The following is a 72,089-nucleotide window of genomic DNA, read 5'->3' as shown; positions in this document are numbered from 1 at the left end:
ATTGCAGTAGAGGTTCATATTTTCCTCATGAGAAATACTGAACTTAGTTTCACAGATGCAAATCATATTCACTCTTTGTCTGAATGAATGTGAGATTTGAAATAGTATAATTACAAAAATTGCATCTATTTTTATTATACTAATTTACCTTACACATTGCCAGTTACAAAGAATATTGCATGCATGAGAAATTAGTGCATTTCACAGTGTGCAGGTAGCACACTTCTAGCATTTAAAATACTACAAAAATGTTTCTCCACATAAAAAGAATTTGTTTTGTTTTGGTTTGTTTTTATGTTTTCCTTAAAAATAACTTTAAAAAAAACCTCTTTGCACAGGGTCTCTACTCCATAGTGCTGTGAGGTTTTTTTTCCAGTTCCCCTGGAAGCTTTAGCCTCTTAATCCTGATAGCAAAAAACCTTGTAGCTAAAACCCGTTTTTTTTCAGAACCATCTTGATAAATTTTCTGGTCTTCCTTCTTGATTGGTTATGATGACACTCAGACTATGTAGCAGAGTAGGCCCATTTGGGTGACATCAGAGTAGTATATCCTGCTTGAAGAGCCTTAAGAACATGTTTTAGCAATTTTTTACTTGGACAGAAAGGGTTTTAAAGTACACAATCAGTTTTATAAAAGTCTTTGACCTTTCAAATAAAATAAAATGACATTGCTTTGTGCAGTTAAGCACTAATTTTACTCTAAAAAATAGTGTTACCTTTCTTTTTTGATCTGAAATTAATGCAAACTTAATAGTTAACTAGCAGTGTAAGCATACAGAGACAGTAACAATGAGGTCTAGTTTAAAGTATAAGAAAAGTTAGCCCTTATTTTAGATAGCAGATTGAAAAAAGCGGTAGACTTTCTACATGGGCTATAAAAAAGGAGATGGCAAATGTGTGGAGGAACAGTATATTTTCCAAGGAACCCCTTTCTCTTCATTGTAGGGTCTTAAGCATTTGCTGCTGTCATTGGGAGGATGCTTATTCCTGGAGGGAGGGCTGAGGCATCCTCCCCAAATTAGTAGCACTGGTCCAGGTCCCTGGCCTTTGTCATTCTCTCTTCCCTAACAATATTCAGAGGAATAAACCCAAATTTCATGCTTCCCCTGTCTTTCCAGGAAGGTGCTGTCTCCAGAATAACCCTAGCTGCTAGACACAGGCCTTGAAGGTGCTGGCTCACCACTGCACTGCTTTCTACCTTTATTGCAAATTGGCCTCAGAGAAGTAATTCTTCCCTTCATTTATGTAACACTTTACAAGGAATTAAATTATTAAAGAGGCCATGTGTATTCAGTTCTTCTCAAAGTGGCTCTTCTATGTTGAGATGCCATCGTGGCTATTTTACATCAAAGTCCAAATTATTAAGATTCGTTTCATAAATACGGGACAGTCATTTGATAAAGACTGGATAGCCAAATAATATTCCTAGAATATTAGTAAAGAGTCTCTAAAAATATGGAAAGAGAGCATTGAGACTTGGTATCAGGCATTAATAGTGCTTATCTTTGCATTAGTCTGGAAAATAATAGTAACATGAACATCCACATTAAAAGTGCATCCTCTCAAATATAAAATATTTCTTCTCTGAGCAGTCTCAGTCTGTAGCACAAATGAACGTTGCGTGCATAAATTCTAGCCATTGAGCACAAAACCGATATGGCACAAAACCTGTGTTTACAATGATTGTCAGAGATATAGCTGAGGCCAAATGAAAGCCAGTTGGAAGCTGCTCATAAAAATTGGCAGTTAAAATACATACTTTAAGCCTTATGGCTGCATTCATTGCCATATGTTGAGAGCTGTCCCTCTCTATTTATCTGCAGCTATTGTATGTTTGGAACTGTCCACCCCTATTTATTTGCAATCCCTTAATTAGGCATAATGGCTCAGCTACTAAAAGATATTAACATATTGCTGCAGATTGAAGGGAGAACAACAGATATAATTAGAGGTTGAGAGGAGACTGAACCACGTCAAAAGATCAAGTTTGATTTAGTCACACAATGACAAAGAGGGCAATAACCATCCTATAGTCCTTGTTCTAGAAAGATGCATATTCTCTGCCAAGGTCCATTTCAGCTTATATTCTAAATTTTCTCCCAAAAGTAACCATACACTGAAATAACAGCTCAAAAAAACTTATCGAATCAAACTTCAGAAGTTTGATCTAAACTTGCCCCCGTGTTCCTGACTGGGCTGTCGATCGGCAAGACTACATCCAGCTCTGTAGAAAGGGGATGGTGTACTGGATGCTGAAATTGCTGAGAATCACTCTTGAAAGGTTAGTGTTTTGGAAAAGGCCTGTTGCTGCCTTTTGGTGATGGCATATTGAAGACCATATTGCAAATGGGAGAAATTAATTTCACCACTATGACTGGATCTGCTGCACACAAAACTCCACCACAGTGCCTTTGTTAGTCTGATGGAGAAATGCATCCCAGCAGGCTGAATGCAGAGGCAGAAATTAAGCGATATCTCCCCACCCGCTCTGACTAGTTCTGACAATACTTGTTGCAACCCTTTGATTCTAGCTATTATTTCTTCCCTAGCGTGTTATTTTTCTCCTGATTCTTCCTCTTCCTGGTGCTTCTTTTCCTGACTTGTGTCTAATACACATTGGGTTTAGCCAGCAAAGATAAATCCACCTTTTTGCAGCACTGCCATGAAATTTCAACCTGAAAGCAATGCTTTAAACAACATAAGGCTGCTAAAACTTTGCTGAGTTTCTGAGTGGCTGATAAGACATCACACCGTGCCTGTAACTTCCCAGAAGTAAGGCTGTAGGGGGAGGAAATTCAAGAGACAGGAACTGACAGACAGAAGCAGCATTTTTCTTTTATTTTTTCATTTATTCCCTTACTGTGTGAGTTTGTTTTGTTTTAAACCAAATAGAATCTAACATCAGCATCAAAATCAACACTTCGAAATTACCTGAATTGACTCCATCTTTTCTTTTCTCAGAATAGCTGTTAATACATACTGTAAAGTCTGTTTAAACTATGGTTTCACTATGTAAAATACTTCAAAGCTTAAGGAAAAGGGATGATGGAAATTAAATTTGAAATCTTATTTAATTATGTGCAAGTTATATGATTGTTTTCTGGTTCATTTTAAAGCTGTTTATTAATAGGTCATAATGCTTCTCGTGCTGGTTATTACCAAGAGAGGAAGCTGGCACTAGCCAGATACAAAGTTCTTTTGAATTAAACCATTGATGTAACAGTCAAAACATCTCCCTACAGACAGCTAGCTGACCCCTTGTATCATAGGTCCATGACAGTTTGTGTTCTTTCTAAATGTATTTATCCCCATCAAACTCCCACAAGCAACGGAAGAGCTCTTATCATCATTTAGCTGAAGGATTTAGGCACCCTAAGGGAAAAGACAAAGAAGGATTTAGGTGCTGAAGTTCAGACACTCATTTCCCAAATATTCCCCTGCTTATTTAAGTACATGGGCACTTAAAACTTGTAGGCTTCGTCATCTTTCAGCTTCAATATAAGCCTTCCTTTTCAACTGGTACTGAAAAATTTAACATTTCAATTTTTTAATTGGGATCTTCAAAGCAAGTCCCTAATAGGTGTCACAGGAAAGATGGGAGCATGTCTAATGAAAGTCAAGAAATGCCACATATGCTGAGAGGAGAAGCCGATAGGGCAAATACATGCTGACAGGGCAAAGAGCAAGTCAGGTTCAGCTTTGTAGCACGTCATATTCACAAAACAGCCATCAGTCAAGATTTTTTTGTCTGGAAGAATGCTCCATCTAGAAATGTATTCCTGACTCTTGAAACCAGCCTGATATTTTTTGGTAGGTTTGATCTACACTCTATCTACTCTTCTCTGCCTGTAAGGAAAGCAGGAAGCTTTTCCCAAAAAATTTATATTACACAATTATCTTCTTCTTTCTCCCCCTTCTATCATGCTTTCCCCATGGCACATGTTATTTCATGTAATGCCCTGTACATAGTAACTCTGCTGGGTAAGACTTAAGGGAAAACATCTCAACATTTGAAACATAATTAATTAGAGATGGGCTGATAAGCTTGTCTTTTTTTGAAGTTCTCAGACTAATATCTATCTGTCTGTCTTTTATTCTCAAATAAAAGCCTTTTCTAACCCTTTTCAAAGATGTATCATCACAAGTCTTCCTGCTAGAAGTACTCATTTACCTAGCTATGATCAGCAGGATTGTGAAGTGAGTGTCTCCCATACAGTTTCTGGCGAGGATTAGGAAGAAATCAAATCAAATATGAGATTTGCTGTTAATTATGAATGTCGAAAAGGAAGTGTGGAAATTGAAGAGAAGGCAAGAGATAGCTCTACAGTTTTTAAATAGGACTGTTATGAATGCAAGACTAGAGGCTCAGAGTCAGGTGTACTGTAAAGTAATTCACAGAACATTTTCCTGTGAGGTAATATGTTCTATATCTTACATTTTCAGTTTCTTGAAGAGATGAGCAGGGGAAATAGCTCATTGATGCATCTCAGGAGAAAACCTTTAAAAGGAATGTTAAAATTCAGCAACAAACTGAAGTATTACTGTATAACCTAAAATATTCCACTTGGATAGGTTATTTTATTGTCCTGTTAGAAAAACAAAGTCTCTTCTCCCTGCACAGAAGGAATTTAAAGATTCCAAAGGCAACTGTATGAACAATGTTAACTGTGAAATATATTCATCTTCTATACTGTTGAAATAGAAATTATTAAAGAACTCCATGAAGTTTGCATGGGATTGCTTATTTGGCTGTGGCACTGGGAACATGCAAATATGGATATTGAATATATACAACAATTCAGAAAACATCAAGGCTCAACCATATCAGCTGATACATTTAGAATATTTTCATTGGCAGATGGAACAAAGGAAAATTTTGGCTACTAGAAAGGGCTGGCCTAAATTCATTAGTCTGTGAATACCCAAAAGACTTCCTGGTGTAAGGCCCTGTTCTGGGCAGTAGCTTTGCTGGATCAGTTACCTGAGCTTTCAGGGTAGGTGATGTGTCAGAGATGGGTAGTAAATGGAGACTGGTGCGAAACAATGTTAATCATCTGCCACCAGGATTCCTATAAACACCCTGTGCCACTGACACAACTGAAAGCGATGCTGAAAAGTGCTATTTGGAATGACGACTCTGTCTGATTCCTTGATATCTATTAATAGGAGATGTAGGACACAGGGAATCCATAAATATAAATCAATTTCTAAGTTGGCATATTAAACAGCCTTCTGCTTTCTTTCAGTGAAAGTAATAGTTTATTTTTCAAAACCTAGAAAAGCATACATGATTGCACACAACTCCAGACTTATATTTTCCAGTTCCTTCCAGAAAAACATGTATCATAATTAAGTTTTCATACACAGATACCCTGCAGGACATTTATTGTTAAAGCAATTATGCAATTACACACATTTGTTAACTTAGAAAATAAGCATATCTATCCCTTACTCTAGATGCATATGATCATGATAATTGTTCTGCCCTGAGCTCTCGAAACTTTGTGAAGCAGGTTCTCAGAGTCTAATTTAAATATAACAAGTGTTTCACCTCCTGTATATTAAATTTACACTTGACGCTGACTTTTAAGTCAGCCTACTTGGCAGCTTTTTCTAATATAGTTGTATGTTTCTCACCTACAGAGATATCTTTTCTTTCCAGAGTAGATCTTATGCAAAGGTCTGCAAGAAAATCTGGAGTTTCTGTCAAAACGGAAGCCAAGGAATTATTTGATTCTTGATTCCATTTGACATTGCAGGACGCGATTTGAGGCTTGAAATATATTGATTTACAAATAAACAAATAGACTTACAGAAGTGAAACAATGAATATACACTATACTGCATCTTTTCTTGGAATACTAAAGAGAGCCCAGGGTAATGAATGCATCCAGGATAAATATATTCAGATTAGCAATGCAAGAAAAATTGGCATGCAGATACCTCTCAAGTATAAGAATCAAAGCTAGAATAAGAGAGAGGATGGATGACAGCAACTGTTTTATAGATTGTATATGGAGATTGGAAATATAGCATATTCTTACAGAAAATGTAAGAAATACATGTGTTGTTGTGACAAATTGGTATTTAAAGTAAATGTATAGTAATTATATAAATTAAACCATGTTTTCACAGTGACTGCAATTTGTTAAATGTGTGTCAGACTGGAATGGATTTTTAGTACAGTTTGTTAGTGGAATGATAGAAATGTTTTAAACTGAATTAAATTAAAACAAAGGTTTCTTAGTTAAATAGCATGTAGCTGAAGGGGTTAGCAATCATGATCCATTTTCAATATGCCACAAATAAAGAGAGATTTCTCTGCAGTGTGCATTGAAAGAATTACTTCTATTATGAATATTCAGGAAACTTAAGACATTAATGATTGAAATTTTTTTAAACACATTAGGCTTAAATAATATACAATTCCACCACACTCTTTTTCCTGTTCAGGGGAAAAATAAAAAGTAGAGTTTAATTTTCTGACCTTTAGATTTACAAATGACTATCCCAGTTTGTTTAACATCTTTTCTAACTATTGCATATAGAGGATACAACAGCTGAAATAAAGAAACATTCTGACTGTTGTTACATCTGCTGACATTCACCCTTGTCATATTTTGCACAGTACATTAAGCAAAAACATAACAGGCAGTTATTACCGAGCCTGCTTTCTATTACAGTGAATCTTTGTTAGGCAGGGGCAGAGGACCAGGAAAAATGATCAGAGGTGGAAAAAAACAACCAAAGAAACAAAGCCCCCAAAACAAAACAGAGTAATTACATTGTACCATGTTAGGAGTGGTGATGAGATTTTCAGAACCACAGTGTACTTGTTATGAAAGACACATTAAATGTAACATTAAAGCAAAACAAAAGAGAAATACTCCGGGAAACCAAGTACAAAATGTTGCTATCAAACAAGCAATCTAATCATAGGAATAGAACAACAGAGAGTAGAGATTTCATATGCCAGGATGCACGGTAACTTTATATTACTGCAGTGGGGGCACAATGGAGTATGATAAGGCAATGTACTTACTTCTCCCAAGTGCATTTTATATACATTCTTGTAATCATCTGTAATATGTTCACTTTCTTCCTTTTTTTTTTTTTTTTTTTTTTTTTTTTTTTTTTCCCCTTCCTAATACATAGTGAGCAACTGTGCCTCAGTGGCCATAGAAGTGGTAAAGGCTCTGCTCAACTGCTTGGGTTGTGCCTGGGTGATGTGCCGGTTGGATGGGAAGCCCCATGCACCTGGCCAGAGGTACCAGCACAGCCAGCCGAGGGCCATTCAACTTCTGTCTCACAAACCACACTCTGGAAAGGGAATATAGCTGTCATTTCTGCAAAGCATTTCTTTCCTCGCTCCTTTTCCTCCTTCTTATTTCCCCTCTAGTCCCCTCCTCCTGTCTATGAATAGTATTTGGCAAATTCTGGCTATATTTGCAAATGGTTTGGGGATGATGGAACTTACATTTTTGCAAATGTGCTGGCTGAAAAACTAAAATTCACTCAGCCTCACATTACTTACAATCATCCAATTGGCTCTCATGATATTTAGCAGTTCATTCTTTTAAGTTGGTGCCAGGCTGGAAAGTTAAGACACAGACTATTATCAAGGACCATTATAGCAATGTGAGTTAGCAAAGAGATTTAAAATCCAGTGAAATAGATTTGAAAAGACAGGAGTAAACAAACATATCCTTTCATACAAGAGATATATGTGATGGTGTTTAAGGGTTACTCACTTGCAAGCAGATGACTGAGAAGTATACATCAGTGCTCAAAAGACCACATAAATATTTTCTTCATTTTTCATGAAGTAACAGGGCTCCTAGTCATGTTTTCCAAATTAAGGGTTATTATTAATTTCCAGCAATTAAGCCTTATTGCAAATCTTTTGAACACTATGCCTTCACTTAAAAAATGCATACTTAGTTGACATAAGGAAGTAGAAAAAGCAGTCTGAAGCCCACTGAAAACATCAGGAATATATGACATTTTTTGGTTTTAGATCAAGTCTTTGAAATACTAATAGTTTAAGAAAAACTACTGAAAATTTTAAAATACACACACACACATATATCCATATATATTTTTTGTACTCGTTGACATATCTTATCCATATTCTGTGGGGAAAAAAAAAAGAATATTAAAAACTAGGAATCATGGTTGCTCTCAAAGTACACAACAGATAACAAATCATATCAATGGTCCTTATCTCAGCAGACTATTGAAATCTCCAGGAACACAAAGAATTTCTTGGCATCTCTTTGCATGAGAAATCTAATATGAATGTTATTCATACTCCCATGAAGGTGAACAATTATAACACATTCTTTAGCCATATCTTTCTTGCTGATAAGAGTGTGGCTGAGGAGCCAGAGAAACCCATCTCTTTCTAGGTATAAAACAAAATGTCCAGAAAAGACTGTCCTCCTTCATTACAGAAAATGCTAGAAAATATCAGCAACATCATACTATCAGTCTATTGTTATTTCAGTTAGCAAAAATATGTAGGTAGTTATACCGGTAAATGCATAAACAAAATCAGTTTCTGATCTCTTACATTATAAATAACGTCTATTGCTGGGAAAAATATATGCTTAAGGTTTAACCTGGGGGGAGCAAGATACAAAAATTATATGCATGTCTGGAAACACTGAACAATATACACCTTAATCAACTTCACCAGAGAGATCTCTAAGCAAGAGAATATAGAACACATTCTGTGCAATTGTTTTGCTCTTGTCTGGCACTGAAACTTATGTAGGATTTTTTTCTGTGACAGGGATTTAAAAAAATATTTAGCGTTCTAGTGCCATTTCTATTAATTTCATGGAGATTAAGTGCTCCTTGGCTAAGCTTATGTTATTTATTTTTTCTTTTAAAAGAAAGTTTTTATTTAGCCAAAACCCAAGCAAAATTATACTGTTACAATACCAGAACTTATTTTTGTCTTGAATCATTATTTTTCCGAAATTACAACAATTTCCCATATATAGCATACTTAAAACATATTTTTGTATCCAGCTCATCAGAGATCTGAATCCATGTATTATGTAGTTCCATAAGAAAAGAAAATACCTTTAGGGTTCTTTGAATTCAATGCAGAGATGATAATATCATACAGACCTTATGTTCATCATTGAAATCATATGATGGAGTCCAAAGAACAACTTCTGTAACTAACACCAAAACAACTTAGATCTTTGGATATAGTTACCTGAACCTCTGCTCTCCCATTAGATGACATCTAGAGTGAAATTTACAGTGTTAGCAGAGTATTATTTCCCCATTATTACATGACTCTTTTAATAGTGTCACTTCAGAATTTTCTTCAAATGGAGTCTAAAAGCAGTCATAAGAATGTGGGGGTTTTTTCCCCTAAATACAGCTTCGCCAATGTAGCAAGATCTGTTGCTTAATCCTAAGGAACATGTGTAGTTGCCCCAAATTTTTGAGGAAAAAATGCTAATTAATAATGGGACAGAGAGTTATTTGTTCCTATCAGTTTTTTCAGTTGTTTCCATTCTCCTCCTGTTGCATAACCTTTGTCTCCATTGGCTTCCAAATAAGGTTTATCAAAGAGACAATCTGATTACAATTGTATCATAGGAAAATGATAAATAATGTTGAGAAGTGTCACTTTCTGGAGAAAAATAATAATATTTCTTTGGGGTCTATTACGTAATAGCCTTCAGTACTATAAATTCATTATTTAGAAGTCAACATAGCTTTTGTTCCCAAGGATAAGCTTTCAGATTTGCTTTAACTGTATTTTCAAGGGAAGGTTGAATTACAAACATCAAGAAGTATGGTTTCAATATTTAAAAGATTAGAAAATTCAATTAGACTGGAAACACAGAGTGAATTTCTTATATATATTTTCCTTCTGCTTGGAAAAGCATTTTGAATTAAAAATCTCCCTTTGCTGTTGATCCTCACAAGTGAATACATGTACGTGTTTAAGTAAGCTTACTATACAGGACTTTACTAAAGAGGGGAAAATTGAAAGGGGAGATAAATTGTGGAATGGTGGATGGATGAGAAGAGAAGCAGTGTTATTCCTTCTGCCACCTTAGAGTTCCCCTCAAAAAGACTTAAAATATACGGTTGTCTTTCTGTGAGGATATTCAACCTTTAAGCAAAAAGTGGGTGATTATGTATGGGAAAGGCATACAGAGGGAAGAGCACTGAAGAGAAGACTAGCAATGTGGGAAGAAGGAACAGATAAGGAAAGGAAGCATGCAGAAAATAAAGCTAAAGAACTCATAGTGAAATATGAGTCATAGGCTCAAAAAAGACACCAAAAAATAAAAGATGGGAAATTTTTCTACAACCATTCACACATACTGTATAGGGGTAGTTCTCCAGCATTTGTACAAAGTTAAGAATAGAAATTCTCTTTTCCAAGTTGTTGGAAGAATATGAATTTTTATTTAAGTTTTTAAAAATAGTGGAAGAAAGGATTAGAATACAAAGAACAGAGAGTTTTGTTAACTGAAACTGATATCATGGGAAACTTGAAGACCCTAAGCCTCTATTCAGTCCAGTCATATCATTGAGATAACCTTTACAAAGGCAATTAAGAAAAATGAGTAAGAAAATTAAGAGAATTAAGTAAGACAATACTTGAAGAAAACCATCATGGAGATAATCCTAGATTCTTCCGCAACATTTTACCAAATTTTTGTACTCTGCTCCAGGTACTCAAGCGCTGCAGCTCCTTTCTAAATTTTGGACCAGATCTCAAACATTAGGCTAATTCCATGTGATTACAGTAAGCAGTCCCACACCAACAGAAGTTGACATACAGTACAACTAACACAGAAATGTGGAGCTTCTTGTCAGTAAAAAAGTTTGTGTTTTTATTTGAAGTCAGTACCTGCTATCATACCAGAGAGCCAGCAGCCCTGAGCACATTTGCTGCAGATTCTTCTTAAGAGTGTCACATCACTAGAAATTGCTTAGCAGTTGCCAAATGCTTGCTCATTAAGCTAAAGGAATTACTAAGTAGCTTCAGAAAAGAAAATAAGGTCAGAGACAGATATACAAATAAGACAGTATCTGCTGTCTTACTTAAATGGAGTGTGGTACTTCTGCAGTTGTTCCATTTCCTCCGTCTTGGACAACATTTCAGGTTTAGAGTAATCAAGAATGCGTGGGATGTTTTCTTTACCTGCTACTGGTCCATCAACAAGCAAGGGCTTACAACACTGACGACAAGGTAAGATTTTTTCCTAGAACCAAAAAGTGAAGACTAGCTGACTAAATGTGCTATGGGAAACATGTATCCACATGCAAATATGGAGTTTTCAATAATCAGTGTGCCTAGGGTAGCCTTTTAATGCACTGTGATCAAAAGATAAACAATTTCAGCTGCAATACCTAAAACTGCCATATTAATATATTACTTTAGTGATATCTGATTAACTTCACTTCCTGATTATCATTCAGTAAGCATTATACAGTTGATTTTTGAAAACCACAAAAAAGCGGTCCTAATACTGACCCAGATTAGGAATCCCAGGAAAGTAGAGGACACAAGCAACAAGAGGGAGTGAGGAATGAGTTGGTGAAAGTGCAAAACATGTATCTGCTCTCTGCTGTTCTTTCCTTTTCTCAAACAACATTTTGGAATAAAAAGCTGTTTATCTGCTAATACTGTACCAAAAGAAATATACTATAGCATCATTTTATTTTATTGAGTGAACAAGTAGTCACTATTAACCAGATTTATGGTTTTGAAAATTGTTTTATTTTGCATCTCTGTGGAAATTTCTCTCTTGTAGATAAAGCTGCACTTCAGCTATGCAAGGAGTATATAAGGGAACTGCTATAGAGAAACCATTTGGCACATGCTCTGATTTTAGATTTGCACAAGTGAAATCACATGAGATGGTACTACAGCTATAATTTAAATCAGCTCTTGGCCTAACTGTGTTCTGAAAACAGCTGCAGTATACTATAGTGATAGGGAAATACCACCTGACATTTCAAGTGTTAGGATATAAATCTGGGGTATCAGTTTAGTAGGAATCAGCTTCTCTGGACTGGGCTGAAGAGAGTGAAGTGCAATTGCTGGGCTGGTACAGCTTTGTGAAAGCCTGGGGTGGACGCTGCAGTGGGGAGTGTTAGAAAGGAAGGGAACATGCAACTTTGTTTTTGAGAGCCTGCTTACAGATCATGAGTGCAGTTAAAAAGTTAATTTGGCTTCAGTGTGACTTATTTCTAGTGCAGCCAGAAGGAACTGTGTGTTCTTGGCTCTTATATAATTGGCTTTATAATCAGTGGATTTGGAATAAGATGGTAATTGACCACATTTAATCACACTTTTAAAAGAAAACACTCTTATTAGGCAAGGTCTTGTCTTTAAAGTTTGTCTTCAAAAACATCTTAATGAAGATCAGATATAAATTTTACAGTTAGACCACAGTCAGTCTAAATAAATCTGCAAAGAAGATGACCCAAAGAGCAGGCTCTTTTCAACTTTATCAGACATAATGAAACTAGGATTTGCAGGAAGATTATAGGAAGGTTTGAAGGAAGATGGCTTCATCTACAGAGGCAAATGTGATCACAGCTGCACTGTAGCCCAGGGTGTAGGTTGTAAAGCCAAGTGGCTTCAGCCAGGCTCCCTAATCCATGTGAGCCGGTGTCCCACCAGGGATTGACTGGGGCAGGCTTCCCCATATGCATACCTAGGGATTTTAGACTTAAGTGTATATCATGATATAGCATGTCAGCCTGGGTTTATGTGTCAGATCTGTGCGCATCCATAGCCTTTAGACACAGAACAAGGCAAAGGTGGTCTGGCTTTATCCAGAACCAAACCATAACCTAAACTTTACAAAAAGTGTTTCTGCAGTCCTGCTAGGGAATGAGACAAAGGTTTAAAACATTTCCATGAAGTGACTTTTCATTTCCCTTGTTTCGTCCCTGAATATATTTGCTTAACATCTGGGATCTTTCTGAAACAGCCAGTCACACTGGATTTATGAACAGTCAAACCAGCCAAACTGTCATAGGAGCAGACAACAGGTGGAATAACTAACTGGGGGAAAATTAAATAATTTAAGACGTTGACACTTTCTAGCCCAGAAATGCAGCATGCCATCATCTCAGCAAGTAATCCACCACATGTCAATCTGTGTAGTTCAATTCCTATTTAAGCACATCAAAAGTAATTTCTAAATATCTCGGTCATCTGCAGAACCTCTTTACATCTGACTTCCCAGCTGCATAAAGCTTTGTTTGTGCTTGTAGATTGCTGTCTGCCCAAATAAGCCCTGATAACTAACCCTGCTGACCTCCTCCTTTCTGAGAACTTAAGATACCCCTAGCTGAAAGTAAAATGTACATTTTTCACAGGATGCATTTCTTACCTGACATTCTTTCCCATACATATGGATTCTCCAAATATTTCTCCAGTGGAAGATGAGATATCACTGTGCTGTCTGAAGCTGCGTGAGGAATAGACTTAGCTGAAGTTAAACTGGAAGAATTTGGGGTATGATGTTTGGTTCTTGCACTGACAAATTTGTCTTGGACTCAATGGAAATGAACTTTAGTTGAGATAACACTTCTAATATGTCTTAAGTGTTTGTTGTTAAGTTCTGCCAGAAGCATCCTCACCAAAAAAAGTTTCCAAAAGTGTTTTACAATCAATTTCAAAATGTTCTTCAATTGAAGTTTTTAAGGGTGGGCGGGAAAAAAAAAAAAAAAAAAAAAAAAAAAAGCTTAATAGTATTTCTGATTGTGAAATCCTTCTACAGAGTAACAACCAGTTCTGCCCTCCTGACAGCAAGCACTTCTCCAGGGCTGTTACATATGTTAAATTACTGTTCAGTTTTGATTAATTTAGAGATATCGAGTCAATCACTATAGTGTATCCAAACACATGTCAATGAGCACTGTTGAATTGATGACTCGGCAAACTCATTATTTCCAGAACCTGGAAATAATATACTTCTAGTAATGGTTGTTATATTTTATATATTGCGTCTAAACAAGAGGGTAGGCATACTTTCCCAAGGCAGTCAAAAACTGATTATATTTACTTTGAAAATGTCCATATCACTTATATATTTGCATTCAAGGAAAATTAGTTTGGTAGAAGAACTATTTGCTGAAATAAATTAATTTAATGTGGAAAGTTACTTACAGAGTGTCCTGGTTGGGGCTAGACTAGAGTTCCCGTTGGTTTGGCAGCAGGAGGAGCTGCAGCACCCTGAGACCTCAGGGGCTCCCCAGGTCCCAGTGCCCTCACCTGTGTGCGGGGGTGGGGGGAGCACAGCTGGAGGGCTGGGCCTGGATTGGCCGATAGTCCATGTCATGTGACATTGTGCTCACTATATAAAGGCAGGAGTGAGCAAGGAAGGGCTCTCGCTTCTGGGGAGTGTGGCTGTGGTGCCTGTGTGTTTGGGATTGCTGGCCAGGAGCAGGTGGGTGGTGAGCAAGTGTATTGTACATTTTCCACTTATACTGTCACTGTACTATTCTATTACTGTTATTAAGCTGTTTTTATCTCAACCTGCGAGTCTCCCTTTGCCCCTCTGATTCCCTCCCCATTCCCAAGTGGGGGGGGGGGTGGGTGACCGGCTGTGTGGTGTTTAGCTGCCAACCAGGCTCAAACCACAACACAGAGTGATCAGTTAAAATAGAGTTATGAATGTCAACACCAGGAAACTGATTCCAACAGTAGTGCTCATCCAGTCATGAACAGAATACTTACTTGTACATGTGGCCAAAAAAACTAGAACATAAATATTCTCAGTGAATGCCTTGCAAGTTTGATATTAATCAATAAGTTTCTGCAATACTTGAATTTTAAACTGAAAAAATCACAAACAGAGAAAGATGGGCTTAGGAAAAAAAAAAAAAAAAGACCATGCACACAGAATACTGAAGCACTCAACCATCTTCTCAGAATAATGGTATTTCTGGTATTCTTGTCCATCAATTTTTAGACAATCTATTCTGGATACACAAATTAACACTGTTTTCATTCTGCCCTAACAAATTCCACAGTATTAATATAATATTCTAGATCACCTGGGTAGCACATAGTGATTTTGTACTTACCGGGAAGAGCAGCTGAGAGACTGTCTTCAGTTTATAATGGTAAGGCATTTTGGCAATTGGGTGAAGCACTGCAGGACCTATGAAAGTGGCCCAACGTTATTGGCTGGTGATAACTTTCTTTTCAGAGATTGATTCTTTTTCATTATATTTCTGGCTGAGTGCAGGTGTACGGAATAATAGCCCATGGCAGTGAACAGGAAGATGAAACTCAATAAAAACTAGGGATGAGAAAGAAAATTCATTTTTAGTTTGTGTTAGCTGTTGCTACTGTGAATACAACGACATGCTTTTATCACATAAGAGCAAAGAAAGTCAACGTGTAATGTTTGTTCATTAACCCTCTCTCTGCTTTATGCAATATGGGAAGTATAGTGTTTTCCAATATATTTATATGTCTCTGTGTGTCTGAAGTTGTCTGTCTGAAAAACAACACAAGAACATTATTTTGCACCACAGAGTACAGATAATTTCAGCAGAGCAGATTTTCCGTAGGCCTGGAAATGGATTTGAATTATATTTAAACACGTTGACCTTCCTGGTCACAGATTTTATGATCTGTATCCATGTGGGAGGCAACAAAAAAGATACTGTAAATTTAAAGGCTTCCTAGAATCTCCCCTTCCTTACTCCCAGTTTTTATAAAAAAAAAAAAAAAAAAAAAAATCTCCCTACACCCAGTATACTGATAGTGTACCTGAAATTCCACCCCCAGTATCGTGTCAATAGACAAAAACAGTAATCTTTTAAAAATCTGAGATAGCATTTGATTTCGTCTCCTGAATGTAGTTACAAGATAATACTTTCCATAGAGATATAATTACAACAAGATTTTTTAAATTCCCCCTTATAATAATGTTTTCATGTAGCTATAGTGAACCAATATAATATACTGTGAATGTTAACTTATTAGTAGAATAAATCACAGTTTTTGTACTGCAAACTGAATTATTATACTACTACCTGCATGCTTTCTTATTTTCCTAAGCAGTTCAATAAGCTTATGTAGCAACGGTTCATGATTTTTCCAGAAAACAAAAAAATTTGCTTTAGTTACAAGCTTTATTATTTCTTTTTTTACATTCTTTTTCCACATATTTAAGTAGTAAGCGGTCTTGTCCAAACTTTATTATTTCTCACAGGAAGGAATAATGCTGTATCTAAATTAAGAATAAAACATATGCAATATTTCCAGAAAATGTTCTTCTGAATAAAGACTTCTTTTCCTGTATTTTACTAAGAATTTCAGCAGAAGAAATGAATAAATGAACAAGTTAGATTTTTAATTACAAATAGCAATGCAAAATTGTGAGAATTAGGAGAAATTGCAATGTTTCTGTGATTTTACTTTTACCCTCAGTAATCATAATTTCTTTCTGAAGATATATGTAATGATCCAAACTATACTCAGCAATGCTAGGAATCAGCTACATAATATGACTGCAGGAGGGTGCAAAAACCAGCAAGCCACTGAAACCAGTATAGCATACAAATAAGTAATATGTATTGTGAAAAATAAATTTTCATTTGGCTGTAGTTTCATAAACAAAAAACTGTGTTAATAATATACAGCTGTCTTGTGCAAGTATGCATATACACAGAGATGTGCACACAAATGCACTCTTGGTTGTACAATACCTTCTTTTTTTTTTTTTTGACAATCTTTTAAATGTATCTTATTTTTTCTACCTATAGTCACATTTAGACACTTTTGACTGTGCAACCAGGCTGAATAATGACATAGAACTACCTAAACATGCTGGGAGCACTATGCTTCATTTGGAGCCTCAATTTGCACCTGAATCATTATATTCAGCAGTATCACACAGTGTATGAAACTTTCCATGTTTAGTATTCTGAATGTCATTTAGAAATAAGAGGTAAGCAAGGAGAGTTCAATAAAAGAAAAGGAATTGAAAAAATAATAATGAAATTCATTTAAAAAAAAAAAAAAAAAACTACCTTCATATATTAAATGTGTAACATACTATTATATTTAAAGTTGATGCAAGGGTATAGAAGAAAAGGACAAAAAATTATTCCCATGGCATATAGTCACAAAGGAAGATGAACTTCTGCCTGTGAAAGCTTGCTATTGTGGATCTGGATCACTTGGCCTCATCAAAGTCACAGGGGAGTTGAGGGAATTGATGTGAGATGCAAATTTATTAAGTAGTGGAGGAACTGCATGAGGACAAATAGGTCTTATGAAGCATCAGCAGGATTTCTGTTCTGTAGTTGCTTTGGGAAGGATTCAAACACCTGACTCTACCTACCATCCTACAAAGGTCTAGTTCTCCATCGGGTCCTGTGTTGTAGCTGACAGTAACCATGCAGGCATCTCTGATACCCTACAGCCTCTACAGTGGTGTCACACACCTATATACAGGCATGCAAACCCCTGTGATACTAGTAGTGTCTTCCACAGAGCAATTCACACACTGAGATTATCCTAAATAGTTACTGATCACTTGGAAGACCACATTAAAAGGTCACTGAAGAAGATCTGCAAATAACATAAGGCTTGACATACTTGCTACTGAGACACTGGTAAGCACTGAAATGGTAGGCAAAGACACAGGTCAGACAGTCTTTGGGGACAATCATTTAGTTTAACTAAAACAAAAAATGTCATCAATGCATACATATTAAATGAGTGACTATTATGAAAAGCAGTGATAAAGAATTGGGGAGTCACAGGAAATAACAAGCTGAAGGCTCTGATTTTGCAGCCAACAATGTCATACTTGGATCATCACCATAGAAAGAAGTTACGTTCCTCCTTTCGTTATCACTCATGAGTGCTTCTGTTCTCCCATGTTTACCAGGCGTCCTTTCCAGGTGAGTCTGAACACCCACACCTTCATTAGACATTACTTCTCAATAGCTACCTCCTCCACAGCTGCCTGTATCATGACAAATTTAAGATGTAAGTAACAAAAAGTTCCAGGTAGTTTGAGCTGTTACAAATACTTTCATAATGATAAGACTGCTTCTCATTTGCCAAGAAAAACCTGCTCTCTGCCCTCAGAGTGTTTAGCAGAAGTGGCACTGAAATAAGGTCAGCCTAGGTTTGGGGCAAATAGTGGGGACAAAACATCCTCTGACTAGATTGACTTTTAATGTCTGGCTCCTTTCTCTAGAATAGCCCGAATTAAATCCCAGGATCCAAACATGTCATCATTTGTAGGTTTCAAGATCAATGTCAGGATATCACAAATATTTCTTACTACGAAGAAAATTCAGTTTGCATCTGAGCTGTTCCTAAACCTCTATGCAGATTCTTCCCTTATTTCTCATAAATCACCTCCATGAATATGAAATAGGCTGTAGGATTAGAAAGTCATTTCATCAAACTCCTCAGGCTGGAACAGAAGCTCCACTTGTCTGTAAGGTGTAAAGAATAAGCATGCTAATGAACTGGATTTTGCCAACATTTTGTTTGTTAAGAGAACCAAACACTCTTCATCTGTATTTCTATTGAAATACCTAACAAAAAAATATTGAATGTAAAATTTTTATGGCTAACAAATTTGCTGAATATAACTAACCACTTCCAGAATTTAAGCAATGTACAAAACTTGTGTAGAGGGATCTCTGAGAAATTTTATGACTTACCATTATTATTAACTTTAATAATTCAAGATTCTTCTCCAGACCTCACCAAGTGAGCTCCGTGCCCAGCCATCCCCTGAGACTGCAGATAGGAATGATTTCCTTCCCTGCAATGGGAATGGTCAGCTGAGTACCGCTCAAATACACACACTTTTTTGCGAGCGTGATCTGAATCATTTTCTCATTGACAATTAAGCAACACAACTATTCTAATTTGAAAACAAATCCAGAGAAACATATCTAAGCTGCCTTCTTTCATTGATGACTGTATTTTTTGGTGGCACACAGACACAGCTGACAGTGGTGTCACCTGGAGGTCTGCTCTGCCTGACAGCACAACAAGCATTCTCCCATCTTAATGCAGGCACTGTCTTACTTTGGTGAACTGCCATTGACAGGTTTTGAGAATACAAAGGTGCTGATGCTGGCAGACAGTCACTGAACAACTACTGAGAGCTGCTTCTGCTGCATGGTTTGGGCAGCTAGGCTGGGAAGACCAGGAGGCAGCTGGTGTGGGCACAGCAACAGCCCTTGAGAAGCGGACACAGCGTGGCTCTGGATCCATGAGGCTGAAAAAATCACTATTGCATTGCTATACATTTATGCAAAGAGTCTGTGAGAATCCTTATAGCACTGAAGCTACTGGCAGCTCCCCTGCCTGGTTCCCCAGCTCTGCTGTGCCACGAGCTGCCTGAACAGCGAATTTCTAAGTTGTGCAGGGCAGATGTGATGCTGAATAGCTCTCTATGGCCCATTCTTTCCTGTGCAGTTACACTTCCTCACTCCTAGTGCCAACAGGTTGTGCCACAACTATGCATGAAAAGTCTCCAGAGCAGCTCATAGCCTTGGTCTCTTATAGGCCATGGTCCAGGGAACCCATCAACAGGGATTAAAATGGAAGTGAAATTGAACAAATCATAATCTAGTGAGATAATGATATAAATAGAGAAGTTTAAAAGTGAGAGATGAAAGACATTTTAACAACCCTGTGTAAGGTCTCCACATACATGACGTGTATGTGTGTGTACCTGTATGTGTGTGCACTGATATACCTCAATACTGATTCAGAGGATCTGTGGGAGATAATCCAAATGAAAAAATTAGTGATATGAAGGTACAGATTACAACAAAAATAACATTAAAGGAAATTCAGAAAGAGTAACCCCCTTCTCTGGGGAAAGATTTGACAAACTGTAGAACAGATCACACTACAGTAAAATCTGACTACCTGAAATCTTCTGCAGACTGGTGGGCACTCACACTGAGGAGATTTTAAAATGAAGAAATTCTCCGTAGGGTAGGTGTGCTCCCATACTGAGTAATTCTTGGGAAAAAATAACAGTAACAGAAGATGAAATTCAAAAATATACACATATCACAGAAAGGGAACAACATAAGTCTCTGCAGAGACATCTACTGAAGACTATTCTTCATGTGACTGTTTTCCATGTCCTGAGCTTTAGAGAACACTGGAAATCAACCCTTTCCCTGAGAAACTGAAACTCCATGTTACAAAACATATTTTCTTTATTACATCCCCAGACCTGGCCAGCACACCCCAGAGGGAGATGTCAGGATGGGCAGGAAGCCGCTCGCTCCTGAAGACTCCTGATAGCAACCACGTCCCCTTCACTTCAGAAAGCTGCTCCTATGCAGGACATTTCTGAAAGGCATTCCTTCATGAAAAGCAATACAGCCATGCCGAAACCCTCCACCGCTGTCAAGGGGAAAGAAGTACTTCTGCAGGGGTAAGCTTGCTTGTCCCTCCCCTGCTTCAGGTCCCTTCTAGAAAGTTGCAGATTCAGCTCACAGCAGTGATACCAAAGGGTTGCTAAAGGAATTCCCTCAACTGCAAAGTCAATTCTTGATATAAATTTACTGACTAGACTGAGACGATACTTTGGTCTCTTATGTTTGTTGTTTGCCATGGTATATTTTCAACTCATTCACTCAACTGGAGTTTTGGCCTGAGAGCTATCTCAGCCACCCCTTGTTCACATCTGACAACTCTTATGAGAACACGTTAATAATTCACAGGAAAAGTTGGGTCAGGCTTTGCTTTGAATAAGTACAAGCAATGTTTAACAAGTGCTTGACAGCTGTGGGAAATGCTTATCTTTCCTAATAATTTTAAAGATTGAATATTATTTTTTGAAGTATTCCTTTAGAGGAAGTCAATCCAAGACTGTTTCCCTTGGTGTTTTCTCTTATAATTGGGGTGTTATTTTCAAAGCTATCAAATGGAGGTTCAAGGGAAAGGCTTTGTATGACTCCTTTGATAACTGCATGTTTCATGATAATAAGAATACAGTGTTCTATTCAGGGACAGAAGTAGTAAAAGCTCTCAAGAGATTACAGAAATGTGGAGTATCTTACCTTCCTCCAACATGTTTGGCAATTCAGATGCTAAGGTCACTGTAATGATTTCCATATGTAACAACTAGGTTTATGGGGAAATCAGGGAAGAGCTACACATCCCTTCTGTCTACTCTCCTTGCCTCTGCTATGTAAGGTAACCAACACTGTGGCTCATTATGTACAATATTTTTGAACTGTATTTTTACTACAGTAGTGGTATAACATGAGCACAATTACTACACGGAAATGTATCATTTTACAAGAGACTGCCACAGTTGCTTTTGTAAAAATATTTTTTGAAATATTTTTGTACAGTCTGAATACAAGCAGAGCTATATTGGTTCTCTCTCCTTTAATTTCATACTAAATTCATATGCTAGCTATACAGGTAAGTGGGAAAAGTTTGCATTCCTTTTTAAACAAAAGGAAGGTGAGCAAATAAAAAAATAAAAAAAGAACTCTGTAGCAATACACAATATATATCCTAGAAAACCTGGGAATAATATGAAAAATATCTTGACACCTGTATACTTTGGCATCATGCAATAGTCACTAAGGCTCTACTCTACACACTTTTCCTATTGGGCACAGTAGGAATAATGCTACAGACTGGTGGATCTAAATAGAACAAGGTCTTTGGTAAGTATATTACCTTTTTACAGGCTAATTTTTTGTTCATTTAACATAGCAGTTACTCAAAGCTTTGTTTGTAATATAAAGTGAAATTGAATATGAATATCTAATGAATAGAATAGGTAAAATGTATCATGATGTACATTCATGAAGTACTTTCATAATGTATGTATGACCTTTGTGGGAAATAGATCCATCTAAAGGTGGAAGCTTCAAATACAGCAAAGTAAATTATTTTTTTTAAATGCATTTGAAAGATATTTCAGTTTTCTTCCACTTTTTCTTCCATTTAAAAAATTTGCCATTGTCAAACTGCAGTCTGAAAGGATTCCTTGCCTTTTAGACAGTTCTCAAATCATGTCAATGGTTAGCATTACAAGCTCTTGGAAACACACAGTAGTAGTGTCTGGGTTTTCCTTTTACTAACCTCCTCCAAAAAAAAATTAGTTACACTTCTAGTGAATAATTAGATACTTACATTCTGAAGCTCCGAGGAGCTCTACATGCCATTTTCCTACTTCTTGAAAAAGAAAGCTACAATCAGAGCACTTAAGCAACTTGAGTGCCAGAGTCTTCCTTGGACATAAAGTCTAAAACACACTGCAGCAAGAGCCTGCTAATATGCTTGCAAGTTCACATTAACTTCTTACTGTTACTTTCAATAAGTGAAAGTCACGGCAGAGGCTCCATAAAAATCAGATTTATGCAAGTTTAATAAGCCTCATTGCAAGTTATTTCTCAGATTTTCATGGTCTGTTTATCTTGGAAAGCATGTAGGGAAGAAAACAAAAACTCTCTCAAACCCCACATTCTTGCAGCAGCACAGAAAACAAAGACAAAACAGTAATTTCCTCTACTGTGCTGTAGAGAGAAGTCAACAGTTTGCTCAGTTCGATGCTGTGAAAGCTTACATGGTGGGAAACGCTTCTTTGTAGTACAGAAGCTTAGCATTGTATTAAGAGATAAGCTTTTAATTAAATTGGACTTCCTGAAAAGCTGCTAAAGACTATCGCACTGCTATCCTGCTGATGGGGCCATCAATTTTGGTACTGACAGCAGTGGACCTATAGCTCAGAGCCATGAAGTATTTTCCATTTCCCCAGTATCCATTTCACAATCAAAACATGAACTCAGTTATGTTATACTTAAACCTATCACACCATTTCTGAATGTGACCATATGATTCATGTAAAGAAATCAGTAAATCTATTCAGCTAAAGTTAGCACTCTGAGAGCATGCAAGTCAGAAGGGCAGAATTAGACAGTACAGTTGTTTCATATCGCTGGCTTTTTAACTCATTCATCATTGCCCTGGGTTTGAGTGAGTGGTGGAGTTTTTTCGTAGCACGGTGTTAGTTAATTAGTGAATGCAAAATGGGAATGTGCAAGTTATAACTAAGTATCAAGGAATTACAGTAGCCCTGGATAGTGAGTGTTACTGAAAAGAGACAGTAAAGATCATGGTTAGACGGTAGAAAAGCTTGATGTTGCTTGGGAAGCTGCACTACTATAAATACTGATAAGCCTTGAGACTGGAAATCAATGACTAGTGTGGTACAGATCTCAACCTGTGAGAAAACAGCTCCACTGAACTGTTCAGACTGCAGTTTTGAGTTTGCTGTTCTCTTCATTGTGTTTCTGGTTGTTCTTTTGTTCTCCTTGAGTATTGTTGAGTAACTATGTTGCAGCAACTGAGCAACTCAAGTTTATACGTATTACTTAAAATTTTTTGTCAGTGTGCCTTCTTTATTGACATAAATCTATGGGAAGTTACATTAAGTGTAGTTAGGAACCATAATAAAGCTAATCTAATGTGCAGTATAAACCATTTTTCTTCTCAAAACCTACACACTTCCTTTGTTTCCCCTTGTTTGCTGGTTACTGCTATTTGCTGCTTCTGTTTTTATTTTGGATTAAAATTCCATTAGAGAATTGATATCACTTTATGTTTGTTAGTACTCCAACAAAACCAGTAGAACAAAATAAAAGTTAAATAAATGTGAAGAGTAAAATGGTTTTTTATGCTTATTTTCTCTTCTGAAATTCCTGACTTTTTAAATACCCAGCTCTGGTACTGGCAGACTCAAAACCATGTTACTTTCAAGGTGCAAAGAGCCCCTATTCTTCAAAGAACCCTGTAGCTCCCCATTGTGCCATACAAGTGGCTGCTTCCAACACAGATTCATAATTACTGCCCTGGTGGAAGCTACACAGAAAGATACGTGCCTTATTCCCTGTATGCTTTTCTAATGGAAAAAGCCTCAAGAGATGATGATGTAAATAATTTAGATTTCTTTGGTACATAGAAACATTTGATGGTTAAATGCCCCAGTAAGATTAAAGTATTCCCAACCTATTATTTTATATTTCTGGATTCATTTCATATTATTTGTTCCATCTATACTACCTCTTTCCATGACTGGCACGCCGAAAAATGTATCGCCCCTGGTTTTACTCATGATGTTCTAATGCCACTATGGCCTTATTCAATTTGTTTCTTAAATAATCTTCGTAAGACCTGTCGTTCCCCCTGTTAGAAAAATTGATATTGTCTTACAAATTAGTGTATGACTCACTGTGAACGACGACAGTCTATTGACCGCATAGGTTGCCAGGCGTTCTTAGATAATAGATGGTTTAGATCTCTTCTCACTCCTTTGACTTTAGAGAACATGGTTGTCATGACACAAGTTGACTTCATAGCAAATGATCTGAAAAAAAGCCAGAAAAAAGTAATATTTCCAATGTTATACAGGAAGCATTCATAGGGTAGTGCTGAGGTCTCCCAAGTCCAGGCCAATGACTTAATCTCTCATTCGTTCTTCATCACTATAAGGTGGCTTAGAAAATAAATACAGTAAATACAAAAGTCTTTTGAAATGGAAATAATTAGATTCAGAGCTAATAAATATAATTTTACATTCAGCCTTTTGCAAAGATCTGTGCCATAACCATATTCTTCTTTTTGAAGATAACGTGACCACTAAATATATAGTCTTTGCTGGTTTTCTTACCTGAAATATTTATATGTTGCAAGTGCTGCATACATGAAGACTGAAAATGATGCTTATGCATACTGCAACTTTGTTAGGATTTTTTGTACAGATCAGATGCCATTTTCCTCACTTATAAACTCCAGTGAATTAAAACTAAGCCGTCATTTTGGGGCAGAACAATATAAGCTATGGAAAATATGATGATGTCACTGTACAGTCTCCAGGCAGCTGCCATACATGATATATTTGTAGCTTTTTTAACAGCTTTGTCATATTCCAATGAATGCATTATAATTACTGCTGTCATTACCACAACTGCACTGAAAATAGAGCCAAATGCAATTTCTATGGGAGTTATTTCTCTGAAGGTGAGAAGAGTTTCGTGGATTTAGTCTTTTATTTCTAAAGATCATATTCTATCACTGGGGTGAATGGGATAAACATATTTAGAAAAATAAAAAGTTTAAAATAGTCTATATTACTTGGATTCAGGCATGAAATCAAGAGATTAACACTAGAGAAATATGTTTTAAAAACATGGACTTTTATTTAATGTTCCCTGTATCTTTCAAAGCAAATAATATTAATGTGATTTTCTGAAAAATAAGGAACAGTACTTTAGGCTTATTAGCAGGTGTTTATTTGATTTTCAAGAGATAAATATTCAGTTTTTAGCAAAACACAAGTGCTCAAATGATCAGTATTTGGAGATTCAGAAAGAGGAAGTGGCTTTAAGCACGTTTTAGGATCTTGCTAGCCCAGCTAGGCAACCTCTGTACTATGAAAAGGAACGTATATAGGCTCTGCTAATAATTACTCGACAGTAGTTTATTAGAGCACATGGCATATTCAGTAGTGTAGCTTTAATTTATCTATAATTTTCCTGAAACATGAAATGGTAAAAAGAAAACCTCTTTTTACTGTACTGTCATTAAGCAAACACCAGTTGTCTTATCAGCCAATGATTTAGTATTGTTACATTTCTATTAGTTTTAAGCAAGTAAGATTTAAGAAACACCTTATTTCTTTTATCTGAAAGAGAAATTATTTGTTCACTTGTGATAAGTGTTCATGAATAATTTAGAAGCACAGGATATGTGCATTCATTTCAGGACTTTTTAAAAATGGTAGTCCATGAATATTCTCATACTGGAACCATATCTATTACAGATATTTCTCTGTGTGTCCCCTAACTAGAGTTTAATAAACATCACTGTCATGGGCTTCCTGAAATATAAAATATAGAAACTGATTAAATGAAAATGTAGTCCTTAGTCAGTAACTATATCACATGTGGTCATTTCCATCCCTTTTTTCTAGTTTTAGAACTACAAGAGAAACCTAAGGACAGTATTTGCTTTTTCATAAAGTAATTTGATTTCATCTTACTCGTATGTCTATAACACATTCCCATATTTTTTCATAGCCTGTATATCACAACCATTCTTCTATTAAAAAAATATAAAGTGGTTTCCAAATATATTTAAAACTTTTTTTATTGTATTCTTCTTGATTTCCAAACATAATTTTATTTCACAGTACATTACTTTCTATTACACACTTTTGTACTTTATCACTAATACCCTTTCATTATTTCAATAAACGAAACTAAATGTAGTGTTGGCTGTTTGGCTCCATGCTTCAGTAATCTCACCATGCGTCAGACAGCTGTAGGACAATCAAATAAATGACTGCAACACACCATTGTTTTAATTATATTTATTGATTCAAGGGTGTTTAAATCCTTGGGTTTTTTCTTGAACAATAATGTATTTATGTCTATAAATTGATTAATGGATTACCATCTTTATCATAAAATAACCAAATCTACAACTGATTAAGTAATGTGTTTCTTGTACAGATTAGCTAAATTATACATGCCAAACACATCACATTCCCCATTTAACAGAAGAAGCCGCTTGCCAGGAAATCTTTTTATCATTAGCTCTTCTCAAGTGTGATACAGCTGTTAATGAAAAAGCAGGACACTTCAAAGAGGCAACATTGCAAAATGCAGCTGACCATCCTACATGGGCATTGTGTTGTGATATGTGTGTTGCCCTTCAGATGCTGTGCAGGATGCATTACATTACACCACACCAGTTAGTGGAGAAGTTTATATTTCCTTTATTTTTTACTGAATACATCATCTCTCAACACAATTTGAAATAATGAAAATTTGATTTACAGTGTATTAAAAATATATGCATGCTCAGAGCCAGCTTGTAATTAATTCCTTCAGTTGGTCTGACTAATCTCAGCTCATAAAAGTAACTTCTCACCAACGCAAGCAGAAGATGTGAGAAAAATGATCTTCTCGCCACCAGGGCAGTTCATTTTAAGAGCTTGAGAAAACTTGCTCTGCCCCATGGTGCCAAGCACTTACAGGACCCCCTTCTGCTTTGCAAGTGAATTCTGCTCCTCAGTGGTCTCAACTCCAACTCACTGACCTTTACAGATGATAACCTGTCTGCCATTACCAATGTCTCACCTACCTCTTGTAGAAGCAGAGGCAAACAATTGTTTTCTTCTTGATCATGAGGAAATCAACAAAGTCATTACAGAGGTCACCCAAGGACAGAGAGTGGGTGATGAAGTTCCTGGGGTAATCATCTTGTTCAAGTCAGCACTTTAAAATCCAGATTTCAAGACTGTTGATGTCACTTTGTAGTTTTTAAAGCAACCTTTTGGCAGTCCTGAGTAATTTCTGTTTGGACACTGATTGAAACTAAGATTTATGTCTCCAAATCAATGTACTTCTGTCTATAAATCAGTGGATTCCCAATTTTGTTGTGCAGTGATTGTATCCATAACTGGTTACTGAACGTGCTTCTTGTGCCGATCAGCCAAATTGCCCATGCTTCAGAGATGTTTGCTGACCAACACTCGAACACTTTGGCATACACCAAAATAAAAACATGTCTCGAGCTAACTCAAGATTGGTATGCTATAATTATATACATCTTGGATAAATTAGTAAATGCACACACATCTCTGACTTGTTTATATTTAGTTTCGAAGCTGCAAGAATAGCTGTATGGATCTGCATTGTTCCAGAGGGAATGCTTTGAAAGATTTTCTCTCAAGATGGCATAAGAATATTTAATTCTTATTTAGAAGACCCTCCACATGTTTCTTAGTTGGTGTCATCATGCATAATAAAAGTGGTTATGGCTGGAAGGCTCTTGGCCTATTCCACTGGCATAACTCAAAGTAGCTCAAAGAGCATGCTAAATTTCATAATGGGATTTTGCATTAGGCATTGCTCAGACACACAGAAATATCTGAAGGGGGGTTTTTTAATTATAAATTATTTCTGATAGTTCCATTAGGAATCTGGCCATGAAAAGAGACAATAAAAATCCTTACATCTACTGTTCATAAAATAGAGGACACCACATATTTTAGGAAACAAACATGAAAAGTGTTGTTACTGACATAGTGGTACAGAAGGAACAAACAGAAAAAGAGAGTAGAGTTGAAGAACAGAGAAGACTGCTCACATCCTAGCAAAAACCACCCATTATGTGATGCACTCAAAGGAATAGCTCAAAGTTGGCTTTGAAAGTGTAGTTCAGTCTAAAAATAGGGCTAGATATTGTACATTCATCAGCAAAAACATAAGTTGTTCCAGCTTGGCAGCTCATAAGGTATTAATTTGTTACCTAAGAGACACCTGTATTTCTGCAGAATGTAAAAAGTAAAACACTGGTATCTTAAATTTACCAAACATATAGTAATTCTTTTTAGACAATTTTCATTGTGTATGTCATACTGTCTGTATCTCACACATCTCATACTCATTGACACAGATAGAGGGATTCTTGGGAACCTATCTTGAACTTTTTAGAATTATGTCATCCAGAGTTAGTAGTTACACTGCACATTCCTATAGTTTCACCTGTATTGTTAACCAGCTCTAATGTTAATATGCCAGTAACATTGGAAGTAGAAATATTCAGTAAATTATAGGTTGTTTTAGTTGTACTGAAATTACTTTTGATCACAGTAAACAAACCAAACATCTAAAGAATTTTCATAAGGCTGTTTTTAAAAATGTGAATGAGAAGGCAAATTAAGTCTAGATTACATGTCTATAAAAACAGTAGTTCCATCCCTGAAAATAAAGACCTGTTCACAAGCAGGTGTCATGGTTTAAGCCCAGAGGGTAACTATGCACCACACAGATGATCTCTCATTCTTCCCCGTTGGTGGGATGGAAAGGAGAAAATATAACAAAAGTCTCAGGGATCGAGATAAGGACAGGGAGGGATGACTCACCAGTTATGGTCACGGGCAAAAGACAGACTAGATTTGGGGAAATAAAAAACACCCATCAACTTAATTTGAACACCATCACCACCACCAATTTAGGATAATGAGAAATACAATCACATCTTAAAAACACCTCCCACCCTCCCGCGCCCCCCTCCCCCCCCCCTTCTTCCTGGGCTCAGTTTTGGTACCAATTTCCTACTTACTCCCACCCAAGTGGTGCAGGGGGACAGGGAATGGGGAATGTGGTCAGTTCATCACCTTTTGTCTCTGATGCTCCTTCCTCCCCAAAGGGAGGGCTCCTCACACTCTTCCTCTGCTCCAGCGTGGGGTCCCTCCCATGAGATACAGTCCTCCACGAGCTTCTCCAGTGTAAGTCATTCCCATAGACTGCAGCTCTTCATGAGATGCTCCAAGGTGGGTCCCTTCAGCTGGCTGCAGTCCTTCAGGATCAGATTCCTCCAGCACAGGCTTCCCACAGAGTCCCAGCCTTCTTCAGGCTCAGACATCTGCTCTGATGGGCGCTCCTTCACAGTTTGCAGGTGGGTCTCTGTTCCCCCATGTGTGGCAGGGGTTGGCCCTGCTGTCACACCATGGGATACAGGAGAGTCTCTGCTCTCGCACACTCCCCTGACTCCTCCTCCTTTCTTCCACTGACTGCTGTTCACACATCTGTTCTTCCAACTCTTCCTCACAATTCCAAGAATTCCTCCCAAGTTCCCCTTCTAAAGTACATTCCCACAGATGCACAGCCACCATCGTTAATTGGCTCAGCCTTGTCCAGAAGCAGGTCCCACTTGGAGCCGGGGATGCTTCAAGAAGTTTCTCACATGGGCCACTACTGGAGCCCCCTCCCCAACTACCAACATTTCCCCCCTGCCAAAACCCATCACAGTAGGACACTGTTTCAGATTAGCAGCCATAGCACAGAGGGAGAAAGTGTGATCTGAGAAAAATCTGGGGGATCAGCATTTTTTAATAAGACTATTAGTGAGGCTGCATCTCTCATATATGAGCAGTGATATATGAGGAACTCTGCTGAGCAAAGCAGCAGGTTAAAATAAACTATGCAATCAGTAAACACTTCTGCCTTAGTCTTTCCTGTCATTTACATTAGTATTGCAGCAGGTTAGAATTTGCAATTGTTATACAAACACAACAGCCCACAACAAGAGGGTCTCCCAAATAACATTTTCATTGGCATATAGAAAGAAAATACAATGCAATTCTTAGCCACAGCTTTATCATTTCAGAAAGTTAAAGTGAATTTGAGCTTGAATAACTGTAAACTTATTCCAGGCACTGGATAGGCTTGGCTAGTCAAGTCAAACACAATCACAGGATGTGAACTTGAGCATTTTCTTCATTCACAAAATGTAATTCTTTGAGCAGCTCCCTCTTGTGATGACAAAAAAGCCAGGGATGGGACAATTACCAATACTAAAGTCTAGGGAGAGAATAGAAGTTTCTTTGGAAAATAATTGTTTCAAAATCTAGATTTTGTAACACTGGAAAGATGATGTCTGAGACATCATTACTTCCATAATTCCTGCCTATCACTGAAACAATAATTGCTAAATTTTAGAGAAAGGTGAAATTCTGCTTTCCAAAGTCAATTCAAGACAAAGTTTAGTATATATGATTTCCAGGTTTGACTCTCAGAAGATCCCTTTGAAATCTTTCCCTATCTGGTCTTTGAGCCAAATGATGTTGATCTGGGTGCACAAAGCAGTAGTTAAGTAATTAGCGAATGCAGTTACTCTGGCAATGGGCAATACTCAATGAATGATAGGAAAAGAGATAAAGCACAAAATCAGTCTCTGTGTGTCTAAGGTCATTGCATTCCCACTATCCCTTAGATGTTTTATAACACAACATGAAAAGGAAAGAATACCCGCTAATGATACTTAATTGGTTCTTCAGTATATATATCAGGTGCCTTTTCTCATTTTCTAGCTGGATTTTTCACTGATTTTTTGAATGGTTGAATCACATAGAAACTGCTTCTTTTTTATTTCCTACTATTAAACTTCTAGACTTTGATGTATTTTGTCTTTGAAACAGCTTTATTGGGTTTTGGTGGTGGTGGTTGTGTTTTCAGTTTGTTTTGTTTTTAGAAGTCCAAACACCTAACACCCAAATCAATATTTTTCAGTGAAGCCACATGAAAATCAGAAGTATAATTGCAATGCAATTTTATGCAAACAGCAAATAAAATAAACTTACCAATGATTACAGCTGTTGATCTTAAGACATGTATATTTAACATTTGATTGTGGGTAACAAGCTCCTGGAAGATTCCAATTAGTTTCTTCCACCATAATTCTTCTTAAGGAACTATGCACCATTATTATACATAGGAAAAGAAGAATACAATAGCAATCCTACAAAAAATCTTCTTTCACTATCAAGCATCAAGAAGTAGTAAAATACATAGCTGATGCATTTTCATGTATATTCAACACAGAGGCACGTAGCTGTACTAGCAGTTAGTTTGTTGCAGTTACTTAAACTTTTGAAATTCTTCTGTCTCCATGCATGATTCATATACAACTAATTTTTCATGGACAAACAGCTAGGTCTTGCAGCAGTGTTCCTTCTCATTTGGTTTAAAAGGTGATATTCATATTTATTCAAATATTTCCTGACTTCCTCTAAAAATATTCCAGCTAAGTGCCATATACATCCCTCATGACCACATTTCTACCTGCCTTTGTAGTGCACACTACAGAGTTGTGGTGGGCAGATGCTGGCCAACAGCTAAGCACCTATACCACTGCGCACTTGTCCCCAGCCCACCACTGCAGGGAGACAGGGGAGAAAAAAGGAAGAGCAAAAAAACAAGAAAACTCATAAGTCAAGATAAAAGACAGTTTAATAAGCAAAGGAAATGGAAAAAAAAAAGTGACACAAAGTCAATCAGTCACTTCCTCCCACAAGCAGATGGATATCCAGTCAGTTCTGAGCAACTCCTCCCAGTTGTATTGTGGAGCATGGTGTGACCTGGCATGGAATAATCCCTCAGGCCAATTCAGGATAGGTGTCCTGGCAGTGCCCCATCCCAGTTTCTTGCCCAAACCAGCCTACATGCTGGAGCGGACAGAGTGAGACAAAAAGAAATCACTGATATTGTGTAAGTACTATTCAGCAGTAGCCAAAACACTGGTGTGTTACCAGCACTGTTTTACACCAGCACCATTCAGGCTGCTATGAAGAAAGTTAACTTCATTCCAGTCAGACCCAGTAGAGCAATGCATCTGAAGACCATGGCCTATTGTGTTCATTTTCCCTGAAACTATTACAGCCACTTTATGTTTTATTTTAAATACTGCAATGTATTCTGAAAGGCCTGAAAGGCTTTTTTTTTTTTTGTCTCCCTACAGGCTCACTATAAACTTAAAAATACGAATTGTACTTATACATCAACACAGCATGAAAAAGGCTCTTAAAAAGTTACGAGCCAATGCTCAGTTGCTGACTATAGGTTTTACACTGCACTCCAAAGAACAATTACTAGATTTCTCCCATCCAGTCCAGAGAAACTGAAAAAAAAAAAAAAAAAAAAAAAAAACCAAACAAAAAAACCAAAACAAACAAACAAACAAAAAAAAAACACCAAACTTTCCAGAGCTCCTGGAAATTTGTTTCTAATAGGAAGAACATTAGATCAAAACAAAGTTAGCAGCAGCAGTATATTTTTGCATTACATAGTCTGACATATAGAATATTAAAATACTTTCTGCCTTTGAACCAGCTGAAGCTGGTACACTTTGTTTTTAATTAGACATACTATAGCATTCTGCTTCTGGTAGTATTAAATAATCTTTACCATAACCAATTCCTGACTGTAAACTGAATACAAATATGTTTCCTGCTAGGCACTAAAACAGCGTGGATTTTTCATAATACTTTTCCAAGGAGATACAACAAGGTCTTTTGGGCAGGGGCAGACAGAGAAAAGCTGATCGTGTTGAACTTTGAATTCCCAAAGCAGCAATATTCCCCTTGAGAGAGCTGTGGCTGCCTGAAGGTCCCCAACCATGCCTGCCTTGTGGGCTCTCAGGGTACAGGTCCTAGACCAGCACAAGGGTGTCAGTGTGCCACCCATTTCTGACTTGAACAGAATGGGAACAGTCCAGCTGGCATATAGAGACCTAGTCAATCCTGTCAATACTCACGGAATCTCTACTTTTGATACAAGAAATACTGCCAGCATTTTTCTTTTACATTTCATTTGTTAGATTAAGTCCATAGTTTGGAAGACAGATGGTGTTTACCACCCTTTTTTTTTTTTTTTTTTCAGAAATATTTTATGTTCAGACTGTACTTTACTTATCCATTTTGAAAGGCAGATACCAGATAAAGAGGAATGTCATGTTTTGTTTCCCAGGTGATCACTATAATTATATAGAAAAATTGACATTAAATAGCTTGGCAAAGGTAAACAACTACCTATTTTACTCAGCCAGTTTAAAACCTACAGTAGTAGTAGTATCCAGCATTCTCATCATGTCTTGTCCCTAGCAAAAAGGAAAGAAAATGATGAGAGTAGGCTAATGTGATACCCCAGCTTGCTTTTCCTATTCTTCTCATTCTTCTTTTGAATGGGATAGCTTTGTTCTGACTGATTCTTTTTGAGGTTTTAATGTTTCTGCACCTTCTTTGAAACAAGAGTGAATTCAGCCCAACAATAAAACAGACACAGAAAAGAGAAGGTGGAATCACAAGACACATAGATTTAATTTAGATTGTAATTTAGATAAGATAGTGATTATTTTCTCAGACATGGGGCTTCATGATCCTCAATCTGGTGCAAAATACAAGAACAATTATGAAGGTCCTAAACAAACAAATTCCACAGATTTCTGGAGAGGTCTTACAAACTTCTCAGTGTTGTTATTCTCTCTTTAATGGCAATGTTGTTAAAAACAACCCTGCTGACAAGGAAAGGTGCTATGAATGAACAGAAGGATCTCTGCTTTGTCACACATAAGAGGTGGCCTCCTGACACTCCTGATTATAGAGATATATAGCACAGGAATCACAGTTTCTCAGTAATAACAACAACAAAAAATATAAAGTACCAATCATTAAAAATATTAAATATTAATCATATGAAAATATTAACTATTCCTCATATCTTGCACTTTCTCAATAGTTTACAAGAATTTTTGTGTGGAACATGCTGCCAGTTACACTCTTAGGAGAGTTCACAGATACTCATCATTAATTCTCAGGGTAACCAAAATCCCAATTTATCCATCCTGTTTCGAGAGAGAAAATAGCCCTGCTTTTGCACCACAAAGGGACATCAACAGTAAAGTTTCCCAAGCTTCTGGAGCCTCTAGAAGAGCTAGTCCCCAGTACATAGGTGAATAGATAAAGTCTATTCTAAAACCTATAGATAATAGGTAAATAGATAGGTGAATAGATAAAGAATAGATAAACACAAGGTGAATAGATAAAGTCTCCTCCTCAGGTATGCCACATCCCTCGGTAAGAAAAGAAACATAAGGAGCCATGTTAATGCATAAAAAGCTCAAGCCCTGTGCTGGTAACTTTGGCATCCTTTCCTAATCCCAGTTTCCCCAAAGCCTGGAAAAGTAATTTATATTCCCGGAAGGCTGGTTACAATGTCAGTAACCTCCAGTGACTTTGCATTGGTTACCTGATATCTTAACAGTCCCTTGTTATTCCCTCCTGTATGCTCATGCTCTGAATGACAGACTGAAATCCTCCACCTGCCCCGGAGCCCTTTTAAACCACTCTACCCACTGAAAGGGTTTAAAGAAACTATGACAGGAATAACTGGAAACAAGTACACGCTATTCTTAAGGACAACATAAGGAAACATCCCTGAATAACCCAGATTACAGCAACAAAGAGAACAGAAATTACAACGACCTCTTGGACTCCACTGTAAACAATGTACCAAAGAAAGAGGCAAGAAGACAACAGACAACACAGTCCTCACCCACAGCTCTTACTTCCCAAGGAGTCCAAAATGTTGTTCTACATTGCAGGAAGGCTGAATGTGTTCTTTATAATTCCAGAGAGGCATTGCTGCCTTTGAAGCTATTGCCTCAGGTGAGGCAATGAACTAAGATCCATTTCCAACAGCTGAGCAAGGTAAATATTTTTATAAATTGCTTACAGAGATTTCAAGAACATTCATTGTTTGGGAACGATTCTTTTTTTCTAGACTCACCACATGCAGGATTTTTTAATGTTTGTACATATAACTGCAGTTTATATATATTGTTTATATATATTTCTGTGTCAACAACATTGTACCAATCATAAGTGAATAAACATTGTCACTGAATGACTGATGCATAATTTATTTTTTAAGGCTACACTTGCCTTCTTCATTAATCAATTACAGTATCATAATTTTAAAAAACTAAACCACATCATGAGAAATTAACACTATTTTGAAATGGATTCTAATAATCTCAGCCTCATTATGTAGCACCCTTCTAAGATATTCCATGAAGACACCTGGAAAAGAGGAGATGGCAAAAACCACAGCACACTGAAAACTGCTTTTGAGTTCATTATAGACAAAAACATTGGTGACAAAATACTAAACTGAGTGAAAGGAATTTGAATTTGTGATTTGAAATAACTGAATATGTTGCTGTACTAATACCACTGGTGCAATCACGAGAGTAGGACAGCATTAGCATGGTTGTAGGAAGAAGTAAAAATCTTTTATTGAAGTGATTGGTAGAGGTGAAAAAGATGAAATTTTAGCACAAACATTTCTTAAATATGAAGTAGATGCCATAAAACAAATACAAGGTTGAGAACAAAACTAAGTTAATTATGTGAAAAAAATAAGTAAATCAAAGTATGCTGCCGCATCTTGACATTTCATACACTTAGTTGTTATTTTTGGCAAACATGATACAATTTAAAATGTCTAAGCTATAGTCTTTAACATCTGAACCCATTTATATTTATTAATCTCAACCACTAATTGTTTTTTGAATAGGATTACATTTTTAATTTTGTTTTTTGACATACATTGTAGAATATTAGCAAACTGTCATTTATGAGACAATAATTACTAAAGTTATATAAGATTATAAAAGTACAAACACACAGCCATTTAGCTGCATTATAGTATTCACATAATTTTTCAAAAGCCAACATTGAAATAGCAGAATAAGCTTAAGGTCTTTTCCAAGCATGAAAAAGAAAGACATTGGGGAAAAAAAAAAAAAAAAAAAATCTTGACGATTGAACTCTGTAAAATGCAAACAGGCAGAGGGAGTCAACTGAAATGGCAGCTGTTTACGGAGAATCTGAAGCACACTGTTTAGCTCTGCTTAGCTACCGCTAGCTGACATTTCAAGTTAAGCAGTCAACAGCTAGGATTTCCCTCCATTCTTTGGGGAAATACCCTAACTTTCATATTTACACAAACATGAAGCCTTCTGTACATTAATCAAAGTGTACAGTTTCACTGGTGCAAGTAGTGGCTTGCATGTGAATGGGGTGGGTCTCTGGCTCTCCCTTACCCTTTCCCAGATACAAGGAAAGTACCATAAACAATGCCAAACTTGAGTGATTTTAGACTTGAACCTTGGCAAATGTGCGGAACCACTATCTATTTAAGATAGATGAATAAAGGACTGTTCAAGACTATGATTTTTTTCCTCTCTAGAAATAGGCATATAAATAGTCACACATGAAAATAAAGAGTAAATAAATAAATAACAGCCTTGCCAACACTTACCTTCAGACTTCATTTAATAGCTTCTGTTATTTGCAAAACATGAATGCACACAGAAAAATGTATAGCGCTTATAATAAGTGTTTCTTATTAGGACTCAAAGAGGGAGAAGGAAATATATATATTAAGATATATATACATATGTATTAAAATATTACATGCATATATTGAAATACTACTCTAACAGACAAGGTACATAACATTATGAGAAAAAAGTTCCTACTCCCTTATATTTGTCTTTTATGATATGGCATATCTCACTGTGGGCTGATTTCTGAATTGACAGCTATAGACAAAGAATTTTAAGTATACTTGGTATGAGTTCTTAAGAAAATCTTATCAGAAAATATGATCCTAAATCTAAAATATTAGGTAGATTACAATGTAATTCTTTAGAATTAAAAGTGCTAAATCTCACTTAGACATATTATCTTCTGGAATAATAGAGTCACTTCATAAATGACTAAAGCCATGTGAAGGAAATACTGATATAAATACTTACAGCAGTGTTGGAAGCACATTGTTCATTGCAAGGTCAATGTGTTGTTCTGAGCTCTTTCTGTTGTTGAGATCAGAGGGAATTGAAGTGCCTCAGAGGATTAAGGATCAATTACCATGGCCCAGTTCTCAGTGGTCCTAAGATGTAAAGTTGAGATCCTGCCTGTTTGTGCCTGGATCTGAACTTTTTTCAGTTTACAACATCTGACTTTCATGCTTCACACAGTGGCTTTCACAGAGAAAGGCTGAGCCGTGATGTTTGGGTTGGATCAGAAACTGCCCCAAAGGTGGGTAGCAGTGCAGAGTTGGTATGTCAGTCTGAGGCCATCTCCTGTTTCAGATGATTTGGGACTGTAAAAATGATTCCTGTGGAGGGGAGTAAAAAAAGGTGAGATAAAATTGTACAAAACAGCTGACCCACAAAAATCGTCCTTGAGTAGTATAAAAATGAATCAATGGTGGGGCTTGCAGTGCCAAACTGAAAATGTGGTTTCATATACATGCATATGGTGTACACCAGGTGCTTGCATATACAGCACCTGGTGTACAGCTTCCAGAGGTGTCACGTAAACCAGACTAATGCCAGAGAAATTGCAGGCATCTAAAAAGAGAGCGGGAATGAGCAATGCCACAAGTCTCAGCCCTAGCTACAGCTGCTGTTACAACACTGAAGTAAGATTTCCCTAAGAACCAGGCTTGAAGGGCCCTTTCCTGAGAGCCCTTAGAGATCTCCATTGTACCAGATGTTCCAGAAACTGAATTTAAAAGTAATAATAATAATAAAAAACATCAGATAATGTTACTGACTCTCAAACAGAGACCAGGATTCTTGCTGGGAATTATCCAAGCTGCTTATACCATATTAAAAGGAAAAGAGCTCTAAGATTGCCCCATTCAGCCAATAGAACAATTCATTGAATTGGCATGCACAGAAGAAATTCAGGATGAAAATCTAACTTCCAGTGATACCTGTTTCATACCTAAAGAGTAACTTGGAAAGAAACAAATGCAAGCAAATACCTTTTCTAGAAATATGGCATAGGCATTCTCCAGTCAATGAGCTGGAATTACACATCTCATTTGCAGGCTCTGCAGATTCCCACTCATCCCCAGAAAGTGTGGGCATGCAGACAAGGTTGTGAATATCACTCATGATGAGTGCCCTTCTCTGAGACAGTAATTAGTCTTCCAAGTTTTCCCCCTTTCTGATAAAATAATTTCATATTAGCATATACAGAGGGTGGGAAAAAAAAGCAAAAAACAGAAGGCAACAACCCGCTTTTTTCCCTAGGTTTTCTCTTTGGGAAATACTACTTTGCATTAAAAGAATTTTTTTTCTTCTTCCTAACCTAAAGATTTAATGGCATATATGTTCAGAAAAGGTGACTGAAAGAACAAAAAAGAAAGATCAGCAATCCTATTCACTGTTCACTTTACACCACTCTCAGCTGAAGAAAGTTATTATCACCCTGGTAATATGTGAGATTAGTGTTAGGAAACATTTTAGGGTTGTAACCTCAATTCAGAGAGAGTGAAGTTTTTTAAAGCAAAGAGTGTATTTTCAAAGAATTTGTGGGAAACAAGTTCATTCTACAAAATGAAAATGAATCCTCACATTTCCATTAAGTTAGAGGTAATATACATCACATTTCTATCAGGTTTTAACTTTCTTTTGTAAGTAAGTAAATATCTTCTGCCTATGGGTTTATATAAAGCAATGTTTGCTCATAAAGGGTAGGTGTTTACCTTATCCTACTTATGCAGTAAAGTAGAAAAAAAATGCCCTGAAGATGTCTCTGAAGCTCCTCGTGATGTCTAGCCCGGGGTTTTGCAATCTGTTCTCCTCTTTAATATTTCAGTAAATATCACTTTGTTTCACCTAAAGCAAGACAAACTCCAGTCTCCACTGCAATTGATGATTGCCAGGGGGTGCGTACAAACATCAGGTGTGAGAGAGTGCTAAATCATGAGCCTATGGAATTAATGTCAACATCTAACTTCTTAGCAGATGGAACATGCTGCAATAAGGCTCCATACACTGTCTCCTCTCTTACAGGTTCAGTCTGTTAATGGGACAATATGCTACTGAAGTACTTCCAGATCAAGTATGTACAGCTATAACCACAACATCGTCACCGTTAATCTCCTCCATTTCATACCAAATGTTTCATGATGTATTTCTAGAGCATACAAACCCCTTCTGACCATCTATACATTTCTGAGACAGAACACTAGAAATTACCATCATAAATATTACCCTGATTTAACACCACCAAAATCTGTGGCAAACTAAGAGCTTTATTGATTTCAGTGTTAATCTACACGAGCACAGGGTCTAGCATATTGACTTCTGTGATGACCAAGTATTCCTAATTTCTCCCAGGAGCACTCTAATTTCTAGGACCTGCTCTGTTGGAACTGATCTTCTTAATTCTGATCAATATCCTGTGATATTTTTAGTTCCTGACTCACTTCTTCAATATCTCCCACCATATGTGTGCGAATAATAACTTAAGACTGATTTCTAGGAACAGTTGTATATATATCTTGGATACATATTTTCTAAAGCCAGTTCCAGCCAGTGAAATTTGATCAACGTGTGTTCACAAAAGCTACACACTGTAGCTGGGACAGATTTTCAAATACAAATAAAAAATGTGAGAATTTGTCTTAAGTGGGATAAACTTCTCTGAGTCTCTCCACCATTCAAAGAAAATCAGCTATGACATTTTCTTTTATATCACTGTTACAAAGTTTACTGTCAACCAGATACTTCTGATCAGATTTACATCAGACTTTGTCCAAATCTTGAAGCAGCTTGGAACCAGAGTTTTCCTCCAGAGAAATTTTTAATTGACCTCACACTCTTTAACAATTTTATCATTACCAATTACATAGAAATACATTTAAGAGTACAAACTCAGTTAATTTCTGGAGGCTTCATTAATATTCACAAGACTTTTTTTCCTTAGCTTTTTGATAGCCTGGGATCTTTACATCTGGCTATTTCTATACTAAGTTGTTCAAAGTCCGTCAAAGCTTTAATTCTCACATAGAATTAACTCCCAGCAGAAAGTTCTTCCACTGGTTGCACTCAAAACCTCATTATGGGAAAAAGGGAACATACCATAAACATGGAGCCAAGATTTGGATGTTTGCCCAATTAATGTTTTAGCAGCCTAATTAAACTACAACAAGCAGTAGTTATTAGTGCAATTACAATACTATCAACACCTTATATCCTAATTGGTAAAGAAAAGCCTCATTAATGACAATTTAAATCATTATATGAGAAAACTTATTAATAGTTATCACTTTTGCCTGGTGTCACAATCACCCCTCCAGATGCCCTCCTGGCCCAAAGGTTGATGCCATCAGTCTTTCTTGAGGAACATGGTGGGGAGGTTTGCAGCAAACTGCCACCATCCTGAGGGCTTCTCCAGATGGTTGTGGGGGGGTTTCTGCCTCCTCAGTTGCAGGTTTGTGGGGCATTATCTCTGCATGCTTCCTCCTCCTGGTGCCCGGGGGAGGTCTGCAACCTGCACCAGCTTCTTTTCAGCCCCTGGACACCCATTCAATGGCTGCTGCCTGAGGGACAGCCTGCAGGGACCAGGCTTCCTCTGACATACATGACAGTGCTGGAGCCAACACCTGTAGGAGAGGACATGGTCACATACCCTGTCAAGACCCTGCTTTTATTTAATGCAGAACCTGTGTCTTTTTTTGCTAGTAATGGCAACAAATCTTGTTTACTGGCCAACACTCTTGACTACAAAAGTGTCTTTTATTCACTTTATTGGTCCACATTTGTTTGTTGAATTTTATTTTCTTGATATGCTCTTGCAAACCAGTTGTGCCATACCTGCTCTGTCTTCCTTTCAGTGTTACCAGTCATATTGCCAACCCTGAACCCTAAAAACATAACCCTGACTACTGAAAACATGTAAACCAAATAACCATGGACCTTCAGAGATCCTCCAGTAACTGGGCAATGATATCTTTCTTTTATGTGCCAAAGTAGAAGGAAGGAGAGGGAAGGCATGGTCGTTCAGAGACAGTGTAGGTGAGCTACTGGGGACCTGCATGGACTGGACAAGGGACAGTGGAGCTATTTATTCCCCTCTGCCAGGCTTAGTTCTCTTCATTTCCACTGTAATGCAAGTATATATGTTTATCCTGGGATGAATAAATTATCTGACTCACAGTATATTACAATTGAAAGGGGAGTATCTAATTGCTGGAAAGCAGATGGCTTTACCCTTTTGAGTATGCCTGACAAGAACAAAAAAATTACTGGCCTGCCGCCATATTCCCATAGGCTGCGATCTTGTCACATTCCATCAGCCAGGGAAATTTGAATAGGATGACTGGAGAGAAACAGAATTTTTCAAGGCCAAAAACCACCTCAACACCCACTTTTTTTTTTTTTTGTACCAGTTTATCCACATCTGCATACCATGAAAGGAAAGAAAAATTCACACCCTGACAGTCCTTCTTATTATGATACCAGTTTATCCACAACTGTGTTGATTATCACTACTTCTTCAACCTTCCTTCTTTCCTTTTTGTTGCAAATATTTTAATTCTATTATTTTTATTGATAAGTAATTCATTGGCAATATAAGAAACCAACAGAGCCTGCTAACAAGAAACTGAGCTAAAGATAAAGTGTCAAAATATGAAAAGTGTCCTAATAGGTTTCTCACTGTTATATTGATATATTAACTTCTTTGAAAACTAACATTTCCAAACAAATAGCTTTAGAATATGCTAGTGTTTTTATAGTTATGTTAAATCTTCGCAATGACATTGTACAGTATATCAAATGGTCAAATATTAGAGGTGAATGATGGCAAATCAAATAATTGAATTTGTAATGGAGAACATAAATGGCTTAAAGTTATAACCACAAAAAATTGTTGAAACAGAAAAAGCTGACATAATCTTTTTACAAGAAATTCACTTAAGAGAACTAGATGCCATCAGCATAGGAACACCTTGGATAGGAGGGAGTCAGCAAAATAGCTTTGCACAAAACAAGAGGAGTTTTTCAAAATAGTTGATAATTTATATAAAATCTGAAAGAAGGGAGATTTTCTGACTGTTAAATACATGCAGAAAGAATGGCTCACTTTTAGTTAACATGTACAGACCTAATTCAAATAAAGCTTCCCTCACAGTACAGGCTACTATTTAACAGCATGACAAAACATTCCTCTGAAATACAGTTTGTGTCAGACCTTCCTTGTCAGTCCACATACAAGTCCACACATAATCTGAGAGAGTCCAAAACAACAGGAAAAATTATATATTCTTTGGACAAGTTTCTGGAAGAGTTCTGATCCCCAGGAGAGGAGGCAAGCACACTGAGATGATGCCAACATTTTTTTGTTGGCATTAAGTCTTAGAAACTGATTAATTTCTATGTTTAAGAGCTTCGCAAACCACTCAGCAAGCTCTTTCAATCTGTGATTGAGCTTTGCTTCCTTCTTTCTTCTCCCTCCCCTGCATACTCCTATGAAGTCCCTACCTTTGGTGAAAATGTCCCCTTCCTCCACAAAGTACAGGAGATGTCAGCACAGCTGAAGGCTCCATTACCCAATATGCCTTGTCCCCTCCTCTCAGTTGCACAGGTAATTCAGAGGTACTACTGCTTTGGTATATTAGTGCAGCATTAGTGGTCTACAGGCTTCTCCCAGGGCCTAGGCTATGATTAAAAGCATGGAAGTGGGGGAGATGCACAAATCCTTGCCAGTGCTCTTCAAGTGAAGGAGCTGTTAATGCTCCTGACTCCTTGAAATTAATCTGACAGGAAGAACTGGAAATAGCCCAGACAGATCTATCCTTGTGCAGTCTCAGGAAACACAGGAGCACGCCATAGCTTTCGCTGTCAAACACAGTTTATTTAAACAGGACCACTTGTGTGAAGCAATACTCCTTCAAACTGATAATCCTGCTGAAGTGAAATATACCCTTCTTGGGGAAAAAAAAAAATATTCTACAACAACAGCAGCAAAACAAAGTCCAAAATCATTCCAGAAGGTCTATTTGCTCCAGCATAACCTCTGTGACATTTCAGCCCAATTCAGAAGTCTCCAGAGAGCTGCTCAGAGATTTCCCCCAAGTCAGGGACCAAGGGTGCAGCTCTGCCAGAGCCAACTCAGCCTCAGCACCGAAACCTTCCCCTGCATCTGGCACATCCCCTGCCCTGCACCAGGTTGTTTTGATGCCTGTGCTCAGTGGAAAGCTGCCCCAGCACAGCAATAATGAGAAGTGACTCATTTTGTGCTGATTTAATACTCTGAAATGGGATACCCCTGGGCAGCTGGAGGTGCAGAGTTTGAGGACATGGCAAGTCAAAGAGGGGAAAAAAACAAAACAAAAAGGAGGGGGAAAAGGTTTTCTGGTCCAGCATCTGCTTTCCCATAGAAAAGTATTTTTCCTTCTGTATTATTTTCCTGACATATAATCACATGCTACACAAGGAAATTATATAGAAAATCTGCAAGGTGAATAATATGTTATACTATGGTACATATAATACCATGAAATTTTTGGGAAGTAAAGCTCAATAAATATGTATAAATTTCCACTGAACATGTTTTAAATCTCCTTGGTCATCAGACCAATAGAATCAGTGTTTTTCTATGCTCTTCCTTGCTACATTTAATATATTTTTTTTCTTTTCCTATTTAAAACTTCAGTACATACAAAGAATTAAAAGAATTGTACATTTCTAGGGTAAGATGTCCTTTTCTTACTCTCCAAAGCCAACTCACCTAAATAACTTTGCACAAAGCCTGCTAAGAGGAAATTCTCTGGTCCTGGCATTAGCTGATAGTTTTTGCTAAATAACATTAGATTATAATATGGTGTCCTGATAATGTGTCAGGAGCAATGACATTAATGGGCCATGATGCCCTTCAAATTCATTTTATAAATATTTTTAATAGCGCTGAGGCAATTCCGCTGAGCCTTGGCTAATAAAATATTTCATTATTTCATTATTTCAGGATGTTACTGGTGTTTTATTAGCTGGCCAAGTAAGCAACTTCAATTTTAAAAAATGTTGATCAGGAGCACTTTCATCTAACTATTTTTTTCTTGTCCATCCAATATCATGACCACTCGATAAAGGACCTGCCAGAGACTTTTTAAGCACTGTACCTTGAATTCCAGCAAGTGCTACACCCACATTTTAAGCATCCTTAGGGGGCTCAATCAACAGCTCTGACAGTACAAAATTTATCTTCCTTGCTTTCATGAATGTATTTTCTTGGGCCTCCTTGCACTCACCTTGCACATAAGGAGTGTTTCCAGATGCCCCTTTGTACAGTCAAATTAGGTGATCTATGCACCTCTACAAGTGGTCAACCCTTGCCAGACAAACTACCAACATCAAGAGAGTAGTCACATCTTTGAGGAAAAAGTGATGAAATTCAGAGGAAGAATCAAGCTTTAAGAGCTGTTTTTTCTTAGTTTTAAGCAAGGTACATCATGGGTTTTAGCTGAATTAAGTGTCCAGATACTCAAAATTAATATGGCAATTTGATATAAATGCACACTGTTATATCTACCCTTTGAGTCAAGTATTTGACATCCACCCAAGTTCACACTGCAGAACCATTTACATACAAGCATGTAATCAGTACAAAATCTAGAAAAAGAAAACTCAAGGCATAGATTTATCTCCTCTATAAATTCTGTGCAGGGAAGATCTATCACAGCCTTGTCCACAAGGAGAGATCACTGCACTCAAACACATCTATCAATGTGAATACAAACATGCAGGTTATTGGTATGACATACTACAGTCTGATTTCAGGCTTGTGTTTTAACTCATCATGGATGCTGACAGAGGCTCCTAATAAGCTGTTTATACTGAGCACAAACAAATTATTTGGGAGGAAAATTATAGTCTGTAAATTCTAGCTAGGGTTCAGACAAATAACTAACATTCCAGAAAATCAAGTTTTACTTTGAGTAATGATTAGTTATGTTTGCTAATATCGTGGTTGCAAACCATCATAGCATTTCAATCATTCACACTCACATAACAGCTACTGCAGATTAAAAAGTCCATTTTTGAGTTCTAAGAATTGAAGATAAATATTATAAAAATCTATTTATAAATACTCATTTAAATAAAAGCAATGCATTTTTTTGTCAGTGAAGTTCAGTGGAACTTCTAAACTGTTTTATTCATTTCCTATGAGCAATCAGGTTACAAAAATTTGTTTTGTGATAAACTCAAAGAATTCACATTATGTGAATGCCCATATAAAAAAAAAAAAAAAAAAGGCTAACTATAGAAGCAATCAATCTTTAAAGTCATCATACTTGAGAAAGGCAATAATACCACGTAGTTTTTGCAGAGTGAAAACTTAACAAATGAGTCCTGAGAAGCTAATAAATAAAACGTGTTCTTAAACTTTAATTGAAGAGGGTTTTAATTACAAAGTGGTATTTATTTATTTTTTTTTAAATTCTTCTTATGCAGGAATGTTAATCTGAACGCCATCACACCTTTACCCAAAGCTTCTTGAAATTTGCTGCCTATTCAGGGAGGGTTCTCATCAATGTGTACAAATACCTGAAGGGGGGGTGTACCAAAGATAGAGCCAGGCTCTTTTCAGTAGTGCCCAGTGACAGAACCACAGACAGTGGGCATAAACTGAAACACAGGAGGCTCCCTCTGAATAAAAGGAAACATTCTTTTTCTGTGAGGGCAACTGATCACTGGCACAGGTTGCCCAGGGAGGCTGTGGAGTCTCTATCCTTGGAGATATTCAGGGACTTGGGAAACCCGCTCTGGGTGGCCCTACTTTAGTGGTGGGGACGACCTCAAGATGTCCTTTCCATCCTCTACTGTTCTGTCATTTGTTAATTATTTTAAAGCAACTGCATTGCTTAAGAATGCACAGGAAGAGAAAAAGTTAGCACACATTTAGACCCAGAGCAGAAGTAACTATGAGGTCAGCTTTTAAAGGACTACTCTTTCCACCTGAGAGTTAGTATCACCACACATACCAATATGCCAACTCATGGTAATATACTGGCCTTTGCTTAGTGTGCATAGAGTGGGGAGCTAAACCTGTGCTAAGCGAGCAGTCGGCACAGACCTGATCTTGGTTAAGTCCTTTCTGAATTAGGCACCGAAAGCATAATTTTGATGGTGTGAATCACAATTGTGCTCTAGTATGCTCCTGAATTTACATAGCTTCCCACATTTCTGTATCGCTTTGCCAATATGAGATTCATACTTAAATGGTAAATCTACGTCTAATAGCCTTGCAATTACAGAAGGGATAAATGTTCTTCTAACGCTAAAATATTATCTCTATAGCTTTCTAGGCATACGTAAACTCTAGTCACTGATAAAATTCAGTACCTTCCAGCACAAGATGAACAGCTGTTCCACACATACAATTCTTTTACAAAGAAGAATAACATACAGTCATGACTACCAAGGTAAGTCTAAACATAAGACTGTAAGCCTCCGCAGCTAACTGGGTTTGTCCAGGACACAGAAAGATATACTTTAAAGGCTTCAATCCAGCAAATTGAGTCAGTCAACAGATTCTTGCAGAGTCCATTGTAATAATGGGTGCTCAGTAAGAGATTTCAGTATCAGAGATTCGAGCAGCAGAACATGAACATATTGTTGTCCCAAAGTTTTTAATGAACATATATGGACAAAGTAACATTTAAATTTGAATTTAGAAGCATCTTAGAAAGGCTGCTTTCTCAGTCATTAAAAATGGAAACATAACAAAACATGCTTCTGCCATCAAAATCTTAGTAAGAAGGATATCTCCATTACAAGTTTCAGGAGAGAGCTATGAAAATTAAAAGTTCAATGAAATATTCGTAGGTCAAGGCTGTACATTACTTTCTGAAGACAAAACATGATGCTGAAATCCTGTGCGTCAGTTGATCATTCAAAATAATGGATTTAATAGATGAACTCTGATCCGGTGCCACACCTTTCAAAAGAAACTCTCAACCTTGTCTCACCGCAATTTCATTTCATCACCAAGGCTAGCCATGCCATTTAGTAAGCCTGATAATATCATGAATACTTATAAGGAATTAGAACATTTTTAAGCATACACTCATACCACAGACCCAATACATTTGTTTTAATAACTGAATTAGAGCATTTGAAGAAAATTTTAACTGATTTGTTGAAATACAGTTTTTGGCCAAGAAGGTGATAGTTGTCTAAAATGGGAAAGGAGTTACCTAAATCTGTATGTAAAGTATCCTTAACTAGCAGCCTTTGGTTTTACCTATGCTTAAGCTCATTTAGCACTTTGGATGCCCATTAGTTCAGAAAGTCTTGTTACATTTTTGTGCTTAATTTCCATCACTATCTTCAGAAAAATAAGACTAAAACCCAGCTTTGACTATTATAAAATATGGAACAAATAAACAAGAAAGAGTACACTGTTAGACACATAATTCACTGATTATTTTAATTGTTTTATACTCCATGTCCCTTCATAAGCTAAACAAAGAGGCCAAAATCTCTAAAATTAGCATATTAGCTTAAAATAGAAAGAATTAAACAGGGTGGTAATACAGATGAAATGAGTTTTAAAAGGAAAACCAATAAAGTCTTTGTAAGTCTGTTACACTGTTTTAACAGAAAAGAATTTGAATCAAGGAATAAGGTGCAGAAGAAAATTCTTTACAATAATTTAGGGCATCAAATTAGAATGAAATACAATAAAGTTTCTTACATATTATATAAGAAAACACCGTATCTACTCACACGTATCCTATAACTGTGATGAAGAACAGTTTACCCTCACAGATTATATGTAATCTCCTTCCTCTCCAGAAACCTCAGTATCAAGGTTTACTTCTACTTTTGCCAGGAGCAAGCCTCATGTAGGTCAAGAAACCCTTGTTATGCAGAGGTTTTGAGTCACAGTGGTGGGTTGGGGCTCAGCAGACATTGTGGCAATGCAGAGGGGACCACCAGCAGAGTCAGAGGTGGGTCCCTGGGGCAGCTGAGGGACCGGTCCCAGAGATCCAAGCCAAAAGAGCAAGGGAAGCCTATCTATGAGGCGAGGAGGCATTAAAAAGAGTGGGGACAGCTGGTGCTTATTCTTGGTAATCAGCTCCAGCAAGCTGGACTGAATCACTTCCAGCCCAGCTTTGTTAAGAGGTTGTCAACAGGAATGACTGCAAGGAGACAACTTTTTGGATCTGACAAGAAGTCTTTTTTTTTTTTTTTTTTTTTTTTTTTTTTTTTTCTCCTGTTTATTTGAAGGTGATACAAAGAAACACTTCATGAAATTTAGTTCTGAAAAGCACTTAGCCCCCATCCCCCATTGAAATCAGTGGTAATAAGCAGCTGACTCTTACTCTCCCTTGGCATTTTCTTTGCATTACAGGTGCAAAAATGCCTTCAAAAATCTAATCCTAAATGAATAAATATAATGTATTATCATTTTAACTATATGCCATTCTACTTCCTACTCTGGAGCAAACTTTCTCTCTTTTCCTTGAGGATCTCAAACTTTCTGGATTCCGCAAACACTGAGAACACAAAAGTCCTTCTGAGCTCTGCACAGCTTAAATTCTCACAGAAACTCTTCATATAACCCTATCCTGTGAACATAAAAATTAAGCAAGAAGAAGGAAGAATGGTTCTGTGGTTGAGGTGTTTGGGAACAAAAATAAACAAGAGGAACTCTTAAGCTATGCATTTGTGTCCTTACAATGAAATATCTCACCTCAGGAGGAGGCAATTATCTGGAGATTGAAATAGCCCATTTCTATCTTATTCTTGAGCAAGTTACTTTATGCTCTGTCAGAATAGGCACAGTGTGGAGATGGGACCAAGACTGGCCACAGAGCTATCTGCTGCCTCTCTCACTTCATGTGGCAGACTCACAGGAGTCTGCCATCCATCTCTAGATATCTCTATCAGATTGCTCTGCATATTATATGTCTTTGGTTTCCTTGTCGTTAAAGTAGTTATATTCTTTTATAATCACATATCCTTTCTCTTATAAGCTTACTAGTTTTACCAAACTAGCTGTAACATTTCATATCATCTAGGAAAACTGCTTGATTCAGTCTCTTACCATGTCATGCTTAACGTTATTCAGAACAAAGGTCTTGTGTCATGTTCACTTTACTTATAATTAAGCAAACCACATGTAGAGGTAAATTACCTTCTGATTCAGTTAACAATGAATTGAAAAAAAATAAAATTCCTAAACATTTTAACAAAATTATGTAACCTGTTAACTACAGGATTTGGCCTTAGATAGAAGAATATGGTTTGGGTTGTCATTTGATATGTATTAAAACAGAATATGCCTAAATATGTGTTCTGGAGTCTTGGGTATTTGTTCTTAGATTACTTTGTGATCAGCTCGGTATTTTTGATGCAAATGAGTTTGCACCAACATTTACCCTTTCCAGCCTTAAAAAAAACAGCAAGACTCGGGAGAAAAGAAACAAAAACTTTGCAAATGTTAAAGGAATAAAGAATCTGGCAGAGACTTTTAACATGCTTGGGAAGAACATATCCCACTAGACATCACCATTTTGTTGTTGGGAAAAAAACCTATTATTATTAATTCTTCTTTGAAAATATTTCATAGATTGTAGACACACTTATTGTTTTAGTAGAGAAGAACTAAGACCTGTTCCAATATATAGTTAAATATCATATAATTTAATAAGAGGTGAAGCCGTGCCAATCCAGATGATATTATCTGTATCTATTTGCAGACAACTTCCTCTGAGTAGAGATTTTGCTCTTTCATGTGAGAGCAGAAATCAAATTCCTTTTATCTGTTACTTCCTATTATTCTCCTCAGAGTCCTAACTTGTGGTCTCTGTGAGCCACATTAATGGTCAGTACAGATGTTAGAGAAGGCAGGAGGGATTCAATAGTGCACCCATTTCAGACTCCACAGAACATTCCTCAAAAAGGTAACACTGGCAAGATTTACCTATTAGTGCAATTGGCCCTTCTCATCTTGGACCAGATTTCTGGTATTTTCAGCTCAAAAGGAGTTTTTTTTTGGGAAAAAAAAACAACAAAAAACAAACAAACAAACAAACAAACAAACAAACAAACAAAAACAGTTATTAAGAGGCAAATAAAAGATTTAAAACATGTGAAATTGTGTGCAAAATTAATTCCTAATTAAGTCACAGACAGAAGAACTTCAGATATTCAAAAGATAAATTTTAATTGCTAGAATAGCCAGGATAAAATCTGGATGTTCAGTTCTAGACTCTTTAAGCTATCATACACTATAACTCCAGCCCTGACAAAGTCCTGGCAAGCTACTACCCAGAATGAGGAATGACTGAGGAAGCTGGGGCTATGCATTTGCACATAAGGAAAAAGAGTGGGTACATGTGATGAGAGTGAAGGTGAGATTCGAGTATCTACTTATGATGGAGAGAGTCAACATAGCAACCATGAGAGCACAGCAAACTATAAAAATGAATTACGCTGACATCTGCAAGAATTCTCCAATCCTTTAGAGGCATAAATTGAAGATTCCTGAAATAGTAATGGGAAAGCACTAGAAGTGAAAGGAGAGGCAAGCTAGATTTATATTTTTTTTAATTTATTTTTTTTTAGACTATCACTAATAATCAACTGTAGAGTGGTTGATTATTGTCTGTCTATTTAATAAATAATATAAACATCATTGGCAGACCAAAAAAAGTTCAGCCAAAACCAGAGGAAAAGAAAACTCTGGCTTACCTCTGTCAAGGGTGTACATTATACAATATGGGGTTTTTTTGCCCAGGTTTGGCAAATTGTGAAGACTGACAGCAAGTTTCCTTAGACTGTGATGGCCAAGGGACTTTTAAATGCATTAGCCAGAAAACCAGAGTGACCCTTATATTTAGTATGAGTGAAATAGAAAATAAATACCTTAGTTCTTGTTAAGCCATCCACAATATCAGCCAGAGTTTTCCTTTCCTTTTCTGACTGTTAGGACACTGGAACCCAAAATGTTTTGTTCTTTTGGGCCAGATATGAACATTGCATAAGATACGACATCTCAGGCTGGTTTATGGAAGGGGACAACTCTACACACCTCAACTTACCAGAAACTGGCTGGACTGGAGAGGAAACTGGACAGTTAAGGCTTTGCCTGGAACATGTACTCAAGGTGTCAATGATGTGTGGAGCATCCCCCGGTGGTGGCCAGGTTTGGGTCTGCTTGCAACACTGCATCCCTGACACTGAATCCAGGTGACACCTCAATACTCCCTGGATGAGAGACTTATTTGAGAACTATACATCTGAAACAAACAACACCATAATTTCATTAGCAGCTAAGCCTCTGACTTGTCCTGAAATGCAAAGGACAAAATACACGGTAAATATAGTGGGTTTTAGAGAAAATTCAGTGTGAGATATGGCTGAATTTTTAGCTAGCTATGTGTTCTTTATATTCTACTTTTCTAAGATAAATAAATACTGTTAATGCAGCCACCACAAAACCTTGAAACTTGGTTTTCACTCTCAGAACTTGGAGAACTGCCATTATTATTATTATTATTATTACCATTATAACATTGGTCAAAGACTTTTGTAACTGTGGCTTGATTTTGCCCACACTGTTACAGACCATTAAAGGACCAGAATCATGCAAAATACTTCATGCACATCAGCAGAGCTGTAAATACTGCTCCTGGTTGAACTTGTACAGGAAAGTCCTAAGAGGCAAGATGAAGTGACAGTACAGCATGCATAGTGGAAAAAAAAGGAGATAGTTACAAGAAGAGCAGGACACAGTTTTTCTTGGTAAGCTCTGTTTTTAATTAATTCACACAAACAATAAATATTAATTATTAATTACTAACAGGTCAGTTGCCATATCATAGTCTTTATATATGTTCCACAGAAACTGTGACCCAGATGATATTTCAAACATGATATAAGGACTAAGTAACACTTTTGGGGATCTATTTGGAGAAATTTTCTTCTAAATTGCTTTAGAATTGCTAAATCTATCCATTTGCATATGTCAAAAGACACCAAAGCTTCACTTCATAACATTGGGCAGAACAGGTATTTGAAGGCCATCCAGGAGCTAAAACCATGGAGTAAGGGCTCGGTAATCAGCACATAGTCAGGGGGTTCAGACCTCATTGTCTTTTAATTAGTGAGAGAACAGGTTTGTGAATAGATATTCCTGGGAATCAGGAGAAATGGCAGGAACCCATGGAATGAACCTGTTTGTCTATAGTTTAAATAATGTCAATAACTCATTTATTTCAGGGGCTGTATCAAACTGTTATTGTTCGTTTTCTTTATATATATATATTTCTGGGGAAATATATATTCATTTATATATATTTCTGGTAAAAAAAAAAAAAAAAGAAAAAATAGAAATCAAATATATTTTGCATTAATAATTCATAATAAGATCCTAATTCTGCAAACAGTTATGCATGTAAGTAGTGCACACCAGTGGACTGGGACTAAAGCTGGCTCAAATTGAATGTATTTTAAATACAATTTGAGATGAAGAGAGAACTAGGATACATAACTGCTTGAAAGCTTCTATTTCAAATAGAAGAACAGGATTTTTCATAATATTTTAACCAAAACTGTTATCAGCACATCTATCAAAGTATTTATTGACTTTCATATTTTCTGATAGTAATTATGTGTGTGATTAAGCATACTGAATTTACAGTTAATTTTGGATCTTACCATATTTCAAAAGGAATTCAGAACTATCATTAAGTTTTTGTGCTTCAGAAGTTCTAGCAGAAGTAATTCATGTAACCAAAATGCTTATAATTTACAAGTTTTTCAAGATAAAAATAAAAAATTGAAATCAGTGGGAAAAAAGAACACTATGATAAAATTGAAAGGTACAAAACTGAAAAACTGTATTTCCTTCTTGTAAAGGAAACCCTTTCTTACAGTGCTGAGAGTATCACTGATGATAAATTCATTCTTAATTCTGACATGATTATCTTGCATGTTGTGAAAAAAATTGGTCAACGTGGGTTGAAGAAGCAGCTTGTGACCATACTAAATGTGCTACAAAGTTAAAATACTGAATTAATCCATCACCAGGTCTGCTAGAACATTTGTGGAAAATAGTGCTATCTGATTTCAAGTAAAATGCAACTAAACCTTTCAGACAATTGTGCATAAGAGCTCTGAATTTGCAAAGAGCAAAGAGCTCAGTTCACTTTTTGAGAATGATGACATTTAAATGCTCAGCGGAAATTCCCCTAATGAACAAAGAATGTTGGTTTCACACCAAGTCTCTGGTGATAACTCAGCTGAAACTACTGGCGCTGACTCTTCTGACTGGTGGAAATCAGGATCATTCCCAGAGGCCAAATCTGCCTAGAACTAGCACAGAGGGTTGGCATTTGGCACCTGCGCTTATTGTGAAGTGTCAGAACCATACAGCACATGCTGATAGTGGCCATCTGCTACGTACATCGATATCCCAGTGAAGGTCGGTGTGGGGGACAGCCCTGGTTTTCAGCCCTGTGATTTGAGTGACAGACCTAGACTTGTCTTCTGTGTCTCTCCAGAGCATGAGTAGTTTTTACGCTGTGAAATTACATGTAATTTCTGTTCTCTTCCTCTTCTCTGCAAGAGGAAACATCTTGGTACGTGCTAGTCTGTTTGCATTAAACAAGAAAAACAGTATTTAGAGTATGCATTGAGAATAGAAATTCTCTATACTGTTAAGCTCAAATTTAGTGCTTTGCTTGGTATCGGTCACATCAGGGTGGAATGAAAAGTTCCTAATATAAGCAGCCTAATACATGTTTTTTCCAGTCATGTAGGTGTATTTTGAACCTTTGTAATTATTAGTCTTGTTTTCCCATTCAGTCCCCTGATATATCTTTATGCTTAACAGCACTGAATGCTGTGATGAAAAAGAACCATTTTTAAATTTTAGTTTTGTTTTATAATTTCTATCATTTTACCCTTCCAGTAAAAATAAAAATTGCTTTAAAAATGTTCTTAAAAAAACTAAAGGGATCAAGGAAAATGTGTTTATTTTTATAATTTAAGGGTACAATTTTTAGTTCATCTTATGTATTATGACTTTATAGTTAAACATAGCCTATAAAGAAATATAGAGAAATGAGGTAGAGTGAAGTAACAAGTAGCAAACTAATTCTAGATTTAGTACAAATTCTCTATATGACTTCGGACATAATTTTACTGTTTTTCCATCTGTGAAAGAGGATCAGTATTGGGTACCTAATGTTGGACTTCTAGCATCCAATATGCTGTCATGTGCAAAAGGGGACACACCAAATGTATGGAGCCAAGAATTCATTGCCTGTCCAATTTGTATTTAAACCAGCTAATAGTCCTAATTGGAAAGAAAATCCTCAATAATATTCTAAATTAAATCATTATATGAGAAAATCTACTCATAGCATACCACTTTTGCCTGGTGTCACACTCACCTTTGGACGCCTCCCTGGCCCCAAGGTCAAAAGCCTTCCTCTAGGGTGTGAGTATGGGGGGGTGGCAAACTGCCACCATCCCAAGGGCATCTCCAGATGGCATCTGTTGTGGAGGGTCCCTGCCCCCTTGGGTTTGCTCAGTCTTACCTGCCCAGAAGTATTAGCAGGTATGTGTAGCTTATAGAGTAATTTAGGGAGTAAAAATCCCCTTCTGTGAGGTGGAAGACAAGCTGATCACTGGAGCATGGAAAATTAAAGGTATTTCCATAAAATGAAATAAATAAATGATACATCACGAATAAACTTAGAGTTCTTTGGGACCCTGCAATAGAACTACCCCTATGAGATATGGGCTTATCCTTATGTCTCTATTAAAGTAAAAAGCAAGCTTTCAGACTGCATGTCCTGAGTTTGAATGAGTTCTGGGGTATTTTTGGTAGCAGGGGAGAGGGAAATAGGAGTGGCCCCCTCTGAAAAGCTTCTCGAAGATCCCCCAGCTCCAAGTCAACTCCACCTCTTCATGAAAACTGAGCCAATGGGCTGTGCCTCTGCGATAATATATTTAAGAACGGACGTGGTGAGAAGGAGTCAGACTTGTGAGGAGGAGTTGCTGCAGCTGTGTGAACACCAAGGTCAGTGGAGGAACAGAGGAAGAAAGGAGGGGGGAAATGTGCTGGAGCAGAGACCCCCCTGTATCTTGTGGTGAGACAGCAGGGTGGCCCTACACCACCACCCGTGAAGATCTATGGTAGAGCAGACACTGATTTATGGCCTCTGTTTTTCACCTGGTTGATCAAGGTGCTGTGCCCGAAGAAGGCCGGGGTCTCGTGGGAAAATGTAGCCCCGCTGCTGTAATTCAGCGCTGGGAGGATTGAAGCATGTGGGGGTGTCCCACGCCAGAGCAGCTCGGGAAGGGCTGCAGCCGTGGGAGGGAATCCAGTAGGAGAAAGTTGGTGACCCACACCGGAGCAGTGTAAGGAAACGCTGCAGCCCGTAGGAGGGACTCACATGGGAGAAAGTTTGTGGAGGACTGTGTCCTGTGAGAGGGGGACTACGATGGAGCAGGGGGAACAAGTTCCAGAAGCTCCCCCCACTGAAGATGGAAGAAGAAGCAGCACTGACTGCACACACACTCACACACACACACACACACACACCCCATTCCCTGCCCCTGTGCCACTGGGGGAGGAGGTAGAGATATCGGGAGCAGAGCTGAGCCCGGGAAGAAGGGAGGGGTGGGGTGAAGGTGTTCTCAAGTTGTGGCAATGCTTCTCACTGTTTTACTCTGTTAAGTGTTGTTAGTGTCTGTAATAAATGTATGTTCTTTTTTCCTTCCTCTAACGAGTCTTCCTTTTACCCATGACCATAATGGGTGATTTGCCCCTCCTGGTCCTACCTCAAATCCCAAGCCTGGCTCATTTGTCCCTTCTCATCTCTGGGAGAGAAGGGAGCAGTGAGTGAATGTGTGGTGCTCAGTTGCCCTCTGAGCTCAAACCACGACACTGTATTTACTCCTCTGGTTGTTCCATTCTCCTGATTTTCCTAATAATATTGAACAACTATGGCTGGATTCAAATTTAGGGATAACCAACTATAGACTTCATATTCACAGGAGAAAAAAAAAAAAAAAAAAAAAAAAAAAAAAGAGAAAAGAGAAAACACAGATTTTATATTTTGGGGGGCTTGTAATTCACATCCTCTCCGGAATATAGGACCAAATTATTCCTTTACAAATCATCTCATCTTTAATTCAGGACTTTTATTATGAGTATTCTCCTTACAAAAATGAAAGAAAATGTATCTTACCCTTTGTAATATTTACAAAGTAATGATAGCTACATGCCATATTATCAAATAGTGATCCAAAGTGTTCCTACAGTGTTAGCACTGGATTAAAATGGATTTCTAACACATTCTTCAATTTAACATGTCAGACTAATTTAGTAGAATGTTTCATGGCTTCCAGTATCTTTGTAGGAACTTTCTACTTTCACCAGTTGCTGCATTAATTGCTAAATGGAAAAGACTCATTCTTAAATAGGCTCTTATGCATTATCAAAAATATTCATTAACATTCATTTTCATAGCAAGTGAATTTCAAACGTTCCATTTCTGAGAAATGAAATTTTAAATTCCCATGTCTATTTGCTACTGATGTTCTTGGGGGGCACAGATCCAAGAGGGAAATTGAAAGAAAGATGCCACTGACTTACATTATCAATCTAACTAAGCAACATAGAACACATACTGAATTTTAAGTGCTACATACTTTCAAATCTAGAAAATAAAATAACCCAGTAGGCTAAAGTTATTCTAGAAGTTATTCTACAGAACAATGTTAAATTTCTGGATATTTACTTATTCATCAACAAATGATTGCTTTCTCTTAAAGCATGAATGCAACTTTTAGCTTATTTACAACCACAGACCATTCTTCTTTGATAATTTTAAGAGATACTATTTTAATTCTACTATGACTTAGGAATTTATTATTCCTCAGAAAGTAAGATAAAAGCATTTCATCTGATCAAAAGTTAATCTAGTTGGTGTCTTGCCACTGAGAGTTGTTACTCATGGCTATGTAGGGAAGAATATAAGGAAAAAACAAGGGCCATACAGGCACCAAATTCTATCCCCTGAAAAGCTACAGTTCAGGGGACTTTCTTGAGGCACTTGAAAGTGCTTCTATTGTTTTTAATGACCCTCAACTGGATTTTTCCCTTCATGAAATTGTCAGATTAGTTTCAAACCTATGTTGGCTCTTCATGCTCACAGCATTCTGAACAAAAACTTCTACAGCTTAATTGCTCATTATGTGAAGAATTAGGTCCTTGTATTGAACATGTTCTCTACTAGTTTCTTTTGATTAATCCTAGTCGTATCTCCTAAAGCTATGCAAAATATTCACATAAAATAAGACTTAACGAGCCATATTTCTCTCTAATATTTTAGCGAAGGTGGATTACTGCCGTTTTCTCAACTAGGAAAACCAGAAAATCATCTGCCTTATCTAACAGAGGAACAACTTCTAAATATTACAAAAAAGGAGGACTGACATGTCTCTAGATTTTCAATTTCTCACTTTTACCAGAAGGACTAAATATTATGTGTATTCACATAAAATATAAATAAAAGTCGTCACTGTTTGTTTATAACTGTGATAACATCTTTATAGAAATTTCATTTCATAACATTACGCAGGGTCCTGCTAGTTTGTCCTATGTGTCTCTGAGTCCACAGGGAGATTCACAAACTTTTGGTTTCATAAAAGCTATATGCTACATCATGCCTTAAAAAATAATGTTATATTGAAAGATAACATGTCACAAAAATTAGGAGGAAAATGGTGAGAAAATCCCCATAGGAACCTGTGATGCATTTTTATTTTGCTGTAAAGAAGATAAACACTTTTTAATGAAATATTCAGGATAAAATGTCAAAATAAATGCCAGTGAAAAGCAGGCTACTATGGGTAGTTAGGGAAAGGCACATTCAAGATGTCATAATGCTTTATTCTCCAAATACAATCATGGCTTTCATCGTAATTGCTGTTTGAATAGTGATTTTTATATTCGTTGGCTAAGCATATGTAATTTCCATCTTGTTTTGAACATATTTCTCACCCATCACATCATATAAATTTGCTCAGTGCTTCTGCTCAAAGTCATCTTTAGTCATTTCTCCATCTAGAACAATCAGACATAAGTTTTCCAGTTCCAAGATTTCTCTCATGGATTGGCTCTGAGCATTTTTTTACAATAATTCTCTGTCCTAAATGTCAGTTGCATCTGTCTAACTCAGTTCCTTCTGTAAAAAGCAGCAATCAAAATCAGACACATCACAAAGGTAATTGCAGAAGTTTGGCCAAAATTTTGTCCGGTAAGCGAGGAAAAGATTTTAATCTTTTTCTCCAAAAGTAACCAATCATATCTGTTCTTATTTTTACCCTTCCCTTCCCCCCCACCCCCCTTCTAATTCTTGTGTAACTATTTGAAAGTATATTCATCATTATTTTGACCTAAATGTAAATATTTCAAATTTGGGGGGCAATGTTCAAATTTGTCTTTCTTAATTTTAGTCTCAAATTCATGGTCTCATATTAAACACCACATGCCTGAATTAATTATCTAGGAAAATATTAAATGAAGGATAAATTCCTTCTATCCTAAAAAAAAAAGTTTTAGTTTTTATTTCTATGTTGAAAATATATTTTGCAAAAGCTCTAAAGTAAAGAACTGTAAAGAAACAAAAAACAATGGAGTTAAAGGTTCAAACTAAACTGAAAATGGGAATCCTGCTGTTTAAAGAGGGACATTAGACCAGACAGAGAAGAGCTCAGGAAAACAATTTTTGGTAAGGCCTTCTTGGAACATTGGAAGAAACTGTGCCTGAGAAGATGTTTTATGTAAAAATTCTAGATTTTGATAACAAATATACCTCTGACTCACTACAAAAAACGGAGAAAGAAATCTGAAATGCTTCCTCACCAAGTAAACTAACCCCTTCCCTAACCCAAATACTTAGACAAACTAAACACTTTCCCAAATCCAGTTTGTTTTAAGAAAGCAAGCAAACAAACAAAAACAACAACAAAACCTTACAGATATAATTTGATGGATGCAGATGTTTTTTATTTTTTCTCAAAACCACCACTGGCTAGTTTCTCATTCCAGACTCATTTCTGTGGTGCTGCTTCTCTGCCTAATCAGCACACCTCATTGGACATCACCTTGTAGTAATGGACACAAGGAGTCAGATAGTTTCAGTCAGATTCACATCAAAATCAGACAGAAATACAGAATTACCAGGAATACATTCATGAATTCTATTTCCATCAGCTTGACTATTTTTCAGTTTTGTTTGTATAGATTCTATTCTAAGTTGGTGTTACAAAAAAGAAAAAGCTTGAAATCTTTCACAAAATAGCAAAGATTTCCTGTACAATAACACATAGATGGATGTAGGTGGAAAATTGTTTTCCCTTCCTCTTTTTGTTCTTTCTATATTTGCTAATCTATTTCAAGCACCATTTTAATAAAATTCCTCTCTCGTTTTTTTCCTCCATTTCATATTTTCATTTTCAGCCAGTTGAAAATAAGTTAACTCTGATAAACAAATAATCTTCACTTTTCTTTTATTCTCTCAAACACAATTCTTTCAAGCATTATCTTGATTCTTTATTTAATTTTTTAAAAAAATGCATATTTTGCTGTATTTTACTTTTTTTCCTATAATTTGAGATTTTGGTGAAACAGATTGCAGTCAATTGGATTGAGCTAAACAGATGTTTAAACTGGATGTATATGCCTAAAGTGTTTGAGGTATCTCTTGCTGAAGTTATACATATGCCTAAGAGATTTCATGGATCATGGTTTAATGATAGTTTCTCTCACTCCTACAGTGAAGTCAGTAATAACATTTAATGACAAGGTCAACAGGCACTGCTAATATCCACTGCCCCACTTTCTTTTTTTTCATCTTTTCCCCTTTTTTTGGAATGACCTGCTGTATGATATGTCCTTCCTATTCTCTCCAAGAGCGCAGATATAATTACATATGCAATCAAACAATTACAAACCCATGCTACCCTTCTGCCTCATTAGTCAGACATCTGAGGGGGAAATGCCACTACTAATATGGCTTAAAACTCACTTGGTCTGATTTTTGTCAAGTTTTAGTCCTATTATTTCAAGTGATTGTTAATTAGCATTGTATGTAGCAATAACTCTTGCATAAATAAATAAAATGCAGTGTGTGTGACCCTCTGAAACACATCAGTTCTCCTAAATTATTCTGTTATTATGTATGTTATTAACTTTGATTTTTCTTGTTAAACCACTCATCATAATTTATTTCATATTACCACCATCTGCAAATTATCGCAAAGTAAGTGCTTTCCATATAAAGCAGTTATGGCAATGTTTCTTTTGAATATTGTTTATTATTTACATAATAATTATCCCTTCAGGCTGTTACTTTAATCAATATCCAAGACTGTACATGAATATATGAAGAAAGTTTTGTCCCAAACAGCCTACATTATGAACAGTTAAACGTAAGAAAAAGTTATCATTAATACTCTTCTTTAGAAGACTGGGTTACAGTTGCAATAGTGTATATTGAATTAACCAAGGATTAAGATTTCAGTCTTGTTCAGGACTTCAGCATCATTCAAATCTTTAAAAATAAACTTTTTCTTTTTTTTTTTTTTTTTTTTTTTTTCCCCAGTCATGTCCTAAGATATTGTTCACCCACTTCAGACTGACTGTCTTCTCAAACCGGTCTCTGAGGTGACTAGCAGCCCAAATGGAGCAGTTAACCAATGAAAGAGAGTATCTCCTTGGGAACTGAAAGGATGAAAGTGCACAGTACTTATATTTTTCTTTGTACACTGTTCTCTCATGCCAATTCAACAGGTTTTCACAAATGCTAGCATATTAACATAGCCAATCTTGACTTTGCAAGCATTGCATTCACCTTCCTTTTCACTCTACCACTATTTAAATTGTTGCACGTTCTTCCCATTTACAAAATAAGATACAAGTGCCATCAAGTTTCTTTATGAATGCAAGTTGGCCTCCCTTTTCAAAATTGGTAATGAAGACCTATATCACACAAAAATAATGGTAAAAGTACTGAAGAAATTATGAGAAAAACACTTTCTCTTATGCATAGACACACACATATACGGACACATACATACTGATCCTGTGCTAGGAACAATAAAATATAGGTGCAAGATTATGATGCAAAACTTTCATATTTTGATTAGAGACTGTGATTATTATATTCAGGTTCAGCTTTCCCAAGGCCTAATATATATTAACCACATTGTTGTCTGCATTTCATTCTTCTGGCTGTGACTTCAATATAGAGGGTGACTAACAAATAGTTCTGGGTGTGTATATGTGAATCAGATGGAAATCCATATGTTTTAATGATTGTAAAATGTATTTATATTAACAATTACTATATTAACTATCAACATTAGGGTGAATCAGATAAAGAGCTAAAGAATTAGAAGAACATTGTTTTAAAACATGATGTAAATGACTACACAGAATAAATAACTGGTATTTTTATAAAAATTATCCAAATCACTTGAAATTTACATTCCAAATGCTGGCTCTGGTTTTTAGTACCTGAAAGTACAGATAAATAGTGCAAATGTGAAATGGTTTTTGTTTGAATTTTAACTACCTTTTTTTCACGCTATGTGTCACAGAGTGGGAAAAGACAGGCTCATGAACAGGCTGAGAAAGGCAAATCTTTTACAGTATAACACTACAGGAAAATGTCACCTCAATTTTGTCTGCTAAGTGGAAAATGACTATGTAAAGAAAAATTCAAATAAGAGCAATATGTTTTTGTTTCCTTGGTGGCATAGCATAAACAAATAAACAGCCCAAACCTGGTCATGCTTCCTATGGGAGGGACAGGAGGACAGCCCGGTGCATCTGTCTTCCCCTGCCCCACTGCAGGCGAGGACCCCAAGGGCCAGCAGTTTGGGTGCTGCTTCCAACAGCCCACATGCAACCAGCAAATTCTCTGGGTATGTGGTTCGCTCTGCCTGCTGGTAGAAAGTGAAACTGCTTATAAGCCCTCCCTTCACATGTAGAAGATGTAGGCATCGCCACATCCTAAAATTGATGCTCTTCTAAACTTTCTTACTGAGCTAATTTATTTCAGTAAAACAAGGATGTCATGAGGAAATTACTACCTGTTACTTGTTCTTGTTCTGTTTAAAGGCAGGCTTCAAAGTTAAAGCATTACTAAATTGTGTTATTACTATGGATTTTTAATGCGGATCACATAATAGCATAAATCTAAAATTATATTACATGCAAGTCATTAGAAGGGATTGTAAGTGTATCACATTTTCATTTAGGGCAAAAATTTATTATACTGATGTGATCTGTTCCACAAATGTCTCTGTGGGTTTAGGCTGGAAAAAAAGAATAGCCGGATGCTTTATTTCAATCTCAGAACCTGACTCAAACATTCATACAAGACAGCTATCACTGACTGTTATTAATTAGGTATCCTGGGTTTTGGAGTGGTTCCAGTGTGGAAGTCCTTCTCCTAAGGAGCATTAATAAGGTCCCAATTATCCTGCTGTGGGGTAAGTGTGAGTGATGGAGTTCCACACAGGTTCCAGCTTCAGGAGGTCTGCAGAATTTAACAGACTGTTTGACCTTAACAAAATCTTCTTTTTACCCTTTGAGAGGCAGACGGGAAGGTTTGGGCAGTTCAGGTAAAACTTCCCATCCTTGCAGCTGTACACACAATTCAAAGGATAACGAAAACTAAAACTAAAAGATAGAGTTGAATACCTATGTAAATGAGTAGGTACCATACACATTTTGAGATTTGTTTTCATGTAGCTAATCTTCCAAATTTACTTAAATCATAACCAGTTTAATGATGCCCACATTCTCAATTTGTCCTGTTTCTTGAATGGGTCAATCCTTTCTTCATTTTTATCTTAAACTAGATTAAAAAAATCCTTTATTTTCCCCAAATATATTATTTAGTGCACTTAGCTGCAAACCGAGTGATAATTAGTAATGATCCACAGAGCTAGTTCATTCTGAATCTGTCTCTTTACAGTTTTGTGTGGTTATTCAAATGCCATTTACAAAAACTCTTTTCTAGTGGACCTTACAGTGTTATATTAGAGAAAATTACTTCCAGTAAATAAGCACATTTTCAGGGACCTCAAGGTGGAAGTCTGTAAAGACAGAAGGCCAAACAGAAACTATTTAACTGCTTTACTCCAAAAATCAGACCAGTATTTTTACTAAGATTATTTCCTAATTTTTACCCAAACTAAAAATGCTCAGAACTTCAGAACTTACACAGTTCACTCTGTAGGCTTCCCTCACCCCCTCCAATCTTACTTTAATTTTGTAAACTTAAGCAACTCACAGACTGGGATAACTTTGCATAAGATTATGGCCAAACTGAGAACTGTTAATTTATCATGTTAAAAATTACTTTGGTAAATGCACAGTAGAGACTCTTAGGACAAAATTAAAAAAAGAAAAAAAAAAAAAAAGTAATAAATTGCTTGGATTTTGTTCTGAAGCCGTACTTCTGCAACTTAAAAACACAGTCATTAAAATGTTTTCTCCTGCACATTTCACACTATTATTCTAATGCTAATAGTGAATGTAACAATCTATTTCTTGTAAGTCATTCTGCTCCAAAAGCGTCCCAGGTGATACAGGAATACTCAAAATATTGGTGACCAAAGTCTTGTTAAACACATACCTTGAGATGTTAAGCAGCCTGGTAGAAAAAACAATTTTCACAGTAACATTTCTGATTCTCTTGTATCTTTTACGAGGAAAAATAAAATCACTGTAAAAGAGCTAATATGGTAAATTTAACATATTAGTCAGAAGTTAGTAATTGCAAAATTAATAACATTAAAAACAATGTAAATTATTTATTTATTTTATTAGTCTTATGCACTGGGTGTGTAATGGCACTGGAGACAGAGATCTCAAAATCCTAGGGCCAATTTATCTGAGCTCCCAATCTTTCCTTATCTGCACATAACCTTACAGTGTTGATTCTCCAGCTGCCATAACCAATGTTTTGAAAGGCGTCAGAGGGATTCTAAGGCAAAGTGACCTGGGAAGATAATCTGTTGATAGGTTCCAGGCTCAGATATGGATTTTTTTGTATCACTGGCAAGTCAAGAGAGAAACCACTTCTCAGTGGTACGTGCAAGTACATGGAGATTTAAAAAAAAAAAAAAAAATGCTCTTCCAGTGCTACAGTGAGTTTATTTCATATGGCAGATTTTAATTTCGCCCACAGCTTTTCTGAAATATATGAGAGTGATTAATTAAAAAATAAATTATTTAAATTTGTCTAATATCAAAGTAATATAGCATTATTACAAAAAAGTTTAATGAATGAAAAAAATCATTCCATGGCATTTAAATATGGCATGTAGACATTCAAATACCAGCTGAGCTACAAAAAACTGTCTGTCCAGGGCACAAACGAACAGCTTTGACATATGCTAGAGCATCCAGAGAAAATTCTGGCAATACTGATCCCAATGCATTGGTATTTTGTACTGGTATATTGTGGCAAGTCTAGAATGTAACATGAGGTTTTATTATCTAGAGAAGAGGAAGATATGTCTACAGAGTGGTCAATTTTGATTAGTGCTTCAACTATCATTTTGATAGAAAGCTATAGAGGTGATGCCTTTAAGAAAGGCATCCAACACTCAAAGCACTTTCATAACTCTTAAAATCCACATCTTGCTGTACTCTGGTGATGAGGATAATGAATAGCCTCAAACCATGTCAAAACAACTACATTTTTGGTCTTCACATAGAGAGAGAGGGGGGCAGGGGGGAGGCAGGCACTGGGGGGGGGGGGGGGGGAATCTATTTTAATTTTCTAAATGATGGAATAAAACTTCTAAAAGAATGTTAAGCAAGAGCAGTTTCTTTCTAAATGTACAGTCTTCAGGAGTGTGCTCTTACAAAAGATGAAAAGTTAAGGAAGTTTTCCATATGTATTCATTATAAAACACAAAATCTGAGTCAGAAATGTGTGCAATTCTAGCACGGTTTTCCTTCTTTTCACCTTTCCTGCCCTGGAGGCTGTATCTATGCTTCTGTCAGCAAAAGCAGGACAGATCAAAGGAAACTGTCAGATGGTAGGAAAGGCATTCTTGGCAGCAGGGCTCACCAGTATTAGGCAAAAGAGTGTCAGGCTATAGGAAAAGAGGGAGAGCAGGAGAAGATAGATGCAGAATTTTATGACACATTTTAGGTTGTATACTGTTAAGTCAAGTCATTGGCTAGATACATCTATGGTTTTTTTTCAAGTAACACAGAGATATACCAAGTTTCTAAAAAATTGTTTACTATCAAACCAGCTGAAATATTGTTGTTTACTAACAAAACCATTACAATGTTTTATTGAATTTGTTTAGACTTAGACTGCATATTCATACCCAAGTCATACTCATACATATCCACATGTAGGTACCTTTTATGTCACTCATGAGAGAACTTCAAAACCAGGGTAGCAGAATGATTCTTTTTGTGTGAACCAAAAGTAAGATTATCCAATTTCGTGAACAGAAGTGTCCAACACAAGAAGGCATATGTCAATGGAGTCCTAATAGATAAGAGGTTGACTTAGAAAGAGAGAGTTCAGTTGAATCATTCATTCATCAAAATACTGACTTCATTAAAATAGTAAATTGATTTTACAACTGCATTGGTTAATTCTTAGTAGATTTATATAACTTATGGACATTCAGCCTTACTAACACTGTGGTTGTATTTTTGTTTGTTACTAAACACTAATAAAACTCATACAAGTAATAAGGCTCCACCCTATTTTTAAGTTAAAAATACAAGAATGACCTCTAAAGGTAGATAAATTGAGATGATTTACTTGAGATCCTATGTTGTTCCTCTAAAATTAGGTCTTTGATGCTCAACCAAGAAATTTTCTTGCCTGACAACAGTACCTCACAGAGATTCAGGACTGAAGCCTTAACATCTCTTTCTCATTCCCTCATGAGTAAAACAGGGATACTAGTTTTCTCAGGCTCTGCAACATTCTTGGAATGAAAACATTTCAGGACTAATGAGTGTCCAGACTTTAGTATTTACATTAGCAAATCCAGTTTGCCTTTTGTGTTAAGCAACAATAAAGATGTCTGCAAACAGTTCAGTATTCATGCAGTGTACATCCATTATTTAAAACACATGAAGCTGAGCACTGACTTTTGATACCCATTTGGAAAAATTTTACAATACCATACAGGTATTACTGGAAGTTTTATAATCGCATTATATATTTGTATACTTTTAACTCTCTTGATAATAAAACCAATTGTGTCTTATGGGATTTTTTTCTGAATACTTACAGGAATGTCTACCAAAATAGTGAATTAGTGAACCAGAATTTATTTAGGTTTTGACTGAACACGACATTTGTTTACGCATCTTGCTCTGTTTATACTATTTTACTTAAAAGGTCTAAGACTCTGTAGACTCATCCCTTGGTATTCATATGGCAAAGTGCAGCTTCTATTTGCACTTGAATAAATGTGAGACAGTGAGCTCATTATTTCTGACAGTCAGTAAAGTGAGAAGCAAACATACTGACAGAAATCCATGTGTAACACTAGGAAATGAAGAGGAGCAAAAGGTAATCTGCCTGACTCAGTTATAAAGAGATAGCTAGTCAAGGTGCTTTTACCAAATGATAAGCAAAGGATACTAAATTAGAATGTTACTATCAAATAACTGCATGATTGAATACGTCAAATAAATCAAACACTAGTAGCAAATAAAAATTACTTTAGGAACCAGTATTTTTAAAGTATGTGTGCAACGGTTTCATGAAGTAAAAGATAACACTTACTTGACACAGGGTATCTGTTATTACAAAAATGGCATTTTATTCTAATTATGCTTTTATAAAGTGATAAAAATAAAGTATCCTGCTTCTGCATGCGTATTCCTCTTTTTACAATAGCTTGTTGTCGTGGTTTGGGCCTGGTTGGCAGCCAACCACAATGCAGCAGCTCTCTCCCTTCCCCTCCGGCAATAAGAAGGGGCAGAGAGCCAGGTTTGGGTTTCGAGATAGGTCTGGGATGGGGAAAAATCCCCCTTTATGATCACAAGTAAAAGGCAGACTCGTTAGGGGAAGGAAAAAAAAAAAAAACATACATTTATTACAGACACTAACAACACATAACAGAGTAGGACAGTGAGAAGCATTGCCACATCTTGAGAACACCTTCCCCCCACCCCTCCCTTCTTCCCGGGCTCAGCTCTGCTCCCGATATCTCTACCTCCTCCCCCAGTGGCGCAGGGGCAGGGAATGGGGGGTGCAGTCAGCGCTGCCACTTCCTTTATCTCCGGTGAGGGGAGTTCCTGGAACTTGTTCTTCCTGCTCCATCGTGGTCCCCCTCTCACAGGAGACAGTCCTCCACAAACTTTCTCCGACTTGAATTCCTCCCATGGGCCGCAGCATTCCCCACACTGCTCCGTCATGGGTCACTAACTTCCTCCAACTGTATTCTCTCCCACGGCTGCAGCCCTTCCCGAGCTGCTCCGGCGTGGGACTCCCCATCATGCTGCAATCCTCCCAGTATTGAATTACAGCAGCGGGGCTACCTTTTCCCATGAGACCCCGGCCTTCTTTGGGCACAGAACCTTGATAAACCAAGCAGAAGCCACAGGCCATAAATCAATGTCTGCCCCACCGCAGATCTTCATGGGTGGCGGGGGGGGCCGCCCTGCCATCTCCCCACAGGATACAGGGGGGTCTCTGCTCCGGCACACCTCCCCCCTCCTTCCTTCCTCCATTCCTCCACTGACCTTGGTGTTCACGCAGCTGCAGCAACTCCTCCTCACAAGTCCCTCTGCTCGTTACCACGTCCCTTCTTAAATACGTTATCGCAGAGGCGCAGCTGATTGGCTCAGTTTTAGAGCAGAAGTGGAGCTGACTTGGAGCTGGGGGAGCTTTGAGAAGCTTCTCACAGGGGGCCACCCCTATAGCCCCCTCCCCTTTCACCAAAAAAACTCCACCATTCACTCAACCCAGGACACTTGTTTAAAAGGACTCTAACTATAAAAACAAAGTTTACTCTCTCATCAAAGTTGTATGCTTTGTGTTTATGAAAAATGCTTCTTCTCACTGCAGTATTACCAGCTATGGTAATTTTGAAACACTGAGAAAATGTAGCTAAAAAGCAGAACCTCTGCTTGGACTTAGAAAAAACAAAACAAAAAAAGTGAAACTCATGCTGTGTTTGTTTCCATCTCTGATAGCTTATAATGCATTTTAACCACAGGAATCTTCCCATCATGTATTAATTATGGTCTACAGATAAAATCGTTATAATTATGTAATGAAAAATGTGAGTAAATTACTTTTAATATCATGTGCAGTAAAAATTCAACAGAAGCCATGCAATTTTTATATTGGCATTTCTCGTTACCAGATTTGCTCCTACCTGCTGTGGATATTATTTGGCATTTCTTTTTCCTTCATCACGAACAGAGATTTACAGAAAGGTCTCTCAAAATAGTCATGCATTGCTCTTGTGTATATGAAAGAATACCATGTCAGCTCTCCACATATGATCTCTTACTGCCTCCACTATCCTTTCTCATGTAAGAGCCTTGGAATTTCTATTTGTGTTCAATTGCTGTACTTGAGAGGATAAAACAGCTTGGCAAGCAGGGCTCAGTTAAGCATTTCTAGAGCTTTTGCTAAATAAAATTCCCTTTCTTCAGGGAGTCTGCAAAAAGACCATTGAGTGCAATTTTTTCAGTTCAATATATTCTCAATGCATATTGATACACCTATGAAGAATTTTTGAAAAACCCTTACTTAGAATTTGCCTTGATTTTACAGCTTTAAGAATCACTAAATATTCCCGGATGGGAAAGAGCTCATCTAACATGAGGCTGAAAACTCAGCTTTGATCTTGCTGGGCATCTCCCAGCAGGTGCAGGAATAAAGTGGATTCCAGAAAAAAGAGTCATGAAATATCACGATTAAGTGACATTTTCGTGAAGTATGCTGTAACTGAGTACCACCACAAAAGAGACTGTGTGGAGTTGGCAGCACAAAAGCGATAGGCAGGCAGGTCATCTCTAACACTAAGGCCACATTCAGAGGGGAGGCAAGAAGGCACTTCTGTTGGTCTGTACATGCCAGGAGCATAGATTGGTCCATAATCAACTTCAGCAGTTGGTCCATAGCAAAATAAGACTTTTTACAAAAGTATGTGATGACAGACAAGATAAGAAGAAAATAATATGGGAAGGACTTGCAGTGGATGGGACTGGATGATTCAGAGCATCCTGCATTCCTGTGCTCCTCTAAACTAGAAGAAAATGAGGTATTTGCTGCAGCAAGTGATCAGTATTGCCATGCTTCAAATGATTCGCTGTGTACTTCCTTACATATTGCCTGTGGATGTAAGCTGATCATGAAACATTAAATTACATGCTTCTGTAAGAAGCTGATCTCCTGAATTACATAGTTTGCCGCCTTCTACCTGCCTAAAAGATTCTTTTATTCCCTATCCTGACATATTAATTTATGCATGCGCATGGATACAGTATACAATCTACATAGGCATGTATTCATGAAAGAAACAAACATTCTTCAACAATCACAATAGCAAAATCAAAGCTCTGCATGACCTAAAAAGTAAAATTTCAAATAAACAATACTGAACCAAAAAATCCCAAACAAATAATGTTTACCAGGATTATACTCCTAAAGAATTCATCCCCTGTACACCTGCCTAGTTACATCTCTTACAATTGCTTTACTGCAAAATAGTAAATAAAATATTAAATAATAAAATAATTCATTTCCTAAAAGTAGATTAAAGTGTTACTGCATTAATACAACCATGGGGCCAGACTCTCAGCCAAAACTGAGTTCCTTTGCCATCAGTCATGGGTGATGTGAAAGACTCCTACCTGGCAGAAAAAAATTGCTAAATTGTTTTTTGGCCCTGTTGGAATCCAGAGGGGATTTGCCATTAACTTATTTTGGGCCAGCATGCCCTTTAAAGGATTTTAAAGATCTTCTGTCATGCAGAAAGCCCACAGTGACATGACACAGCATTATCCAGTGTATCTCATCTCCACTGCCTCTGTACTGAGGCATTCCAGGACAGCAGGTACTTGGGAAAGTGTGGCAGTAAAAAAAGTATGGAAGAAGGTCTGACTCAAAGCATGAAAAACAAACCAACCATGCAAAGAATTCCTCTTTGTCATAACTTTTCAGAATAAAATTAAAGATGAAACACTTGCCTAGCTCTACTGCAGATAGTTTGATAAAATATTATTTTAAGAGACCCTAATCACATGACTACAGTCATTATAACATAAATTGATTCAGAAGAGATTTAATTAATTTAATGCATCTGGCTGTAATTATTATTCTGCATTTATTATGTAGGATTTTTATTAGCTTAATGGTTTTATACATTTATCAGATAGTCACTGAAGAAAATTTCAGTTACTCATAAAGAATCTGAATAAATCAGCAGTGACCTTTTTTTTTCTTTTTTCTTTTAAGCAGTTTTATTAGAATGATTTGCTATTTTGGCTCTTAGCAGTCACGACAAATTTCTGCTGCTTCATTGAGAAAAAGCTCTATCCAATATCCACTGAAGTCAATAAACAGATTCAATTGATTGCATTGCACTGTAAATTGTGTTTAGAATATCTTTATAATACAATTCCTCCACTGCTCAGAGGTAATTCACAAGCATTGCTTCCATTTTATTTGTTTTTTAAATAAACAAGTCATTTTAACACTTAGTTTTAGAGTAACCACTCATGCCTTTGACAAACCTTTTTATTTTCTCAGTGCTCTAAAGCACTCCTGCACTTCTTTTCTAGTTCTGTGTATGAATGGTGAAACCCTGCAGATTCCATCACTGACAGCCTTTGACGTTTTAAAATTTGGTTTGGCTTCCAATCAAAATAATACATAAATTTACTCTGTAAAGGGAATTTATGCATTTTAAAACTTTGACTAAAAAAAAATTTCAGAAATTTATAGCAAAATGTTAACTTAAAATTGATGCTATTTATTGCAGTAGTAACATTCACACTATAAAAATTTGAAATATATTTTGATCTGTTCAACTGAACTTAGGTGAGCTGGGTCAAACTGCATTTCATAGAGAGAGTCACTCAGTAAAGTTATGTCCTATCCATAAAACTTACTGCTGTACCCCAGCCCCTATGTTTTTGAGAACTACAGCTTGCATGAATATGCTAAAAAGTCTTTTCCACTACCTGCAGGATTGTCTGACATTCTCCCAGGTGTCCTTGTGACATGCCTACTGAGACCAAACAGGAGCTAGGGAGTTGTCGCATATGAAAGTATTAGCACGGTACTGATTTAACAACAAATCAAAATTTATTAATAACTAACAGCACTTGATCATTAACCGGATTGACTATGTACAAAATAACTCAGGAAAATGTTATAATTAAAAATAGCGACTTATCTACAGATTCTAAGATGACAAGATTCACTCTAACTGGCTATATGGTATCTTAAATCAAAACGTATATACATGTCCATACACAAACACAAAACATACAAACACACACGAGACAAAATAGTTCGGATCCAGTAGAATGATATATCTACACACACCAATAGGCAGAGAAAGAGAAGCTGGCTCAGAGTAAAAGTTCCCTCCTTGAGTTTAGAGCAAATACTCACAATGCCTTGGCATTCCTCAACGGGTGACAGTTGAGACTCCAGAGGGTTGACCTGGCCCTGGCCTTCCGTCAGCTCTGGCAGCAGACAACTCCTTAAATTTTTTGATACCTGAGAGGCTTCCCAGCTCAGGGGAGATGCTGGTCACAGCCCCGCTGCAATCC

The sequence above is a fragment of the Tyto alba genome, unplaced genomic scaffold (genome assembly GCF_018691265.1).
Source record: "Tyto alba isolate M040663 unplaced genomic scaffold, T.alba_DEE_v4.0 Super-Scaffold_23, whole genome shotgun sequence".
NCBI classification, from domain to species: Eukaryota; Metazoa; Chordata; class Aves; order Strigiformes; family Tytonidae; genus Tyto; species Tyto alba.
The sequence above is the reverse complement of the archived record's forward strand: the minus strand, read 5'-3'. Positions refer to the sequence as shown.